The 55,598-nt window shown below is 39.0% G+C and overlaps 3 protein-coding genes across 5 annotated transcripts; 1 reads left to right on the top strand and 2 right to left on the bottom strand.

Moving 5' to 3' along the window:
* Window positions 1-3,339: 3,339 nt before the first annotated feature.
* On the bottom strand, window positions 3,340-13,098 carry acer3 (alkaline ceramidase 3). Its single transcript, XM_062433137.1, has 11 exons — window positions 12,959-13,098; window positions 10,400-10,510; window positions 10,236-10,288; window positions 10,035-10,087; window positions 9,662-9,743; window positions 9,544-9,579; window positions 6,836-6,894; window positions 6,602-6,703; window positions 6,235-6,339; window positions 6,099-6,144; window positions 3,340-5,938 (listed from the first exon to the last, which is right to left on the bottom strand). Exons 1-11 carry the CDS (start codon window positions 13,059-13,061, stop codon window positions 5,885-5,887), a joined length of 804 nt encoding a protein of 267 aa, XP_062289121.1. The 5' UTR covers window positions 13,062-13,098; the 3' UTR covers window positions 3,340-5,884.
* Window positions 13,099-15,469: 2,371 nt separating this feature from the next.
* Window positions 15,470-19,336, bottom strand: serpinh1a (serpin peptidase inhibitor, clade H (heat shock protein 47), member 1a). Its single transcript, XM_062433066.1, has 5 exons — window positions 19,181-19,336; window positions 16,973-17,594; window positions 16,797-16,895; window positions 16,461-16,693; window positions 15,470-16,373 (listed from the first exon to the last, which is right to left on the bottom strand). Exons 2-5 carry the CDS (start codon window positions 17,568-17,570, stop codon window positions 16,071-16,073), a joined length of 1,233 nt encoding a protein of 410 aa, XP_062289050.1. The 5' UTR covers window positions 17,571-17,594; window positions 19,181-19,336; the 3' UTR covers window positions 15,470-16,070.
* Window positions 19,337-25,240: 5,904 nt separating this feature from the next.
* On the top strand, window positions 25,241-53,641 carry gdpd5a (glycerophosphodiester phosphodiesterase domain containing 5a). Of its 3 annotated transcripts, XM_062433150.1 has the most exons (17): window positions 28,635-28,806; window positions 30,359-30,494; window positions 33,760-33,934; window positions 40,827-40,930; window positions 41,095-41,188; window positions 41,274-41,333; window positions 41,425-41,523; window positions 41,818-41,911; window positions 42,950-43,095; window positions 45,930-46,012; window positions 46,233-46,383; window positions 46,904-47,134; window positions 47,505-47,650; window positions 47,864-48,011; window positions 48,466-48,548; window positions 49,882-49,994; window positions 51,978-53,641. In XM_062433150.1, exons 3-17 carry the CDS (start codon window positions 33,818-33,820, stop codon window positions 52,067-52,069), a joined length of 1,761 nt encoding a protein of 586 aa, XP_062289134.1. In that variant the 5' UTR covers window positions 28,635-28,806; window positions 30,359-30,494; window positions 33,760-33,817; the 3' UTR covers window positions 52,070-53,641. The 3 variants fall into 3 exon arrangements, with proteins under 3 accessions (XP_062289135.1, XP_062289133.1, XP_062289134.1); XM_062433151.1 differs by lacking the exons at window positions 28,635-28,806; window positions 30,359-30,494 and adding an exon at window positions 25,241-25,562 and having other exon boundaries at window positions 46,904-47,125; XM_062433149.1 differs by lacking the exons at window positions 28,635-28,806; window positions 30,359-30,494 and adding an exon at window positions 25,241-25,562.
* Window positions 53,642-55,598: the final 1,957 nt, after the last annotated feature.

Here is a 55,598-nt window from a genome sequence, read left to right as displayed (position 1 = left end):
TTGTCTATGCATATCCCATGTAACATATGAAACATAAAATATTCCCTAATTGGGTTTCATAACAATGCTTCATGGTCATTTTTTACATTTTTCTCTCCTTTATCACATCTGTAAACCCAGTTTGTGGCAAAGGGAGGGGGGTTACCATTTCAATACTACAATTTGGGTTTTTAAAAAGGTCAGAAGAAAATTTAAAAGATTTAAATACTGTTATTAAAGACAGAAACCCATTATTATTATTATTATTATTATTATTATTATTATTATTATTATTATTATTATTATTATTAGCAGCAGCATGGTCTGTGACACCACAAACAATATGGAATTATATCAACAAAAAGAGTATATTTTTATCTCACTCTGATCATAAATAAATATGCTTTCATGATTTTTAATTTATGCCTTTTAGATTTCACAAATAACTTTCCAAAGTAATATTAGTTCTCCTAATGGACAGGTATATAAACACTGCTCCATTAGAGGGTTGACCATCATCATTACAGGATGATGAAATCCTCGAAATCCCATTACCCCTAAAAAGTGATCATTAGTAAATGAAAAAAATTAAGACTAAAACTAAAAGAAGCTGTAACTCAGCTGGATGTGACTTAGCACACTGTCTTTATTTCTCTAGTTAATCTAAAAACCTACACCAACAACTTAAGTTGAAATCTGCAGATGGAAAAGTGAAAAATTATTCATGTGTAGATTGTCAGAGTTGTTACTTTAAAATGTAGTACAGTTGTAGTACAGTCAATGTCAAACCAGCATGCCAAGTGTTTAAGCATGACGTATGGTAGCGTCATTCAGCCTTTTAATTAACCTGGGCATTCCCAGCATGAATCAGCTCAGTGTAGACAAGGCGTCAACCAGATTAGATCTATTCTACAGCGGGACAGTTACCTGACCTGCAGGAGCAAAAACTCAATGCCAGAACACAGTGTAATCACTAGGGTTAGTTGCTACAACTAATACTGAGTCAAACTCTGGAAAAAAACCTACTATTAAGATCCATTAGGACTTAATTACACACACATGTGACATTGGCTCATAATGCTGTCTTGCTGTCCCTGCAGGCTACAACTGAATTTAATGTTGGCAATAAAGCCTGTAACACTATTTTAATGAAGCACTGCTGTTTCGCAATACCTGGGTGATGATTTGAAGTTATAGTTCTCTCTTCCAGAGACTGTATGATACTTTTTCAAGCATGCAAATGGTGCAGATTAAATAAAACAGCTCTGACTGATTTTCAAATGAAATGTTTTTTTATAGGTTTTGAGTGTTCGGCACATTATGATGACAATGCATTTCCCCCCTTTTCTAACACGAAGGAAATAATGAATACACTGTTTTGCACAGCTGTGTGGCTCAAATAACAAAAACCTGATTCGTGTTTAAACTAAAGAGAAACAGGAGTTGCTTACATTCCAGTCAGTTGAGAGAGCAGAGGGGATTTTGCATATTGGTCACTACACAAGTGGTGTTTTCCTCCTTTTCTAAATGAACGGCTTCCATTAAATAAACCCACAAATCTGTGCCAGCTGTGGTGACATCCATGTTTCGAGAAACGAGTTGTTTGCGCAAAAAACCTGATTGATGTGATTTTATGTGGAACAGGACGAAAGCTCTAATAATAATTGTGTTTTTATGACTTGCTGACAATTAGTTGGCAGTAAAATCATGTTTGTGTTCACAGCAGTTAGGGAACACACAGCATGCACTGCAATTACATAACTATGTATGTTTTTGTCATTCAGAGAGGAATGTTTGGACCCTATGGACGTAGTTTAGTCTTTGCCTAAACTTGCTCTTCTCACAGTGTGCTGAGAGATGTCAAAGAGACCCTGACCCTAAAGGGGAATTGCACATTTTATATATAGGACATGTACGTATATTATACATTATAAAGTCTGGATGGCATTACTCCCCCCCCCCCCCCCTTCCCCCAACTGGTCGAGGCAGATGGCCGCCCACTTTGAGCATGGTTCTGTCTGAGGTTTCTTCCCGTTAAAAGGGATTTTTTCCTTGCCTCTGTCACCAAGTGCTTGCTCATGTGGGAATGTTGGATCTCTTTAAATTAAGCTTAAAGAGTACTGTTTAGACTTGCTCTATGTGTTAAGTGCCTTCAGATGACTTTTGTTGTGATTTGACGCTATATAAATAAAGATTGATTGATTGATTGATTGATTGATTATGTCCTGTGATGTACATACACATCATTATTGACTCCTACGGTTGGAAAAGTTGAACTGCAAGTTTAGAAGAAGAAGAGGGTGGATATTATCCCTCATGCACTCTTTTTTGGTATTTTTTGGTATCATAATAAATAATAAATAATCATTTTAAAAACCTTCATTGACTTCAAGGTTAAAATATGATAAAGCAGTATGTCAGACATATAATCTGAGTGGATACTGCGCAATTTGCCTCTCAAAACGACTTGTAAACTGTGAGCGGGGTCCTAAGTAAGAGTACACAATATATATTTCAAAGATTTCCAGGTTTTTACTACTATTGACTACACACACTTACACGAACATCTACACAATTTCTTCTCTGGAACTTGTGGCCGTCACTGTGATGAGCAGATTACTGGCATAAGTGCCCTGTGACTAAAGGAGCAAATTAGTGACTGTTCCGTTGAATAAAAAAAGTCCAGATGACACATACTTCCAGCCGTGTCCAACACAAACACATTGATTTATTCAGGAACAAGCCTTTTGTGTACTGCGGTTGTCTGCTTTACATCAATGCAAAAGTTCATGATGCGTTACTTCCTCGAGGTCCAGCCGGTTTATACAACGTCAGCATGGAGTGACGTGCACTGTTTGAAGAGTGAGTTGCACAGATGTGTTGTACGTTAATATGAGGTTTGGTCATTGGCGATTACAAAGAAAGCTCTGTCAACTGTGACACAACCCTTTCAGTGGACGCTACATTTCTTTTTTTTTGTCTTTTATATATTGCAATATTGACTGTCTGAATCAATTGAACAAATAACAGTTCAGTTACAGAAGAGCAAACTTCACTTAAGACAGAACCTGCAGCTAGTACATGACTGCCACACCTTCAGGCTGCATGACTCAATTCAAAGCCCAAACAACATAATAATATTTAACATGCACAAAAATTGTCGATGAAGGGTTCGTGAGTCATGCGTTAGTATCCCAATGATTGACGCTTCCGACTGGGTGTAATAATCTGATGTGACACATTTGCTGCAGGTGCATGATGATATAACTGGCGTGTCCCTTTGCAAAAGTCTGCATGTTATAAACACATAGTAAGTTACAGGATATGGTTTTAAAGAGAGGTTCTTCTTTGGACAACATGTTAGTTTGACAAGTTTTCTTTTTATTTGACAATACAACGATTAAAGACTGGCACGTGACCAAAAAACTGTTGAAAAGGTTTGCTCTTCTGGCCTCAGCACATACTGTATAATCGCTTTTAGATACAGTTAACAATCATAGGAACCTGTACCTAACTTGTTGGAGACATGAAATGAATGGGAGGCCAAAGATTCAGGCACAAACTTGAATTTAGAAGCTGTTGTTTTTCCTCCCGATATCCATGGGAAGGGCTCGCTGCGAAACACGAGAGAACACGTGAATGGTTTGTTGATCATGAACATCAAGGCAACTTGGATTACACTGCAAGGATAACAATAAGGCACCCTTCTTTGAAAACTGCTAAGTTCTACCGATGAGCAGTCACGACAAGATAATAACATACATTATGACATAAACATTTGAATCATGTTAATACTTATCTTTCATACATTGTGCTTATGAATGTTTGCAACACTGGGTTGTTGTACCCAAGCATATGAGTCGGTGCATAATGTGTGCACAATGAACTGCATGTTGTCCGGCACACAGCAGTTTACTGTAGTAGGCCACACAAACACAACATCTCCATACAACAACAATGTTGTGCCATCTTCCAGTTACTTTAAGCTCGAGGTTCTGTTGTTACCTTTACAGATCTGCTATTTCACAGTAGCAAAACAAACCTTTCAAATAAAAATGAAAAAACCCTTCATTTCACAGCACAAATGCAGTACATGAAAACTGAGGCGATTATTCTTTAAGCTCTACAGTAGGTAGGTAGTTCCTCAATGCACTCTGGCATATTTGGCAATGTCTGAAATAAGCTGGACATTTGTGTCACCTAGTGGTTGTTTGATGAAATTATTATTATTTTACAATGATTTACAGCGTTATGTGCCAACTCTTCAATGGGATGGCCTGGCATAGATAAATGAAAGAGAACTATAAATAAGAAAGTAATAAATTAAATGCAGCAGTTTGTAGGGGAGATGTTATAAGTATCTGTAGATAAAAAGAATTCAACTTGTTTTATTCAAATATGTTTCTAATGAGTAACGAGGCCTCAACCACATCACTGACCTACATCATGACAACTGATATTAAGGGAATTTAGTGTATCGAAGCAGGAGATAAAAAGCTACCCACAACTGACTGTGTTTAGCACCACATTCCCTGCAGTTTATGAAGATAGAATAATCCGGGCATGCTCCGTTCATTCAATTGGTCCGTTGACTGAATTGGAACAATGACAATTAAAATGTGCTTATCTTTGTCAGCTGGGTTTAAACTATCAGCATTTGAGGTCTCATTACTCTCCAAGTTATCTGTACAGATAAGCCACAATGATCTTGTGGCTGATAATGTTTTGAGATCAATCATAGACAAGCCAAGCCAATGATTTCCAGTAATATTTCTACCTGTTTACATTATAAGTGCCTCATCAGACCCTTCAGATGCTGCTCAAATCCTGACAAAGTGGTTTCTAAACCTACAAAATGCTGGCTGTAAAATTATACTGCTTCACAAATCTGATTGTGTGAGTATCATGTTGCAGACTATGATATTTGATACATAAAGTGACTGCTCTCTGTATTTAAGAGCATTTTTAACCCTGTTCTACTAAAAATTAAAAGTCAATATTAAGATGATATGTAACAAAGCACTTTTTCTCTTGCTTGTTAATGGCGAGGTAAAACATTTATGTCTCTCACATTACAACACTGTTTTACATCTCAGAGCAACTTTGGCAAAATATATATATATGTATATAAATAAGAAATGAATAATTCCAGTCTTGGCATGTTTTCAAGTAAGAATGTTTTCAAATGAAAATGAATCCTGTGGCCGAGCAAAGTTATGAGGATTTTCTAGTCATGACTGCTGAGCTACAATGACACAGTATTACTTTCTAGCTGGTAGTTTATATCCTATATATAGTGCGCACATCCAAAAACAATGACACTCCTTAAAAAGGGATATAACAACACTGTGTTGTAAGAAGAGCTCCCTCAGCTACTTTTAAAACTACATAGAAGCATTATTCTTCATTAAGGATTTAAAAATCTTTAGGCTTAGTAGATTCAAATATCCACAGAATCGAACATACAACGATTAATATGCTAATTGTGAATTCTAAATTGACACTGGTTCCCCCTTTTCCCAAAACCCCAAAATAAAAAATAGCATCCATAACCCCTTCAACATTAACCACTGCAGTGGACTACACATCATATTTGCTTTTGAACTGAATGACCAAATAAAATGATTACACTTCAATAAAAATGACAGAAAAGCTAATCTAATAAATTATTAGTGTTGAAAAAAAAAGCTTCCATTTCTTAAAACTGGAGTCAGTGCTATACTGTACTTAGTAAATCCCCATACAGCCGAACCGAAGGTTCCCTGGGTTGATGCCTTGAGGTCCATACTGCCCCCTGGCTGTGGCAGAGTCCCCAGCAGTGGCAGAGAGGCATTGGCAGGTCCTTGTGCCGATGGTGTCTGGGTGTGGCAGTCACCATCCTTCAGTTGGTCCTTGTCCCTTCATCTCAGCTCGTCTTCTGTGGGTCAATGTGCAGTGCAGGCCAAACTCCACAGATAAACTAGACAAAGTTAAGCAGATGGTAATAGATCAGGAGCTTTGATTTCCTTCACAAACATTCAAAACTCCAAATGCAACTGGTCAAGTATGAAAATGAATATATTAATTCATTTAATTAAATAAAGGCCTAAATGTTTGCAAAGGCTACTGGATAAACATACCTTTACTTTTGGTCTGTACTTGAGGTAGGTTGATCTGATCTGCAGACTTTGAAAAGATAAACATTTGATTTTAAAATACATTAATATGTCTCGTAATACAAAAAACTGCAGCATCTGTGCTAAAATAGGAGCTTACCTGAGAAGTATGTGCAAGTATGATCCCAGGCCTGTGAAGATGTGCCACCAGGCGTGGAACTGTGTTACTACTCCAACACCAGAGGGCAGCGTTCGTCTAGTGGCTCTGAAAGACCAACAAATGGAGTTTAAGTGAAGGGAGCTGATAAATCTACAGTGAATTAGCTGATACCTTTCCAGGAACTAACTTGTCCTTGATATGAGAAAAACATTACATCAGCTTTATAATAACACAAATTGTGAAAGTTTTCCACAGTGCTGCCATTAAAGGACGATATTTAACTCTGTTTTGATAACTTCAGAGGGACATGTTCTCAGTTAATAACCAGCCTTTTAGTATTGTTCCCTATATTATTCCAAATATTTACCTTATTGAGTCACAGAAGATATTGTCAATGTTCCACAGTAGAAAACCTAACATAAAGATACCTAAGGAGGTGTAACATAGAGGTTTGAGCCATGGGTACACCCTGAAATAGAAACAAAAACAAAAGAAAATCCGTCAGCATGTTGTTACTCTATCTTATCTTCTTATCTCATGATCAGCAGTTATATTGATATGGTAATGTCTTCAAAATGAATGGTCCTCTTTGCAAACTCACCATGTTACAATGAAGATAGATCTCAGCACCAGGCAGGCTACTAAAGCACCATACATGACCTACATACAAGAAGGAAAACATTTATGGGTTAGAAACACTTGTGGAGCAACAATGATAACACATTTAGAGCAGGAACTAACATTACACATTGATTATCATTTTACCATAAAGACTACTTAGTAACTATTGACACATTTTCATTACAACTCATCAGAGCTCAAAGTGACAACTTTAAATAGCTAATAGCTGGTCCCAACCAGGCTAACAGCCATGTTTAGTTAATCCTGGTGTTTTATTTATTCAGTCAGCTGTCACTTCAGTCGGAAATAAATGTGTTTTAAAGTTAATTCATGGTCTTCTGTATGTATCCTGCCTCATTTTTATCAGCCTGCATTAAAATAACAGGTACATTATAATTTTAAAACATGTCAGTCATTATTAGTTGTCATATGGTTATTAAAACTGCGGTTCATACTGAGGTTGGAGGTTTGATGAATGTTATTGCAGGTTTTTAGATGATTAGAAAAGGCTGATAAAGCAAAGGTGGATTCGATGAAGTCAGTGAGTGTAATACATAAAGTCCCATTCCCCTGTTTCTTTCTTCACAACGGTGTGCCCTTGTTTGGATGTTAACGCGTTAGATGAATAAGCTGTAATACTGAGAGGAGCTTTCTGTGCAGACTGCTGGGTCCCAAAGTTCAGCACCGAAAATGTCGTCTTGCTGTGTTTTTGGATGCCAAAACCGCAAAAGCAAAAACACAAACTTAAAAGTTTTATGGCATACCAGCCACTGCCAGTCTACTTTGGTTGAACGCTATTAGACGGAAGGATTGGACTGAAAATATAATCAACAACGCTCGTGTTTGCAGCGCACACTTCATATCAGGTAAGATTAATATGTAATGCATCATCAGTTTCAGCCTGGGTAACGTTATGGGTTAGACTAAATTGTGACTGAAATTACGTTAAGTTAATCATTATTTGGGGCTGCAGTAGTTGTGGTGACAGTAATAATATGTCAAGTAGTAGCAACTGTAGCAGCAGTTGTATAACTTGAGTAGCAGTAAGTTAGTAGTCGTAGTAGTAGAAGTAGTAGCAGCAGCAGGCAGGTGTAATAACAATAGCAGAAAGTCAGTATTAGTAGTAAAAGTAAAAGTCACTGTAGAAGAAGTAGTATGGAGTTAGTATTAGTAACGTGAGTAGTGGCAGGCAGCAGTAAGTTATTAGCAGCAGCAGTCATGGTAACGTTAGCGAGAGTAACTTAGCTCTCGTACTTTTGCAGTGGGAGCAAATCTTGAACATGTCCGTTCACAACATAATTATAAGCATCTAATGGTTTGTATGCCTTAATTTTTTCTTTTGTGTAGACGCTGTCTTTCACCACTAAGGCAAAATGTAAACTGTTCATTGTGAAAATGACAGTAACTCCTTGAATTGTAATTATGACGTTTCTGTGGAGCAGTGGTTATTAAATGTATATATTTGGGCTACTTACACATTCAGTCGGTCCATTATTGTCTGTCAGGCTTTTTCTCTCAGTTTAATTACATCAGAGATATTTCTTTTTGAACATATAAGTTTCACCTCCTCATTAGTTTCCATTGGAAGCTGTTGCTCACTTGGTAAGAGGTGTTTGGCACACGTTTTTTCCATGTCTGCATCAGTAAGTCTGTGATCGATCGAGTGGTCTATGTAAGAAAGCCGTGAACATGCACGTATCTGAATTACTTAGACATGGCTTGACATATTGACATATTCTCATCCTGGATTGGTGAACGGATTAAGCCAGGATGCACTGATGAGACTTTGTTGAGCCTTGCTTTTTCAGTCCTGGATTTCTTAATTCTGCTTTTGTGCAACAGCCCTCTGACTCACTCAAAAGAGCCAGACTTCCCATTACTAATAATAATCCATAAAATGAAACATTAACCATTGGGTTAAACTGTACACCAATTATGTCCACAGTGTAGTCATAAGCTAAAATAATGGGTCTTATGTAAATATGGCTTCCTTTTTAAAAAGTTGGGAACCACTGTGCTAGATCACAGAAAACACACAGGTGTGTATCTGTTGCTTTGTTGCAATAAGTCAAAGCGGCACAAACAGCAATAAGAATAAAGCCTGCTTCTATTTAATATTGTAGAGACAGCTATTCATACAGGCAGTCACTCTTTGAATCAAAACTCTATGTTCATATTGGTTCAGTGTGACAACATATCAGTCTTGTTATGAACCAGCGTGGAGCTGTGTGATTAGTAAACAAAGTCAGCTGGAAAGAGTAAACAAAGGCAGCCCTGTCACTTTGTTCTTACTGTTGTACAGAAACACATAAATATGACTAAGCAGGCACAGACACACTGAGAATAATTGAAGCTGCTGCACTTATCTAGGTTTATGTAGACGCTTCTTCTTCTGCTTCTTGGTAACAAAATGGGCGTCGGTTTAATGCCATAATTAAGGATTTAATGCTGGGTTTAAGGTTCGTATCTGGGGTTTTTAAAACTAAACACTTAACTTATCATCAGCACACAGTAAAACGCAATTAAATGCTTTTTTTATATGTGTAATAATGTGATTTGGTAATGTTTGACGACCAGCATTCACCACAGTAACGCCCAATGTTTACCCAAGGTAAAAATTACTTATGGCACACTGAGCTCTAATTGCAAACAATGTGCAATCTGATTACAACACAGAGTGCTCCATACCTGATGAAACACTGGCTCCTTCCACTGCAGGTACACCTACAAAAACAGTATGATGCTTAATTCACAGCAATGCTTTAAAGTACATTATCAGCTTTATATTAAAAAAGTAGATACTCACCACAGTGACTGTCACACTGAAGATGAATAATAATGCAATAGGAAATAAACTGAGGCTGTTCTCTTGTTTGAAGCACTCGTATCTGAAAAAAAAAGAAGCAAATAACGAACTGAGTTGAAATGGAGAAAGATATTTGAGGCCAGGCTGGAATCAATAGATCTATTACACACAGTATACTCTAACAGCCACAAGATGATGACAGATTGTAATTTCTTGAAGTGGATCAAGTGATCAGGAAAGTATTTACTGGTTTGTTTTACAGCCGCAGTCACACCAAATTTGTTCCACTGAGTCATGTGGCCAATAAAGTAGGTAACATTTTCAGTCTTGAGTGCTTCAGCAGTAATAAATCCAAAAAGGCTGCGCCACTTACAGACAGTAGACAAAAACGCATGTGCTGTAAATCATTGGCAACTCGTCCAGTAACTGCAAATAATAACACAGAGAAAGCTCAAATTAATACATGGCATTACGAAACAAATGTATCCATTATAAATACTTCCTAAAGCAACAATGGGTCTGATTCAGGCTCATTTACACACTTTTTTACAGATATGACTGTAGCTCAGCTCACCTGCATCTCATACAGCAGAGTCATGTGGAAGCACCAGGATCCAACGCCGACAGCTGGAAGACGACCCAACAAAACATTAAAACTGAGAGCCAGGACATTCTCACACATACTGGAAATATAATTATGGTTTGACGGCATTAGCAGCACATACTGTACGGACTAACCTGCCAGTCCGAGGAAAGAGCAGACGTAACGAAACTCCAGGCCATCGCGAAACGTCTGGATGGCTCCATAGATTGGAGGAAGAATCATAATCAGGTTGCTGACAGTGTTCCCTGTTCAAAAAGAAGACAGAGACAAATTAGAGATGGATGACTATACACCTGTGTGATATCTGACCAGCTTTTTTCTGCTTCCTCTGTGATTTGAGACTTCCAGTGAGGCAGTCTGGGTTGTGGGTTGTGATCATTATGACAACCGCATGGACTATATCTTATTACAGAAACCTGATCACTGCAGGTGGGTCATACACACACTTCTGCTGCAGTGTTTGCTGTCAGTGTATGAATTTAATTACTGTGTGTTTACCAATTTAATGACTAACATTAGACTTGATATTACTAAAATAGTGTTGTTGAAATGACAAGCACAGGTAATGAATAAATGGACAGTTTTCTAATGTTCTACAATGTGTTGCTGCACTATTTTGTGTTGCACTGCTGCCATTTCCACTCATTTGTAAGGAATGAGATTCAAGTGAGCATAAAGCTGCATTGTGCCCTGCGTGTAAAGAAATGTGATGACAGAATCACTGGTATGAAACCTGAAAAGACAAAGAAGAAGAAAAAAGTGGAGGTGAACAAGGCTTCAAGCAGAATCTTTAAGCTCCCCTTAAGCAAAGTGTTTAAGCCTTATCTACAAAAAAAGACCTGTAGTTGAACTGGTGTCAATGTTTGTACTTGTTGTACTGTTGGTACATACACATATATATCACATATATATACCTACAGAGAACCCGATAAGGCAAGACCTCAACACTGATCCTAATCTTGCTGTTTCTGGGCGTGGCGACGTACAAACGCAGGTGTGTAAAAACAATCAGACTTGACCAGGATGTAAACTAGTTTGAAAACTAATACTGCTTACTGCTAGTATTTTCACAGGCGACACGACAGTTACCCTTTATCTGCAGGTGTCTGATAAAAATTCAGGGTGTCGCCACAAAGTCCTTGGAGTGACCATATGAAAATGAACTTTGGTTACTGATAAAAAATACATGGACGTGCCAAGAATACATTTGTTTTGTTGTCGGCCTCTCTCTCTCCCTCTGTCTCTTTCCCTCTCTCTCTCTCTCTCTCTCTCTCTCTCTCTGTGTCTGCCTTCTGCCGTAACCACGTGCTGCTATTAAAAAAAAGACAGTTAATGCACAGAAACACACACACATGCATCAAACGAGGATTAAAATCACGGCGGTGTCTCTTTTCCACGTGAACAATGCCACATTCCTGCCATTGTAACCTAAATCGCAGTTTAAACGCCAAACGATTCTTCTGCGACTGCAAACAATTATCCAGCTTGGCCAGCATGTGTCATTTGTGCAAATAAAAAGCCTCTACTGTCACTATCAGAGATACACCGTGTTTGGACCTGTGCCAAAAATTTGGAACACATTTTAATAAAGTGTATGTAGTACTACGACTTCTTTAGGACAACAAAATGAAATGTATATCACTAATAAAGTTGTTAGTGTGGACAAAAACACAGAAAAAGCCTATTTAAACTATGACCCACTTGATCTGAGTTACTTTGGACTAACTGTTGCATCACGACTCTGACAGATAGACAGAATTAGAAAATAGATATAGATTCACAAAAATATAGTGTTCTTTCCATTTTAATCTTCAATTCTACAATGACTCTACAATTCATTTGTAGGATGTTTGAATGTATGCAAATGACAACAACATGTTAAGTTGGTGTGGCAGTAATTAATTGGAATAACCTTTCTTTTGAATTACCACTTAATACACGCACAAAGAAGACTGGAGAACAACTGAATGTATAACTCTGTTCACTGTCAAGATCTTTAACTGGGAACAAAGCAATGAATGATTCTTTTTTTTTATGGCACTATTTACCCAGTGTAGCTTTGTTGAACGCAACAGAAAGAAAAGAAAGTGCCTCTGCTTGAAGATGCATGAAGCTTATCTATAATAGACCCTGAACTCTATGTTAACATCTAAGATAGGCTCCTGTAAAACCAGTTTTTTTATCATGAGACGAAGCGATGAGGCGCCCTGAGAGTCTGATGGTATTTCATCAAGTTTTGAAAAGGTGTCTGCAAATGACTTATGCGCCTTTATAAAGCGAAACCTCAGCGACAAGAAATAAGTGTGACAGTGAGGACTGACGGTAACCTACGGTGTCTCTCAGCTAACACTCACTAATCATCTACCTACGATAAAGCTAACGTTATAACGTTATATGCAAAAGAGCTTGAAACAGAAGAGGCTACCGACAGCTTTTCCATTCTCATTAGTTAGCTACAGCTGTAGTTGGTTTAATGCTGTGTAAGCTAGCATTTAGCTCATAGTATTTGCTTAAAAAATGAAGAATTAAGCAGAGTAATAAGATAGTAAATGTACTTATTACAACCGCTGCTGCTACTTCATGTTTACGTTATTCAGAGGCGACTATACGTGCACGGCTTTACCGCCCCAAAGCCTTCTAATACAAACACCCACGTTTCTATTTTTTAGTATCAATGCTACGCTTATACTTACAAAATTCTGCCATATAAAAAGAGACGACATAATTTTCTTCACACCAGTCCAGCGTTGAGGTCGGCTGCCCCCAGTATCCCTGCCTGTCCAGCGACGGAGCCATGATGGAAAGAGGAGGAGGCTGGCTGCTAACGGATGTAGTGCCATCACAGCGCGAGCACACACCTCGAGCCCTCCTCCTCGCGACGATGGAGAGGCACGGGCACATATCAAAGTCCGACGCTTATGTGCACGGGCGTTTCTAGCTTTTTGGAGGCATGTGTAAACCCCCCCTACCACCACCACTACCACCAATCTGCACTATCTGCTTTTTACACATACAGATTATTATTTTAATTTAAGGAACTCCGCTGCTGTTTACATCAAAATGAAAAACAAACATTATAAATAGGCTATGTTATTATTATTTTTTATTGTATTTTTTTAATAAATAAATTATAAATGTATGACCAAGAATAAACATAAAATTAAGCATTATAAAGTCAACTTCAAGTAAGTTAGTATTTATAATAAACTGGCATAAAGATAAGGGTGCAAATGAACTATGAGGAAATAGTAAATTACACAGTTATCATTGAAACAGATGGCTATCAATTATCATCATTATCATCATCATCACCATGCTCAAAGATGCTGCTTCCGTTGTAGAAGCAAAGCAATCACATAAAAAATCTTATTTTAATTTAAGGAACTCTTATGCATTGCTTACATCAAATTGTAAATACAATGATTTATAAAACAAAAAAACCCAATATTTTGAATAAATTATACATTTATAACCAAGAATAAACATAAAATTAAGCATTATAAAGTCAAAGTCAAGTCAAATCAGACAACTAAAGTACTATTTATATTGAAACTGGCATAAAGATAAAGGGGCAAATGAACTATGAGCAAATAGCAATTTACACTCATTTATCACTATGACTATTAAAACAGAAGGCTTTCATTTATCATTATTATTATTATTATTATTATCATCATCATCATCATCTTCATCACCATCCTCAAAACTGTTGCTTCCTTTTTATAATCAATGTAATCACATAAAAATATTATTTTAATTTAAGGAAATAAACATGTAATTTGTAAATAAAATGACTTGAAAAAACACAATGTTTTGAATAATTATAAATGTATTACCAGGAGTCAGACTGCTAAATGAATAATCAATGGTGACAGCTGCTGGTCCATCTCATGATTTATACTGATCATGGAAACACAACTGAGGTGATCTTGATAAACTGATGACTTCAGGTAAGGGAGGGCGCTGCATTACCAAATTCCACCATTCCAGCAGAAAACAAATATATGTTGGCTCAAGGGTCCCGCTAGTAGGGCCCTCTAGTGGGGTCAAAGTGTATAGCAAGAAAGTGCCTTGCTGATGTGATACAGTAAATCCCAGATACTTTAACTGTGAAAACAACTGCCAAACATATACAACTGTAATTGTAGATCATAACTTACTACTGTAAATAATAGTTATCATGAAACTCTTACTAACAAATGCAGTTACCTTGAAAAATGTTGAATTCTAAGCATCTATTTACTCAGTAATTACCCAAAGAATTAATAACCATTCCCAAATTAACCAAATTATTTTACTAACTAATCATCATTATTATCGGTCAAAATATGTAAAGGTCGGTATTAACTTAATTGTACTGTATGTGGTACATGTGACTTTGTGATTCTAGTATTTATATTACTTACCTTTTTTATATAACTGAATATAGTCATTTATATTTGTAAGATTGTCAGTTGTCAAATAATTGCAATAGCTACTGCCTAAACAAGGCATAGTGTATATAATATGTTTTGTGACCACAGAAAAAAGGATCATACAGCATGATTGGAAGCCTTTGGTGGAGTTTTCCATAAACTCTGCTTTTTATCCAGTATTTAAAAAAAATACTCAGATATCCTCTGGAGGGAGCCAGACACTAAAAATCCTAGAGTTTATTGTTGCAATGACAAGACTTACTAACATATGACTGTATTTTTTTCATAAATGGTGGATTGATCAAACATCCTGCATTTCACTTTTAATGCAATTACTATTATTTTAGCATTTCTCCTCACCAAATTAGTCACTTGCTTGTAATTGATTTCTTCGTGGCAGTTTCCAATCCTTTCCTAATGTAAGCACTCTGTAGGGAATTTGATGATGTGGCTTTTTAGCAAGTGTTTTGCACCCAGGAGCAGCTGCAGCACCCATCTGGATAACCCAAGTATTTGTTGAGGTCTAAATATTTTGAGTGTGGGACTTTACTGATTACAGTAAGAAGCTATGTAAGTCCCGCTGTTTACCATATACTATATACCATTAATGCAATAATGAAAATATTAGATGCTTTGCTCAAGTACAGATGTCCGGGAGGACACAAAATCACACTCACTGGAATTTGTTCATGTTATTCAGCTGGAAAATCCCACTGGGGGCCTGACTTCAACAGACATGCCCAAGGCTAAACTGCCATCGCACACAGACTTTCATCCTGGAAAACTGGCCATAGGGTTTTTTTCACTTTTATTGCAAAAACAGGACATTTGTAACAGTCTCAAAATGCACTGATGTTGTAGGGATAATGTTGTAGGATTTGATTTAGTTGCCAGTGTAGACTTGTGCATACAAGGTAAATCATTTTCAAGAGAAAACAGCAATGTAATCTTTTAGAAATATGAACAACATGGTGGAAAGCAGTGGTTTAATATATGTCATAATATGTCATTGTTTTGTCAGTTAATCAGTAAAAAGTTTGTTGTGGTCAATGATTACAAAATCTCTTTTGGGTTAGCACATACTGATGACAACATTTCAGATATATTCTCTTCTCGTTTGCAGTAGATTCAAGTAAACTGTGCTTTTATATTTATTAAATGCATTAATCAGGGAAATCACACTTAATGTAATTCCTCAATCTGTAATGTGATCTACCATTACATTAAATATTCACAAAACAAAATGCTTAAACACATCTCGTCAGCCATGTGTTGTGGAATGCTGTCGACGTGTGATGTAGAGGAATGTACGTTTCTTTTCCCCTCTTCTCTCAGCATATTGCAGTACAAAATATACAAACACAGACATTTAACTCGGATCAACGTGTGGTTACAATTCATCTCTCATCTTTTCACCCTTTGGCCTGACCATCCTGCCAATGAACAGAATAGAGTTTGTCTTCTGGTCCTTCACTAAGAAGATGAAAGGGTGGTCAGCATAGAAGAGTTTAGGGTTTTTCAGCTTGTCTGTGCCAAAGACAGATGTGTCCATTGGGTTTCCCTCTGTGTCCCATTCCATAGCAGAAGCGTGGAAGACGTTGGACAGGTAGAGGTCCTTCTTCCCAGTGATTTTGGACAAGTCAGCTTTGGACTTGTTTACAGCCTCTGTCAGGCCCAACTTCTCAAGGTGTTTCTGATGAGGAACAAAAAATACAACGCATATTACATTAAAGAAAGCTACTCATACAGATGTTAAAACCAACATATTTTGTTGTTTTACCTGCAGGTTGTGACTGACTTCCATGCTGACTTTGGGTATAGACACCGCTACTGCTGTCTGCTGCAGCTTGCCCATCCATGTGTCCAGCTGCTTCTTAGTCAGCATCTTCTCCAGTGTATCCAGAGATCCCACATGGTAGGGCATGAGGAACAACAAAGTGGACTTTTTATGAGCCAGGGGCATGCTCAGGATGGACAACTTATTTGTTTTGTCATCATAGTAGTCATAGAGACCTGAGGAAACAAATTAAAATGTGTTATGCCATCTCTCGTGCCTCATGCTGTGCACCATTTTCTGTTCTGCATGACTGTAACCTACAGGACTGTCTCCACCTACCTGTGCGGTGCATCATCTGTACTGACACAGTGTAGCTACGGGATGTCAAGAAGCCACGGTTGTCCACCATCTTATGATGGAACTGCTCATCCCAGTGAGCTGTGGGGGGGAAAATGATTATACTTTAAGTTTGAGGAATAATAAACTGAACATATACATGTTTTATACACACTCACGTTTGAAAAACATAGCATTAATGATCATTGCCCCGTCAGTCTTTTCTACATCCTTGGTGACCTCAGGTAGTTTGCCATCAGTGGACTTGGCTGCCCACTCGTTGATGGATTTCACTGCACTCTTCTTATCTTTGAAGTTTATCTTGGAGTGGTCATAGTTGTAGTGCTTTTTGCTGCTCTTCACAAAATCATCCACAAATTTGATGGAGCTGGGTCCATACAGGCGGTTGCTAATCTTCCAGGTGACGTTGCGCGTCTTGGGGTCGCTCACCTCAGTCAGGAGCTCGGCCAAACCAGAGTGCAGCTGCTCATCTTTAACTTTGCTCGCATTCAGAATGGTCTTTACCTGAGAGGCAGTGGAGTCCTTGCCCCCAAGAGCCACCAGACCCAGAGAGGTGGCCACCACGACGGGGGAAAAGAGGATGTTTTCTACGTCTTTCTCCTTTGCCATGTTCTGGTAGAGACTGAATGCCAAGTTTGCACTGTTGTCAGCCAGGATGGTGGCGTGGTTACTCAGGACTTTGTCTGCTTTTGCAGAGGTGGCAGCTGAGGTTGCAGTGGCCAGAAGGACCAGGGCTACCAAGTTTGTGATCCACATGGTGTAATGCTAATCAGGGAAAACCTATAAGAAAACATGAACACAAACAACACATACTGTCATTAATGTATTGAACTGGAGAAGAGACATTTTTTTGGCTTGATGTTCTGTTTCCGTTTGAAATATCTTGTTCTCTTATTTTTCCAACCTCAGGAAGTCCTTATTGGACATATTGAGGGTTTAGTCTGAAGTTTTAGACGATAATAGCAGGGGGAGCTCGGTCAGCCATACAAAGCAAATATCTCCCAGGAGGCAAGAATTACATAACAGCCACATAGGCAGCTGCAGGAGGTATATAGCCATAACATGGATGGGCTAGATCAAATGTCTGGGCAACACAAAAGATTGCAGATTTTACCCTTATAGAGGAATGATGGTTGGTGCTGATTGGCTCCTCATAGTGTGGAAGAAGTGCTTACACACACATATATACGCACACACCCAATGTCAGGGTTTTATTCCTGTCCACATATATTAATGGAGGTCAGCTTTAAAAATAGGAGGTAAATACAGTTTGTACTACAAAAATCTGTTTGTGTACTGAGAATTGACCTAGCTGACAGAGCATCAGCCTCTTAATAAAACACATTAAGAAATCCACGCTCTACTTAAGACCGAAGGTATTTCATACATCAAGAATGTCTTGTCAGCAGCCTTGTTAACATGTCTTTACAAGCTCATTGAGGCACAAAGCCAACAGAGTGAGATGGAGCCATATATGACTGCAACAGGCATGGAAAAAGTCACTTTTAAGGGGGCAAAGTGGAACTTTTATTTTGGTCTACATTAACATTTTGCTTTTATATGTAGTTAATAACTAGTACTTAATTACTAGTTATTAGTTACTTAAATTACTCTATGAGTTCTTGCAAGCAAATTAAGAACATAATTAACAATGGTGAAAGTTATATAAAATGCTGATGATGTGATCTAAATAGTATCTGAAAAGTATACTGCATTTGACATTTTGAAATCGTACTCTGTTTCTTTAAATATCAAACAAGCTAATGACTAACACTGGTAAATTTAGTTTACCCTTATTTTTATTCAAGTCCACCTATCCAAGTCCATCTGAGCCTTTTGTATTGTATATCATCACTTCAGCATACACTTCATATTATGATATCCTTAATAACTGTGATGTACTCATCAGACATATGACTTAGTATGAATGATTGACAGGGAGTTCTATTATACAGTTTTAATGCAGAATAGAATCTGTATATGTATAAATCATCAATAATGTTCATATATTTTGGAAAACACTGTGTAATTTGCAGTTTAATATGTAGACAAAGGAGAGAGAGATGTCGTCTGTCACTGATGAAATCACAGTCAAGAATTGCAGCAGGAAACTCCCTAAAAGTGAACGCTTGATTATGTGCAACTTCTATTTTTTACATTTTCCTCCACTTTTTCCAACTTTTTTAAACGTCTCCGACAACTTTTATAAACTGAACTGCTTAAATCTACAATGGAATCAACAGCTGCATATCACAGATTTAACTTTATGGCCTCTTTTCACATGACTGGGCATTTTCCACTAGTTGCACACACAGCTTAGAGCACTAACTCTCCCTGCCCCCCTACTCCCACTACTTTTATCTTACCTTATTAGGTTTCTTCAGTAATTCAGCCAGTTGTCCCAAAGCTGCTCACAAATAGATCCTCCGGCACCAATCTGTTTTTATATAAAAATTAATGTATCTGATGGCTGGGGACAGAATTGTACAAGACAATTGCAGGAATTGTCATGCCGGTTTTCAGGGCATGAAAATCTCTGAAGTGAGAGGAATCTTATTTCCAGGCCAGTCCCGCCCATAGTATCCACGGGTTAGAGGGGAAAAATCCTCCCCCGCCAGGTCCTAAAGCCTGAAATTGTAGTCCAATTGCAGCACTCAGACACCCACTGACCCACAATCAAGTTATATTACTCACTAACTGCATTGAAACATCAGTATATAAGACAGTTTCATCATTATATCCTCTGTTAAACACTCAATGCAGCTCCCATTGTTATATAAATACTAAACTACGGTTTGATGTAGAGACCGTTATACATGCTTTTAAATTCATGTTTGCACTGCTGCACTGATCTGCACATCACTGGCTCATGAAAAATGCATAGAATTCAGTGTTACTCCTTCCAAATAGGAAAATGGTGGCAGTAACACATAACAGTAATTAATAGTCTATTGTTGTTTCAGTGCTTTGACTCTTTTCATTCCCTCCCCCACCCTGTAACTGCTCTTCAGCCACTCTGCCACATCCAGACCTAAGACAGTGTAAGGAGGCAGCCGGGACTCTGTTCAAGGTTGAAGTTAAACAATGGACAGCATTAACTTTCTGGCAACAGCTTGGATGCTGTTAGACCATTCTGTTGGTGTTTCTCTCCACAGTTTGTTGATAATGAACCATTGATTATTGATGCAATTTGCCTTTTTTTTAAATTTTTTTTTTATCTCTCTCTCACATGTCAGGTACTAGTCTGACTGAATTGGAAACGACCTTAATGCTATTGTGTGTTATTAATTGGCATAAGAGAGGAACAAAACATTTATGATATTAAAATGTTATGGTTTATGACTTCAGTTAATCCTATTACAACAACAAGTGTGCCTCACTTAAATCATTAGACATTGAAATGTAGCAGCAGCATGTCTGAATATCAGATCACATTATGTTTGCTGTCAGTAATATAATGCACAGCAGACTACAGGAGACAACAGGATGTTCTTTCTTTGAAACCATATCAGTCCATCTAGCATCAACACGGGCGAGCCGTCACCTCGAGCTACATCTCTGATACCTCGGTGTTACATAGTAAACAGCACTGATTGTCTAATGGCAGTTTGGCGAGATTTATCCCCTCAGTGGCACAAATGTAGTGTTTGTGAAACCTGACCTTTGTGACCTTTCCCTTGAGCAATATAGAAGAGACGGTATAGAGAGGCAGCCAGTGTCAGATCATGTTTCCATTTTCTTCCTGGTAACTGTATCATGTCTTCATTTCCTTATTTCCTATGTGGGTGTGACTTAGCTCTCATCAACAGTAGGCAGAACCAATGAAAAACTTGCTAGTTTAATAACTTTTGCAGATATATTCAGTATTAATGAATCCTTTCCATTTGAATGTAAGTCTTACACACTGATTCCTCTCAAAGCAAAGACCAAAAAGGCAATAATTCAGCAGTATCTCTCTTTATTTGATCAGGAACATTGTTATTCGCCCATCTGAGGTGTGAGGAGAGTATGGGAACTGATCTGCAACTGCATTTTTTCCCATGAATGCCTGTGTCTCTTCTTCCTGATGTCATAAGATCCTCCCCCCTTGCCTGGGAGTCTGGATCAGGCAGTAGGAAGTTACAGAAGGGAGCGGATGTATGTCCGGTGCATTGCTGCCCCTGTTCTCTAAAGCTTGTTCTACATTCTATGCAGCTGTTGTTAAGCGTCTGGGACCTCATGGGAAAAAAATGTACTGTGAAAAATTTGATCATATGACCATAGAATAGAATTATCAATCTGTGTTCAGAGTGTGGTATTTTTGTTGTCTTTTGGCTGTACATTATTGATTAAAAAGAGAAAGAGGTGAAGTAAATTTCAAGAGGTGAGAGATAAACACATAGACTTCATATTTCTTCAGTTTTAAATGTGTAAATCTGATCAATTTGAGAGATTTTGCACATGTTTCTGCATGGTTTGCAAACCAACTGTGGACCAGTACAATCATTTGAAAGTCTATGACCAATGATTTCAATTCAAACCCATTCCTGCTTCAGCAACAGCAAATGTGTTTCAATAAAGTTGGAAGAAAAAGAAAAAAGAAAACTTGACTTTCCCTTGTATAGGTCAAACTCTAAAACTACCTTCTTTTTCCATAATCCAACCAATAGCTGCTTTCATCAGACTTCCAAAGTGGCTACATCTTTCAAACTCAGAGCACTATTTTGTAACTGTTTTCCCACAACATCCCTGGTGACATCATCAGGATTATTTTCTCAAACAGTGCACCCCCACCATGGACTGCTCTCCCTGCTGACCTCTTGTTTTGCAGCATTTGCAGCAGAACAGCCAGATTCTGCAACAGTTTCTTACCCCTAGCCATCAGATTGTTCAATTCCTAGTAATCCCCCCACCTACACACACACACACACACACACACACACACACACACACACACACACACACACACACACACACACACACACACACACACACACACACACACACACACACACAATGGATGGTTCCATGGACTACTGCTGTGCTATCATACATATGCAAATGTACTATATACATATAAACATTATTTTTGTTTTGTTCTGTTTTTGTTTGTATTTCCCCAGTTTTATTATTTTTAAAATCAGCACTTTTAAAAAAACATATTTTGCACTATTTTCTGAGCAATTGCTACGAAATTTGATGTGGATGGATGTGCACTGTATAGTGTATAATCTGAATGACAAATAAAATCTATCTTTTATGTTATCTATCTTATTTACTGTTTCTTTTCACTGTTTGATGATACAGAAATGACAGAAAAATCATCTTCAAATGGGCCAACCAGCTGCATCCCCAAACAAATCCATAAAACCCCATAGTTTCAGTAAACCATGCCTATAATGTTGACACATTCATTTTATTTTTTAGTCCCCTGGTATATCATTAATCAAGATTCCATTCACCTGCTTCTCTCTGACTGAGGGGTTACTGTAGTTCATTTGGTAAATGTTAATATGTTTGTTTTCTACTGCATATTTACTTTGTGCGATGTTTGTTGCAATGATGTAATGCTTCTGTTTAAGGCACCCAAGGGCCAAACTGTCACAAGCAGTTCTGAAGTTAGTGGAGTAAGTTTGTAATGGTGTAAAATTGTTTCTTTTTAACCCTCACATACTGTTCAAACTGTTCTGACCCCTGAACAGTATGTAAGGTTTAAACTAGTAATTAATTGACTAATATATTCAGTATAGTACTATATTGTATCATGTTTCTGTGCAATTTAAAAGTGGAAGTCTTCCTCATTTAAATAATTGTAAATAAAGTTTTGATTTTTTTTTTTTTGTAGCAGTCTCTGGCTCCATCTTTTTTAATCTTGGCATTACTAGGTCACGCAGAACTACAACACCCAGATTAACAGAATCCTTCAGAAGAGAGCAAGACAGTGGTCTACAGTACAGTGGGTGCAGGCGCCATCTAGTGGTAGAATAGTAACTTTCATTTCCCCCCCCCCCCCTCCCCCCTTATTTCTTCCGATGACCACTTGAGGTAGACAAAGAGCTAGCTTTAAAATACAGGAGGCTAAATAAAGTTCTCCTTTTATAACTGTTATTAAAGGTAATGCTGCTGTCTATCACCACCTTTAAATTATCAGCGGCAGCAGCACCATCATAATTAACTGAGAAAGGAATACAGTGAGTCTAGTCACACAAATATGAACATGTAAAGCTGATTTGGAGTTACTGAATATTAGATTTTACTCACATTTCACATGTTTTTTGATATGTTTTTCTTAACTTTGTGTCAAATACAGCATCACAGCAGCAGCAACAAAAGCATTTCATCCGTAAGAGAATTTCTGTCTGAGAGACTGTCGATGCCACTGGTACATTGTTTGGGATTAAAGGGATCTGACGTAATTATCCCAAACCAAGGGTTAATCTCTGACTGCTAGGCCTGGAATAGATCTCTTACAAGACTCATCTGCTCTACCTCTTTGCCAGGTGTTGGTATACACAGCCTCCTTGGGACATACTTATTACAACAATCAATTGAATTGTCTAAATAGTCTGTGGCACTAAATTTCAATCAAATCAAAATCAGATCAAATTATTTTATTTGTAGGGTGCTAAATCACAACAGACATTATCTAAGGGCACTTTTCACACAGAGTAGGTCTGGACCATATGCTACTAATCTACAGAAACCCCACATTCCACCAGCACCTGACAACAGTGGCAAGAAAACTACATCTAAATGAATCTACAATGAAATGTCAACAAGCTAAAAGCAGGACCTTTTCTTTTCTTTTGCTCAGTTTTTGGAGATTGAGAGACAAATTGAAATGAGTCAAGCAAATGAAATGCTGCTTTTCGTAAAGTATGAGCTCAATTTGCAAAGCACTCATAAAATGAATTGATTTAATTTGTGATATCACCTCCCAAGTCTCTACACTGTAAAAACATCATCTGCCCTTTGAGTCTTCGAGCTTATGTCCGCTCCATGGAAACTCTCAGTACTCCATCAACCCCAACCTAACCTCTTCTCCACCTCCCCTGTAGCTCTGCTTGGTGAATTCCAGGAAACACACACATTTCCTAGTGATGGGGTCAATGCCAACTCACCCCCCTCTGCGACTTCAACCCCCACAGAGAGGTTTAATTAAATTATTTCTTTCTTATCCCCCTTTCATCTCTCCTTCCCCTGACATCTGAGCCCACACTTTAAACGTGTGACATACTTGATTTAACCCTATCAAAAGGCCTCACAACTGTAGCCTCTAAAATGTGTCTAATTTGCTCTATATGACCCCATCTATCCATCAATTGTCTCCTCTTCTCCTCTTCATTTATCTCCTCTGTTTCTGCTGTCTTTCCTTTTGCAGTATTCATATCTGCAATGCCAAATTTATGGCACAAGATTCATATCTATAGAAATTAATAAAAATGGATTTATGACGTTCAGGTGTTTGCAGCGGTGTTTCATTTCATTGGAAACATGAGTCACGCATTTTATCTTGTAGGCTACTGAGTCATAGAAATTTTCTTCTGTAGACAGTAAGTCCTATCTGCTTTCCAGAGAGTTCCTTAAGCAAGTGAAGCTGCATTTTCTGGAAGACCTTATTTAATTATTCCAGATTAAAGTGAGAATTATCAACCTATGAAACTCTTTGACAATGAAATCAAGCTGGAATTCAACAGCAAAATAAAATGATAAAAGTTAAAATTTATTGGATCCACTTTTTAATAAGGCACCAAAGGGTTTATGAGTTGTATATAAAGGTGTTATTCATGATTTAAAATAATTTGCTAATGCTTTACAGATTAGTTATAATTCAACAATAAGATCCATAAAATGTGTGGATCTTGAGGTTGTAGAAATGAATTTGGCTATTGTATATCTTTTCTATAATGCAGTAATTAATGCTGGAAACCGTTAATAAATGCTTAATAAGTCATTAACACATTGACTATCTAAATCCTCTTGAGCCATTTCTTAAAGAGGATTTTTAAGCAGTCATATATGATCAGTTAAAGGCGTTTTTTTCACAACCTGGCAACCTAACAGTTACTCTAATTACTGTATTGAATATTTATTATTATAATAAAGCCATCAGTTACAACTAATACACCTGTTACCAAGGTTGACTAATCAGAAAGTGTTACTAAAAGTGTTTTGTGTGTAATAAAGACACATACAAACACATCCTGGAATATACTCAACAGCCACAAAACTTCCATCATGTTGTACCTGATGCTTAAACTGCTGCTCAGGTCCTTTTTTACCTGTGACAAACATGAGGCACACTATAAAAAATACCCATTTCAACACAGCAGTCAATATTATGTCAAGTGTAAAAAATGCTCGGACTGGATATTCTTTGCAGTGTGCGTCACAGCTCCACCCACACCGTGTCGGACGGATTACAGTTTTTAACTCTTCTATGAACCCTGGAAGTGCGTCTTTACGCAGAGGAGAAACTATCCTGGAAAGTATTGAGTGTATTGAGTATATTCAGGTTTTCAGTATTATTCCCGCTGCGTTACAACAGGTGTGCGCTCTTCTGCTCCTTCACTGTAGTCTCATGCGTGCCATCGGTTTGTCTCACACTGCAGCTGGAAGTAACTTTGAAGACTGATCATATGAATCTGTAAAGTCCAACTGTCAAGTCACGACATTATGTCAACATCCATGGAAATAACTGATTAACCGAGAGAGCTTCGGACGTTTTTCAACACTGACCAGGAGAAAAAAGGCTGTCGTGGAGGTAAGGTAAGTGTCCTGTGCGCACTTCATCGGATTATCTTCATATAATCTCAGTTACTGTCACTTGGTCCACACTGTTGTGTTTTGCGTTCAGTTTGATTGAATTAGAATCAGAGAGTTGATTCATCTGCTTTACTCGATGTTTTTACAATTGAATCATTTGGATGAGATCTTCCAAAACCTGCTTTCATAGATTTATAAAGTGGCATAACCAGCAGCAGCACCACATATAACTCTACTCTATTTTCTTCCACAAGCACAAACAGATACAATGTAATAAATGTGAACTACAACGTTAGAGAGGTTAATGGAGATAACTAAAATGAGAATTCAGAGCATAATTTTCTATGATGATGCTGCGTTATCTTGATTTTGGAGCTTCAATGATTAGTCGAATAATCTATTAATTCTATTAGTTGGCGCCTATTTTATTAATGACATCTATTTTGATAATCAATGCTGATTTGATTGATGTGAATGTTTCCTTGTGTCTGTAGTCTTTTATGACAGTAAATTGTTATTGTTGGTTGTGGACTGTTGGTTGGGACATATGAGGACGTCATATTTGGCTTTGGGTAACAGTGATTGGAATTTTTCACCATTTTCTGACAGTTTATAGACCAAACAACTAATTGATTAATCGAGAAAATGTCAAATAGATTGATCAATAATGAAAGTAATTGTTAGTTGGAGCCTTATTTTGGTGCAAACACAAAGAAAAGCAATGACAGTATTTGAATAAGACATTGTTACATGAACACACACACTGACCTGCTTTATTCTGACCTGACATCATTTCCCATCAGGCATGTAACCACTGGAGCCTTATTCTGACATGGTAATATACTGAACAGGTTGTTAATTAAAGGTTGCTGTTAAAGTTAAAGATAAAGTATGGATGGCAAGGGTCTTTGGCAACCAAAATGGTGACATCATCTAACCTGATGCACCAGATGGTTTGTTACACATAATCATCTGAGAAGTCCATGTAAACTGTTTGGAAAAAGGACTTTCAAGAAATACTTGAAGTTGATTGGATGAACCATCTGTCTATCACCATCTTCTTGCGAGGCAGCTGGATTCCCGACGCTGATTGGTCCGAACAACCACTGGCTCCAACTTGAAGCCTGACAAGATTGATTCTTGCGTGATCTCGTGATGTCACGATCTCGCGAATCCAGCTGCCTCGTAAGGTTAGACGTCATCATCTTCACAGAGCGAATTAATCAAGCTTTAATTACATTGGTCTGTCCTTTTGTCCTTCCAAATCTGATTAGTACAAGACATATCTGACTACCAATTCTCATCTCTATCAGTATCCCAGCCTTCCTGCAGCATCACTTACATTAAAATGTCAGACTTAAATCATTTTTAATGAATCAGTGACTGCCTCACAACTGGCAGGTGCTGCTTGGCTGATGATGTGCAGTGCTGGAGAATGGGGTATCACTTTAGTGGGGTTCTTTGGTCTTCTGAGCCCCCAATGGATGCTGGGAAATATCAGAATATGCAGAAACAAACCTGTTGGCTTCAGCTGCAGCTTTGTTTCCAGTCTGTGCCCCTATACTCCTCCCTGTGTGTGGATAATGAGCGCGTGGCACTAATGGAAACTCTATTTTTGGCTTAATCCACTAAAAGATTAAGGATATTATTAATGCATGCATATATAATTTTCATGAAGGAGTGAACGATGGAAGCCTGGAAAGAGGCGACAGTGACCGAGATAAAGGGCTAATAATAGATAGATATGGCAGAGGCTCTGTGACAATTGGTCGGCTGAGACTTAGTGGATTATTGTATTATTATTCAATGAGCACATGGAGTCCAACTCTTCTGACAACTTTGACACTGCAAACTTCCCGCAGCCTCAGAGTGGTGCTAACAGTAACCAGGTTACTTCTAGAAGCTGGCAAGGAAGTGAATAGAGTAGTAAAGTGCTCTTAGGTAAATGTCAGGTTCATTACAGAAAACTGGCATGAGGCCAGCTGAATGACAGGCCAACAAAAAACACAGCAGAGAGAGATTGGAAGATATGAATGTGGTTAAATTAGAGTAATAATTGGAGCTATCATGCAAAATGTAAACGCAACAATTACAATTAAAACATGCATTTATCAGACCTGTCCTCATGTTCTTAAGCAGGAGAGAGACTGTACTGTCTTCAGTTTGTAACAGAAGCTAAAGGAAACAATAGAAAATACATTAAAAATTAATAGCACATTAGACCTGAGAGTCTAATCAACAATGCAGCTCCTGCTACTGTAAGAACACCTTCAAAACCAGCCAACACTGCTGACTCATTACACTCTGTTTACTGTAGCAAATTCCATAAACCACGAAAACAAGGACATTAACTGGTAAAAACACGGCTGAGCTTTATTTTCATCAGGTAAATGTCGGTTAATCAAACTTGTGAGGTCAAAGGCTTTTTATGCCCAGTGTGTCTGTGTGTGCGCTTGCCCTCGGTGGTTACACTGTAAACAGAGCATGTGTTGGACACATTGCTTCAGAGGCAACCGCAGGCACACATTTTGATTTGCACATTCATCTTTTCCACTGAGTGTTGATGGAAGTTCAGGATCCAGGAATACTTTGGCTGCCATTTTCCAAAAACAGTTGCATGTTTCCCTGGATTGTTGCAAAAAGCATGGCCTTTGTTCCCCCCACAGCTTCGCTCCATCAAAAACATCTGATCTGAATATCGTGAAATTAACCCCGATGTCAGACAGAAACACTTGCACCTCTTGAGAAAACCTTGACCTTTACTCGAGATAAGGGAGCAACCTCTGAGTAGATCAACCTTATTTCCTTTAGTCCAGCTTAAGCCTAAAGGAAAAGAAAGACATACAGGTGAATACTTGAAGATGAAAGGATCATAACTGCATCCTTTTACTCGAAACAGACAAGACATCATTTATGTGTGATTATTTTCAGTTAACTGCCTGAACAATTAACAGAGGATTGAAGTTTGTTACCCTTGAGTGACTGACCATAATTTACTTCATGATGCAAACACACTGATGATGTGTGATGATCACACCCTGCTAGGAAGCAACAGAGACACAATAGGCTAACCTGGCTGGAATCAAGCCCCTGTGATTTCAGCTCCAGTTGGCCCTTGTTCGAGGACGGGATCTGGATTTGAATGTTGGGAATCTGCCAAGTCCCCTGAATGCACCAAAAGGCTCCCTCAGGCTTGGGAGTTCCCATATAATAAGCAGTCAACAGTGAAAGCATGCAGATCTGCAAGGTGGATGCACAACAATTTCTCCCTTTTGAAGACTGTTATATAGATCTAGGTTAACAAGTGAATGCTAGACAAATGTTCACACTCACCCCCAGAAAAAAAATCCTTGAATAGGATATGCAGCTCAAGCATGTGACACACAATACCCGACAAATTTGTATTGTAGCCCTTTTAAAGCGACCATGGTGTACATAACTGAGCCAGATGGCATGCAGTTAGATGGGATTTTGTCATTCTTTTAAAGGTTTTAATGTGAGTTTAGCTATTTTTATCAGACAGTAAGTATCCTTAAGAGGGAGGCACAAGTGGGGGTTGTCATGGAGCTCCAGCACACTATTGCTGAAGTCATAGAATTTTCTTTAAAAGATGATGATACTTAGGCACTTGTTTTTCTTAAGATTTGTAGGCAAAATGTCCAACTCAAGCCCAGTTTGATCACACACATTTGACTCTAGGAATACCAATGGTGGTCTGGCGGTCTACCACTTTGTTCTAGACTGAATCATCTCAACAACTATCAGATGGGTTGCTATGAAATGGCATTCATTGTCCTCAGAGGATGAAGCCTCACTCGCTTTGCTGAAAATTGACGTGTGTTTGAGAGTTAATATAACTATAGGATGGATTTCGACATTTGCTACAGTTATTCAAGGTCCCGAGAAGATTGCTGCTAAATCACAAATTAGCTTTTATTCAAAGCCCATTCATTATAGCATTTTTAGCCACATTAGGCATGTGGCTCTAGGAATACCAATGGCAGTCTGTCGGTCTAAAACTTTGGTCCAGACTGAATTATCTCAACAACTGTCAGATGGATTGCTATGACATTCTTGGTCCTCAGGGGATAAAGCCTCACTTGCTTTGATGAAAACTGACATTTATGTTTGAAAGTTAATATAATTGTAGGATGGCTTGCTGTGACATTTGCTACAGATGTTAAAGGTCCCAGGACGATAGCTGCTAATGACTGACATTTCCTCTAGCACCACCAGCAGATCAGTGGTTAGCTTTTTATGTGCTTTGAATATTTGACAATCTTTAGGTGACGTAGAGTGTTAGCTGTACACAAACACAGCTAGGCACAGACTTAACCTGGTCATTCTGTCATGTTGTACTTTCTCTGCTCAGAGATAAGGACAGAGGAGCGGTTTGTTTTGTTAGGACTGTTGACCAGGAAACAGGCCTTTATCTGTTGTTGAAATGGGCATTTATTGCCCTCTTATTTAAAAAAGATAATCCTTTTTTTAAATCTCAGCTTATTTATGTTCAGTTTAGATGGTGAGAGTGTTTTTCTTTAGCGAAAACCCTATACACATGGCCTGGACCAAGGAATTCACTGTGGTATTGGTGGTATCGACAGTACCAAATGGCTTTGTTTTCATTCTTGATATGAGTATCAGAGATTACCTTGTTAATTTGCTCCGATCACCTGCTGTACCAACGCAGCAGTCTCATTGAAATGAATAAGGAGGCCTGGTTTATCTGACACAGTGCCATTGTCATCTGACTCCAGCCTTAAGGGTGTATGCTTCATCGCTCTTTTCTTGTCATTTAGGTGAAACGCTTCCTGCTGGTTGTCAGACGATTGTTACCAGTGACACTGACAGATGTCCCTCAGTGGGAATTAACCAGTACTCCTTGAGGCACTCTCCAGGGGGGCTATTTAACCCGCTGACCAAATCTCTCCAAAGGTGAAGTCTTTTAAAAGACCAGTGTATAGGAATTAGTGGCATCTAGTGGCGAGGTTGCAGATGGCAACAAACTAAATTCCCCTCTCCCTCTCAATATTTTTCCCCTACTTTGTCTCTGATTGGTTTACCCTGATATTCATACTCTTACCCTAACCAATCTCATTCCGCATGCCAAAACCTAAGCAACCCAACCAACAAAGGCATCGAGTCTTCTCCCTCTCCCTTTCCAAGCATGTAAGAGAACCTACAGTGGATGCGAAAAACACGAAAGGCCATCTATAGAGTATAGTGGTGTTTGGTTTGTCCCTTTTGGGCTACTGTAGAAACATGGCAGTGCAACATGGCAACTCCATGGAAGAGGACTTGCTCCCTTTGTAGATACAGAGAGCTCATTCTAAAGTAACAAAAACATTATTCTTATTTTCAGGTGATTATACGTAATACCGAAAACTGCACCTTCAACTCAGTTAATTGTATTTCTTGCTCTGTAATTTTTTAAAGAAAAAATTGCAGTCTTAAAGTGTAGATTCACAATGTCTTTATCTGTCTTTAAAAAAACAGTCAGGTGTCCTTATAAACACTGAAAGAGGTGTAGTTATTCCTCCTGAATACTGGCTATTAAAAGATCCCTTTCAAATGTGCCGTCAATGGGGACGAAATCCACAGTGTGTCCACAATTTTAATGTGTCATTTAATGCAAACATACATTTAAAAGTAGATGAGAAGCTTATATGAGGCTTCAGCAGTCTTAATTAGTCATATCAAGTGCCACATTTACAGTCTTTAGCATTAATTTCCCTCCTAGTGTTTCCCTGTTGAGCTGTCGTGGAAGTATAGTAACAAAAAGAGGAACTTTGGCACTAAAAAAATTGTAACGTTGAAACATAGAAGATTTGACTCTTTGGACGGCGGAAGCTTCATATTACCTTCAGATAAACTTTTAAATACATATTTGCACAGAAGGAGGACTGTGGATTTTGTCCTTTATCACTGTGCAGTATGAAGTACATCATGAAGGGATTTTCTAATGGTCTGTATGAACAGGAGGAATGATTACAGCTAGAAAAACATGCATCATGTTCATTTGGGCTACTGGATGTTGTTTCAAGACAGATTTTAAAAACAGTGAACCCTTCCTTTAATGAGAAATAAAATTGATTTTTATATTCACACTAAAGTAAACGCTTCCTGCCTGAACCATATGGAGGATAATAACAGTGATAGCCTCAGATGCAGCTCTGTGCTAACAGTATTGTTTCCCTATGTAGATAAAAGGATTCTGTAGCTGACCAGTGTGAAAGCCAAATTGCAATTGAACACCACATTGTGCAGTTGGGTGTAAAGGAATGTAGTTCTGTTCTATTTCTTCCACTTCTCGGTCACTTGCACACTGCACACTCTGGACACTCTGTACTGGTCATCAGTGGCTCAATCGGTCCGTCAGTTGGGAGCACTCACAAATCAATAAATGGAATAACAAATTGGCTTTTCATATACATATATAAGTGCACACAACCTGGTACCACAAGCAGACTGAGAGCAGCTCAGTCAAAAGTAAACCTGGAAAAGAGAGCACAATGTCACTCATCCTCTTGGCGGATGTTAAGGCGAGCAATAGCACTGTCTTAAAGGTGCAGTGTGTAGAATCTAATGGCATCTAGCAGAACAGACTTGGCAGAAGTGGAATATAATATTAATAAGTGTGTTTTAATTAGTGTATAATCATCTTAAAATAAGAATTGTGTTTTCGTTAGCTTACAATCAGCTCTTTATATATATAAAAAGGGAGTGGGTCCTCTTCCACAGAGGCTGCCATGTTGCACAGGCATGTTTCTACAGTAGCCCAGAATGGTCAAATCAAACACTGGATATAAACAGGGCCTTTGGCCTTTTTTTTCATGACTTTCACAGTGACTGTAGGTTCTCCTACACACACAGGGAAGGGGGGTGGGTATTCACTTTGTTGCATCTGCAAAGTCACCGCAAGATGCCACTAAATCAGACACACTGGTCCTTTAAAACTATTGACCAAGAATTTAAAGTCACACTAGCAGCTCTTATGCACAGTGTTGCTTTTAGCTAAATGCTATCATCAGAATGCCAACAGGCTCACATTTACAATGATGACATGCTGATGTTTAGCACGTTATATTTACCAGGTTCAACATCTTAGTTTAGCCATCTTAGCTTAAATTACCACTAAACACCGTCCATTTGGTGATGTGGTAATTTCTTTGGTTTTAGTTTTGGGGGTATGTGGTCATAAACCAAAGTACATTTTAGTTGAGGTTTAAGTTAATTAAAACACAATATATCAAACTTTGTCAGGGATAATATTATAAAGTCTTACTCTAAATGGTATCATTAGTAGTTTAAAGTATTAAGCAGTAGTAAGTTTTGGGCAATTTTGACATTAGATGGTAAGTCAGAGGATCACCAGAGTCATTATGGACTTAATGAACACGTTGGTGCTCTAAACAAACTTCTCAAGGTCAGGTGCTTACATTGGGAACTTTCCCAGTGTGCAGCTTTATTTTTAGATGTTAGACTGTATATAAATAGCACATACTGCAGGTTACATGAGCTAAAACTGTGTATTATCCTGTCTAAAAAAACCTAAAGTACTAAAATAGAAGTAAAGAGAAAAACAAAAACAAGAATTTTAGTAATAAAGGACCCAGAGAGACAAAAGAGACAAGGCACAGCACCATCTCTTCCAGGGAGCCATGAAAAACAACGCTCTCTGTGCCAAGACATTTTTACCTGCCACCGAGGCAACCAGCTTTTCTCTGAGGTAGGACTGTGAGGGCTACACAGTCTAACTCTTTCCCTTTTTTCTTTTTTTTTTAAACTGATGTTCTTCTTGTTAAAGGATCTGGTCAAATAAATAGGTAAAGTAGGTAACGTGTGACTGTTTGTCTGCTTTACTGTCACATTCCTAACTGTTGCTGCTGTTCTCCTCTTTACCACAGTCACACTTAAATGGTTAAAGGTTGACTCAGTGACTGTCAAGCATATACTATATTATTATGTCTGTCCCAGACATGACTCACTATGGAATAGTGTTGTTGACTTCCTTTTACAGGTGTTGTTACTCCAAACAAAACTCAGTGCTGTCAACATATTCACTTTGTTTTGTGAAAATATGCCTCAGGCAGCATGACGTGACATGACAATGTTGATGAAAATTGTAATTGTATGTACAAAGACTGACAAAAATATTTGAAAGCTTTCACTGTTTAGTAACACCTTGGTTCTTCTTCAGGGTTCCCAGTCCTGTGTGGGATGTTAACAGACTGGTGGCGCGTTGAGGCTGAAGGAGCATGGTGAAACACCAACCCTTACAGGTCTATGAGAAGCAGGTCTTTGTGTCCTTTGTCACTGGGATCTATGGTTGCCGCTGGAAACGCTACCAGCGTTCCCAAGACGACAGCTCCAGGGTAAGATAACATCACTGATCATCAAGTATGGATAGTGATAATCAATACATTTCAAGTATTATTTGCTCAATATCCTATATAGAATAGCAAAAACTGACAATAACTGGCATTACAACCACATTGCATTAATGCAGTAGACCTACTGTGTTTTAATTCATGATACAGTTGTTCTTATATCGATATTTTTCAGTGTTTAAAGTATGAAAATGTGATTGTATAATCATAAATACAAGCTATGTTAATCAGCTTTCATTACCATAATGCTGAGCTGCAGATAAAATGTGTTTGATAATGACATCATGAGATAAAATAAACAAAAATACAGGTTAATGACAGCAATCTGGCTGAGTTTAGCTACATATTCAAGTGTGTGTATGTCTGTGTGTCTGCGTCAATATATTTTTTCTACCACAAGATGACCCCAGATGGCCTCTGTGCTTCAATGTTTCTTCTACAATACCCTTTTCTATCATTTAAAAAAAAAAAAGAGGCCAAAGGTCACACTGTCAAATCTGGCCTAAATGTAAGCAGTGTAGTGATAAAAAAGCTTTCAAAAATCTGATTTAATGTATCTGATCTTCAATGCTTAAATCTCAATTACATTACAATCTGTACCAAAAAAGGACTGAGATTTGATACCCAGTCTTATCTCCCATTTATATACAGTATCTATATTGGTCAGTGTTACGTCAGTCATGCTTAAATACTCTTCATCCAATAGGCCGGAACAAACCTTAACTGTAGCCCTGCAGTGATAAGATTTATTACTCAAAAGAAAGCTGAACCTGAGAGTCATATTCAACTGATTATCACACTTAAGATAGTTGTATTGAGGAATAATAACAGTTATTAAGTGGATCATAGATGCTTCAGCCACAGTACTTACAGTGCATCCTTACAGTCATCAGTCCTCAAAAGTCTCAACAGACATCGTTTCACAGTATAAGCTGCAGTGTCATCAAAATCGTAATTGTAATGATAACAGGATTTATATGCTGAGAGGGATGTCCATTTGCTGTGTGTGTGTGTACGCCCTGTTTACCTTTGGCTGAAGAACAAGGGTAGTCAAAACAGCGATTCATCTCTGTATTTTCATGTTTGCTGTGGTTATTTACAGGGATCCAGTATAAGTGTTTATGTAAAGAAAGTAGATCCAGTGGAGAGTTTGTGGCCACTGGTTCACTGTACACAATGTACGGCAGAGCATAACAGAGAGCACGTAATGAAACTACACAATCCTGCTGAGGCTGCACTGAAACATGATCGCACCTCAGGAATAAATGAACCGTTTTCCATTTTGTGGTTCTGAAAGCACAGAAAATAGGTCAGGCTTTGTGAACGGCAACACAAAATTACACAACAGTAACCCAATTCACTGAAGCTATTTGATGCTAAAATTGAATGAAAAATTCACTCAACATTAGCATTTGGGGGGGTGGGGGGGGTCTGATGGGTCTGCGGAATCTCAGCTACCATCTGAAAAATAATCCTGTTGATTTAGATAACAACACGAGTTCAAAACTAGTTATTATACTTGAAATGAAAATGAAATCCTATCATTTACCCCATAAATTCCCTCTTTATGTTACTAATTTAGAAACACTATCAGTCAAAGCACAAAGAGGGAATTTGGTACTAATCTATGTGCTGCCAGTATGACCAGGAGGAACAATTACCATGACTAAACACTGTTTCAGTGTAGATACATTGTAGGCATGTGAGTATTGTTCTAAGACTGTCAAGATTGTTAAAAATATATGAACCTTTCCTTTAAATTAAAAACGTTGTTTCCTATAGATATTTACGTCATCCCATGTTTTACCTTATGAATTCCTAAGGAACCAAATTACTGGTGAAAATAATCCAGACAGAATCAGTGTTGTGTCTGGATGTGTAAAGCTGAGCCAGACACCCAGCTGTGTTACTTACCCACTGGGCAGCCACAGCTAACTCCTGCTGGATGTCGTCTTTATCACAAAGAGCCAATGGCTCAGCCTTAAATCAGTCCATTTACTGAATGTTTGAAGCAGGCACTGATTATGTGTTGACCAAGAGTAAAAAAGACTCACAGCACACAGCTGCCCCTCTCGCCTCTCTTTCTCCATTTACAAAGCACCATGTAGACACACAAACGACACACGCACATAAGCATTGAAGTTAACATTCATGCTCTGAAATGCTGTCTGTTTACTCTGTTGACTGATTTCATTATTAAGCAATTTCAGTGTTTCAATCCACAATGGATATCAGTCTCAGTGCTTCTTCTTGTTTCAGGCTTAATGTTCCTCAGACATCATCAGTGTCATCTGAACCTCTGCATCTCTCACTTAGTTATGTTGGATTGTCCCAACTCTGCACTTAAGTAGTGTGGCCAACAGCAACATTAGTTACTCCCAGAAGATAGAGGACATTTACAATTTGTGTGCATAACCTTTTAAAGCTGCACTAATCAATACTTATATATTAAATTCCCCCTCCACTGAAAAATGTGTTTTTCTTCTTGTTCCTACACTTCACTTTTTGAGCTCCATTGTGCAGAATGATGTATGTGCAGAGTTACGTTAATCTCATGACAGTAGAAAGTTTCTCTGAGCTCATTGAAAATCTAATTTTAAGGGGTGAGCCTACAAGTATGACATCACAAATAGTTTGGAGCCAATCCTGGTCCAATATTCAACTTACACAAGTGTGATGTGGAAACTTAAAGCCTCCGGTCCTCAAACACTAAGAATGGACTTTACAGTGAAGTAGGAGACATCTTGTGTTGAGCTGGACAACTGTTAAAATGAAATAGATAGTAGCATATTCATAGTTTCCAGTAAATGTCTTTTTAAGGATTTTAACAAGAATTGAAGGTGAAGTTTTATTTGTGGAAAAACCATATCACACAAATTATTATTCAAAGTATTTTGAAGTACGATGAAGTCACTCATAGTGAGAAATCGCCCAACTTAACAGTTCCCTTCAGCTCTGCAGAGCATTTTCAGGCTCTATTTAGCTTGCAACTTCAATGTTTTGCTTCAAAAAGCGACAGCTATACTTGCCCGGCAGCAGTCGGTGGACAGACAACATAAGTGACTGGCTGGGGATAACAGTGGAACATGTCGCAGCTAGGTGGACAGAAACCTGACTCCAAATGAATGTGAATGTTGCTATGACTGCTGAATGTGTAAATAGGCAATTGCAGTATGTCAGTGTTACAACTTGACTGACTGTGAAGTGGTCAAAAAATCTGGTTTTATAGTCTTCAATGATATCAGGCTGAATATTTTTTTGGGTGGGTTGAGTTGGAAATAAAAGGAAATTATTTGATCAACTTTGGCCTTGGAAAAGAGATCAATCCATAATTGAAAGGAAATACTGCATTACTGTTCAATTGCTTTCCTTTTTTATCTTGAATTACACCCATATCCGCCCGCTCTGTCAGTGTCCATGTTCAGCTGACACTGACCTTGTCTGATAGGCTATTCTGTCCAGCAGAAGAAAGAAGGTTCATCATGGTGAAGTCAGCACATAGATCAGGATTTATGAGCGCTGTCAGAACTTGGGTACCAGCAGTTCTATTTGGAGAGATGGAGGGACCTGTGAAGGCTATGTAGGCCTCAGGAGACAGTGTCAGATATTGCAAATGAATGATAAAAGGCTCACAAAAAATGCGAAAGACCCTCTCCAGAGCCAGAACATGGTGGTGCAACATAGTGGCATCGATGGAAGGGGACCCTATGTAGAAATAAGGGCTTCATTCTAAGATTCAAAAAACAGGATTCTTATTTTCAGGTGATTTTACATGAATAGTCCCGCTGAATCCTAAACACTGGGCCTTTAAGGGATGATATGACTTTTCAAGATTTTGTTTCTCAACCATAGAATCTTGTACTGTAACTGAAGTTCAGGTGTGGTTGAGCGATATGACAAAGTAACATAATATAGTAGTAATAGTAAGTGACAAAGTAGCTATAGTATACTGTGATACAATCAGGATGTTGTCAACTAGACTACATTTATGGTTTAGAGCAGTGGTCTCCAACCCTGCTCCTGGAGAGCTACTGCCCTGCATGTTTTAGGTATCTCCTCACTCTAACTCGTTATCAAGCAGCTGAGGCTCGTCAAAGGGCTTGATAACGAGTTGATTATTAGAATCAGGTGTGTTAGAGTGAGGAGATACCTAAAACATGAAGGGCAGTAGCTCTCCAGGAGCAGGGTTGGAGACCACTGGTTTAGAGGATTCTTTTTTATCAATTTAAGTCAATGGATTGATTTGTCAGGTATTTAATTTGCTGGACTAGCTAAATAAAAAAACATTTACATATGGTTATATTATGTCTCAGTCTCCAGAAAATGTCACAATATTGCACAATACATTGCTGTTGTTACCGAGAATGGCATGTGCTCAGATACAAGATTTTGTCCATAGTGCCCACATCTAATCAGAGCGAGTCACTGCTGGTGGAGGCAGATTAGCCCCACAGAACAAGACATTCGTATGATGACATTCAATACTCAACCCATAGAAGCAGATGAGAATTGAATGTCTTGCTTAAAGAAAACCTGGACTGAGTCACAGGCTTCTTCTAAACACCATTTTCTTTACCGAGGAGATTTTCTCCACTAGGGATTACTTTACCTGTAGTTTACAACCTTTCTCTGACACCAAGGGCGACTCTCTGCCTCAAACAGGAATGCTAATCTACCAAACAACTGGACTCTGGAGCAGGCCTCTGTCTTTAAGGCACATGTTTGGGAAATGGTCTGACATAATAAGAAAAAACACGAGGGGAAACAACATTTCTATGAATACCTGTTGCTTTTCATAGAAGTAACTGTTTTGTATCTAGGACACTGGTTCCACCCTTGTGTGGTGCATGAGGTAAATTGACAACGTGACTTTGGCTCAGTGCCTTATAGCCATGCACAGTCACCTGATCTACAAGGAAGCTGTTAAACCAATTAAAAACAGCTCCTGATACCTTGTCATATCATCACCTTTACTAATATGTTTTTACTGGTTAAAAGACTTTCCCTGGAATGTTTGCATTGCTAAAAGTGACATCTTTCACAGCCTTTCTGTGTAAATCCAACTGCTTCAACAGTTCAGTCAATTGCTCTTTACCTTCACACACATCTAATTATCTCCTTGCCTGTTATATAAGCAACTGAAAGTGGTGAGTCCAGGCACGGTGTGGTGCAAAGCTGATCAATACGCAACAGGATCTGTTGACTGGCCTATCATACTTAAAACCTCCCCTCACATGGCATTAGCTCCTAATCCTGTTAACTACTGAAGGAAAGAGTCCTTGAGTGATGGACAAGCTCTCCTTTACACCTTTGCCCCACATGTCAGTCCGGAAGACGTACCGTACAAGAAATGGTTCAAACATGAGATAATGAGAAGCCATGTTAACATTACAGTACTGTTTTCAATTGCTATAAAATAATAAAATGTTGCATATAAAATACAGTGGAGAAATATAAATATACCACAAGTTTGTAGCGGAAAAGCATGTGGAGGACCCAATTGGAGAGACCAATGCAGAGGTTGAATGAAAATATGCTTAAATGAACCGTAATCCAAAAAACAGGCTACGGCTAAGCAACATGAAGACAGTCAACAAGCAAACAAGTTTGAAGGGGGCAAGTCAGGCAGGCAGTAGCCAGGTCATAAACAGGCATTAGGTCAAAAACACAGGTTGCAGATAATCAGGCTGGGAAATCAAGAACACGGAAACAGGTGCAGGGTCATGGGAGCAGGAACAAGTAATTGGATGGCTGGAAGACAAAGACCCACTGCAACACTGATGACGTGGCAGTGAATGATGAGCTGAGGACCAGTATATAAGCTGCTGGTGAGACAATGAGCGGCAGGTGAAGATAATTGGGGAGTGGGTGTGGGAACCTGGCAAGAAAGTCCAGGGGCATCTGGTGGACAGGTGGAGAATGGCAAAACCAAGGGAAGAGAGAGTGTGGGTCTAAAGGGAAGGATAGAGGCAGAGTGGACAAATGAAACAACATCAACAGGTCCAAGACAGGAATCATGATAACATATGCTATTCTAAACTGTGGGGGAATTACAGGAAGTGATCAACATCTTGAATAGAAGCAGAACTTAATAGCATGAGGAGCGAGAGCCATCATGACTGAACAAAAAACAGAAGCAACACCTACAGAAACTCAGAAAAGAAGACTGATTGATCTCTAAGAAGTAGAGTTCATAGACACCATAGTAATGACCACATAGAACTGACGATTGAACGGACGTTTCTAAAAAATAAGCAAACACTTTTTGAAACACAGGCTAAAGCTTGAAATACTTGACTCGTGATAACAAACTGATATGCTCTTGTACAAATCCAGCAGACAAAGCAACATTATCATTTTTTTGTTGTTGACCACCTGCTACATGCTATTAGCTGCTAATTACCCCACTGCATTCACCAGCTAGTCGCTAAATGTGTCTGTCAACTGTTTGGTGCTGAGCAGATATTGTACAGTGGAATTTTAGAGTAATGAAAACAGCTACCTGCTGCATATGGAAAGAATGCTATTAGACGAGTGAGAGTGTTTCTAAACAGTAAACTTGCGGGCCACAGAACCAAAACTGTAGTGTGAGTGAGAAAATTTGCTAAAACATGCTATAAGGTTCCATCGACCTGAGGGAAAAGGCAGAGCCGGTAATAATTATCTGCAGTTTGTCACTACAAACGGTACCTTTCACATGACACTTACTGTATGATCATTTGATCGATTGTTGGCGTTATATTAATCTTCTTTTCAGACCTTCCTCTTTTCTGCCTTCCTTGTGTGGAATTGAGAAACAGCCTTTTCACCTTTGTATGAAATGGTCTCAGTGTGAAATCTCAAAGAAGAAAATGTTTGTCTTTATTTGTCTTCACAGTGGGAGTGTACATGGTTCATCATCTTGTGCAGTTCTTTCTTTCTGCTGCTCTTTTGGGCCTACTTCTGGTTGGTGGCTCAAAATGATTTCAACGACTTCAACTGGTGAGTCATCCCAACATGTAACTGTAGTGACTGCAAGGGAAAAGCTTTTTATGAAAACGTGTTTGATAAAGCTGGAACTAAATCAGATGAGGTTGTGAACAGATAAGAATTCAGTAGTTTTACCATCATCAAAGATCAACCCTTACTTGTTCATACTCCTCCAGGTCGGTATACAACCGCTCTGGAGAATGGAGGGATGAGACGATCCCTATCCTGGCATCCACCACCGTGGGATTCAGCTACATTACATTCTTAATGGTAACACTATTGTCAGACCTCAAAATACTTGCCAACTTTTGCTCAATTAAAATATGTCAACAACTGATTATTGTTTCTTTTTCAGATTTTAGCACTTTTCCACATATCGTTTGGCCAGCAGCTTAATCTCTACTGGGTTCACAAGGTGTGGTGAACTACATCTTTAATTGTGACATATCATTTGATCCACACACGACTTTAAAATAAGTTCATCATTGTGCGTCTTGTCTAAACAGATCGGAGTGTTGGCTACGCTGCTCACCACGATTTCTGGTGTCATCTCTGTTGATGATGTATGGGGGGATGAGTGGGACATCCTGCTTGTATCACTGCAGGTTGGTCTAAAATCAAAATAACATGACTGTTATAAGCTTACTGCATATTCTCATGTTCCTGTTGTGCTTTTATTTAGCTTTCTAATGAATCAACTGTATCAACAACACAGTATACTATCTTACTGACTTTATTTCCCCTTGTAACACACTGAGAAAGAGTGTTGATCATAGCACTGCATGCATTATTTGTTCATCTTCATCACTTCTAGGTTACAAAAATGTATTTTGGATAGTGTTCTTTGATAAATAACCACCAATCAACACCCATGTTCTATATTTGTGTTCTGTTACCAGTCCACAGCACCTTTCCTGCACATTGGAGCCCTGGCAACAGTCACAGCTATCAGCTGGTTGGTAGCTGGATATGTGGTCCGCAGAGAGAGATCCAGTAAGTGGTGACTTGGATTTAAGGAGCGAAAGACCCCCTGTTGTCACCTGGGCTGAATTTCTGCTCACAGTTTCTTTCAGTATCAGTATCTCTTTATCTTTGACTAATAAAGATTGATCAGGACTTTTTTAGCCATGACTGTGTTGGTCAGTAGGTCAGAACACCACGTTGGTGGAAAGTGAAATATCAATCAACTGTTGGATGGATTGCAGTGAAATTTTGGACAGACATTCATGGTCCCCAGAGGATGAATACTACTTACACTGGTTGTCTTCTTACTTTTTCTCTAGTGGCTGCTGCTCGCTAAATGTAATACTTATTCAGTAATATATCTCAATATCCACTTCATAGATTGGCACACATTTTCTATATTTTTGGCATTATTGGTTTGCAGAATATGTCTTTATTAAAATATCTGGACAAGTATTGGATGGATTACACTGAATTTAGTACAAGCATTCCGAAAAGATGATTATTAATACCTCCCCCTGACTATTCATGTCATGCAGAGGTGTCCAAACTATTCCATAAAGGGCCATGTAGCTGCAGGTTTTCATTCCAGCCAAGCAGGAGCACAACAGGCTTGACTCAGTTAATCAACTGATCTTCAGACAGTTGATTTGTCAAATCGTGTGCTCTTGATTGGCTGGAAAAAAAACCCTACAGGCACACTGCCCTTTATGGAATAGCAGGACATGCCTGCTGTAGAATCTTAGTCTGTTTATGATTGTATCTTAAATAAAGTCATAGTTTAACTCCTGTTTCAAGTTCAAGTTCCTATCATTGTCATATTTAAGTACCTACATGAAGATATTTCAGGTGATTGTTTACTTTTGCTAAATAGATTTTCCAGTGCTTTCCTGTTATTGTTCGAACTTCCCAGCATTAGCCATTTGTTTTCACCTTTGAGGAAGCTCCACCCTCTGATACTCCAAACAGATTACCAATTGTTCTGACCAACACTGACAAAACTCCAAGTGAGATAATGAGATGGATGAGTAAATCCACTCTTAAAAACCTCTTACTCCTTCCTCTTAGATTTCCAAGTGATGGTGATGGTGACATACATTATCATCCTCCTGGCTCTCTATTTGGCACCGCTCACTTTCACCTGTCCCTGCATCATGGACCGCCACGGCCTCAAACATCGACCAGACATCATTGGTCGACGGGGAGCTCCTATGGTGAGTTGGTGCTCCGCCAGACTTCACTGTCTGATCCGGTTAATTGTTTAGATGGAGGATTTTCAGCTCTGTGGGGAGAACACAACACAGCCTAGACCTTTCAGGTGTTTATTTCCTTCTGGTACGATGGATGAAAGTGTAAATTAAAAAATACATTTAAATTTAATATGTTTTGTGGTGAATTCTTCCACTTAAGAATTCCTCTGTTAACATACAATGCTGATAAATTGATGTATCTATTTTTGAGTAGTGTGTGCATGACTTAGCACTGTATTTTTCACAGCAGAGTGGTGTACAGCACACAGTACACGAGTCTGCTGTTAACAGGCTCTGTGAGCATGAGAGTCAACAACACACTGAACTGTCATTTCACAGCTGGCCAAGCAAATACTGTTCGAGATGACTAGCAATAAACAAATGTACAGTGATGTTCAGAGCTGTGTTTTCCTGCCCTCTAAAAGCACACACACACACACACAATCACACACACAAACACACACTTTGTCCTTTTCATCCATCATAGTTGATGATGACCATGGCATGTCTCATTATGCTGGGTTTTGTTGAGTGCACAGGTGGCTGAACAGACCAATTTCAGCCCCAATTCTCTATGGCACAATAGACAGGTCAGGGAGGATGCAGAGCTCTGAGGTGCAGCCACAAATCCTTTCTTGGCAGATTTGCACTGCTGCATCTTAAACATAGTTCATGAACTTCTGCTCTCACAGAGGACTGCACCTTCCTGGATTTTTCTCCTCCAGGCGGGTCTGTCCTGAGCTAGGGGTTCCCAGCTTTTCAGGTCAAATCCAAAGCACTTCAGAGAGGCTTTCAGGGTGTCCTTGTAGTGTTTTTAGGCCATCTTGCACTTGCTTACCATTTTTTCATATTTTTCTTTCATACATGTCATGTAAAAATACTCCATTACAAGTACAAGTCCCCATTTTTAAAATCTTATTGAGGTTAAAGCTCAAAAGAATTATCAGAAAAGTGTATTAAAATAACAAAAGTTTTAAAAAAAAAGCTCATTATGCATGCAGACTGGCCACTGTTCTACTGTTATATTATTAGATTATTATCACTGATGAGCTAATGTGTGAGCAGCATTGTATGTTGTGGCTGATCTGCAAGCATATTGGTTACACTAATTATAACGGTAACTATAATAAATAAATGTAATGTTGTTAAAAGTAGAACATTCCCCTCTGAGATATAGTGGCATAGAGGTGTAAAGTAGCATGAAATGGAAAAACTCAAAATGATACATTTCCATATTATAAGTAGTCTGTGAAGATTCTTAGTCAACCTGGTCCTGGTTATTTAAGGAGGGTTGAATCCAGTCCAGTTGCCTTCATTTCAACCCTCCTTACAAACATTATAAGGACATTGTAGTAGTCCTGGACCCAGTCATTGACTCTTATTGTAGATACAATAAAAATGAACTAGAGTCTATCTGTCAGCAAGAAACACATTTTAAACACATTTATATTTTAAATCATTTGTCATCATTTCCATGACAACAAAGGATGCTTCCCGCTTCAGGTTTGGTATGAATTACATCATGTAAACCAATTTCCTGTGTTCAAAAGACACCCTGACCATATCCTGGGTTATTAAATAATGCATTCACAATCAGAATATCAATAAGTACAGATGCAAATAATGAATAAATAATGCAAATGCATTCTGCCAGTAGTAATGGTTCATATGCCTCTGAGCAGGACACAGTACACAAGTTTTTATCCAGGTGCAGGTGTTTGTCTAACAGGTAATATAATATATATTATGAACAGGCTGCAGAGACAAAACACTGCTGCTCCGCCTTATTAGTATTAACACAGTGTGTATGTGTGTAAAAACAAACTTCATCAAAAGTCTATTCAGCTGTTGAAGCTGACTGACAGCTGATCCAGCTGTGATCAGCTGCAGCTGTCATCAGAAACAGACGTTGCTTCACGTGACACTTCAGAGGAAAGTCTTGTGTCTCTAAAGACAGATTGCCTCGTTTCCTCTCTCCTCATTTGGTTTCCATGCATCTCTCTATGCATCTCCGGTGGGAGGAAAGTAAGAAACATAGATGCAGTTTAAGAGACTTGGGCAGAACCCTGACTTGTGCTAAGCTCCTGAGCAGAGCAGCAGGGCTAAAGGAAGAACAGCTGGACTTGACCAAATGAGGGGTCAGCAGGGGAGAGGAGACAAGGGTCAGGATGCAGGTAACAGGCTGAATCACAATTGCAATTTGCAAAAAAACAAAGAGGTTCGAAGCGTAGCAACACTAACTGGTAGCAGACTCTACAATCTGGCAGGGTGGAAGTGGCAAAGCTGAGTATGTGTTGATGCTTGATTACAGACATGAGGTGCAGCTGTAGACAATCACTCACATGCAGGGAGAGAGAGGGAGAGAGCCACTCAGGGCTACAGGATAGAGAGGCATGAATTGGAGGTAGAGGGTGTGGCAGATAATGTCCCAGAGACAGCTGTAACACAATGGAATTCATCAATGTAGCAATTTTATACAAAGCAATTTACCTCTCATGCTGTGCTGTTTCTCCCTTTGAATTTATTCTGGGTGTTCTGAATAAATACATAATGAAAACAATTTTAAAAAACATATCTTATAAGAATTCATAAATGAAAGCCATGGGTATATAAGGATGCTGTGTGAAGATAAGCATGGTAAAGACCTGAGTGTCCTTTCAGTCTCACGTTTTATCATTTCACACAAACGTATGCGCAACAAATCAAACTTCTTTATTTAAACACTTTTTAAAAATTCTGTCGCTCCCTCCTGATGTGACTGACTGTATTCCTCCTTCTCTGTCTCCTCTGTGCTGTAGCTGGCTCCAGAAAACACCATGGTGTCCTTTAACCGAGCCCTGCAGCATGGAGCCACCTCCCTGGAAGCCGACGTCACTCTCAGGTTATTAAACACACACATAACAACATTTCATCCAGAGGTTTATTTATAATTAATGAATTCAGAGTGCTGACATTATACAGTAGATCCACACATCCACAGCTGAGATATAGATTGCTTGCATGCAAGTGAGAAATAGTAGAAAAGATAAGATTAACGTAACTTGTCAAGCACTAAATCATTATTGAAGTAGAACATTTTCTGACCATTCTTTGTCCTCCAGTGTGGACGGGGTTCCCTTCCTCATGCGAGACCGCACCTTGAAGAGGACCACAGACGTTAATAAGGTGTTTCCATCCAGAGAGCGTGAAGATGCCTCTTTCTTCAACTGGACGGAGATACGCTCTCTAAATGCGGGGCATTGGTTTTTGGAGGTATTGAAATCCACTTCACCTCAACTCACATAGATTTGTTCATGCAGAATCCATCAGCTATATAAAATGCATTTTCACCCTTGAATGAAACACATCGGTCACCATTTTCACCGTTATATATAGCTGTGAAATTATTTTCAGGGTAGGATTTTTGAATATAAATAAGAAATGGTGGGTATAAATCTTTATGGATACCTTTTGGTTATCCAATAATGAACATATGACAATGACTGTATTGTCAGGTTAAGAAGTATAATTACAGTAGAAAAATAATCATCCCTAAGTCTTTGTGACCAAAACATTAGAACAAAGTTAGTGGTTGTAATGGAGATGGTGATACAAAGACAAAAATACTATCAAAAAGACAAAGCAATGCACAAATGATCATATACTAGCAGGTTTGTGCTTAAATTCAAAATGTGATAAATATTATTAATGTGTGCATCAACTGTTCAACAGTGTACATTCACAGCCAATACCTCTCAGTATCTGCCTCTCTGATCCTCTCCTCCGCCTCTAGACTGACCCCTACTGGACAGTAGAGAACCTGTCAACGAGAGATCGGAGCCGAATAGGCAACCAGACAGTTTGCAGTCTGGTGGAAATGCTGCGTTTGGCGGCCCGGGCCAACGGCTCTGCAATGCTCAACATCCGCAAGCCTCCACCAGAGCACCCACGCTACCGGAGCTGGTTCATGGACACGCTGTGGGCCGTGCAGAAAGCAGGGATCTCCCAGAAGAGGGTGAGGACTGTAGGTCCCTCCGTAATAATACTTTGATAATTTATTTGGTGCTGCTTGTAGTTGTGTAACTGCAGTGATTAATGAGTACATAAATGAAGATTGGCAGCTCTATAGTGATTTTTATACAGTGTTTCAAAGTGCTCCAACACCAAAAAGAAATGTCAAACATGAATAAAAGGCCTAAACAACAAGTGGAATGTGTTATTAGAAACGTGGACTTACTTTACACTGCAATTACACTGCTTTATTCATATTTTAACTCCTACAAGTGGCACCTTTTTTGTTTTTACTGTCAAACTGTAACATTCTCTGGCTACGAAGCCCACGCCACATTCTGTCTGATCTGTGGTCTTTCCATGTCTCAATGTGTTTGGGCCAGGTGACGTGGACCCCCGACACGGACAGGGGGAGGGTGCGAGGCTTTCAGCAGACCGCAAACGAGAAGCTGTCAATAGCAGAGATGAAACAGAGGGGGATCACGAGCCTGACCCTCCACTACAGCAAGGCCAGCTACAGAGAAATACAGTAAGAGCAAGCATCCACTACTAGATGAAAGACTTTATAGAGCCCAAAAAGGAGGAACAGAAGAAGTAAAGGGCTGGTTTGACTTCACCATCATGAAAATTCTGTGGATATTTACTCTTATCTTCAACACTCCTCTGTGAGAAATGACTGCAGAATGATCAAGGGAAAATACCTTTTTTTCAGTCTTGACATGTATTTTTTCTTGTCCCTCAGGGAGTATCTGGCCAATAATGTGAGTGTGACTGTCTACCCAGTGAATGAGCCCTGGCTCTACTCCATTCTGTGGTGTAGTGGGGTGCCTTCTGTGTCCTCTGATGCCCCCCAAGTCCTCCAAAAGGTGCCTTACCCCATCTGGCTCATGGTAAACAGCTTTCCTCCTCCTCCTCCTTTCTCTAGTTCTATCTCTCTCTCATCTGGCACAACACACACACACACACACACACACACACACACAAACACACAGTCCCTCAACAAACACACACAGGCAAGGTCAGAGACGAGACGAGAGGACAGCAGGAGAGAGGACAGAGACTGACGAGGGCCCAGCAAGACTCGAGGGCAAGGATGTAGAGAAATGTGAGGGAGCTCAGCGGCAGACTTTAGCTCAGCGTGGCGTTAGAGAACAACAGGACCCTGGGAAAGAGTCCGGCAGGTTGAGACAAGGGCACAGATCTGAGTGAAGAAGCAGCTGTCCAGCAGGCTTTCCGTCTCAGTCAGGGCCTCGCGTTACTTTAGCTTTAGGTGACACGCATGTCGATGGTGACCTCCAGTGGTGTCTGCTGGAAACTACTTGTCTTTTTTCTCTTGTCTTGCAGAGCCAGAGCGCTTACAGCTTCATCTGGATCGCCTCAGATCTAGTCTCCTTGGCCATAGTCATAGGGATTTTCTGTTTCCAGAAGTAAGTATTGTTTTTGGACTGTGATGATGCTGAAAGTCACAGATATACAACGGCACACAGCGTTAAAGGCAGTGACCATTGCATACATCTGTCATAAAAACTGCTTATTACATTTGGTTTACATTACATTACATTTACTTCATGTTACATCATTTGTGAAACATACAGTGTTTAATTCATGGATTTTTAAAGACTCTGGTTACCCATATTACAAAAAAACAAACATATTTTCTCAGTCCTGGTTTTATTTTTTCTGATTTTGAGATAAACATTTCTGCTATGGTTGAACATATTAAATTTGGTAGCAACATGTCTTTTCACCTTTTATTCTAGTAAACAAACAGAACATGTTTTATTGGAGCCAATATTAGAAATAAGTTCCAATGCAAACTGTCAGAAACGTAGACTTCAAAAACTGAACTTGAGCAGTTAAGTGAGAAAACATGTTTCTAATTTGGGTAAACTGACCTTTAGATTAGATTTTTTTTTCACTATGAAGTAAGACTTTTCTTCTTGTGGCTGTATATTGTATATTGTTATTAAAATAATGTGTTTTTTCTGCTCAGTGAACAAAATTGAGCTCAGTGTCCTACACAAATAAACTAAATTCTGTGTTCTTTGGCTCATTAACATTTCATAGCTCTCAGTTCATTTGTTCAATCTTATATTATGTAAATGTTGCCTGACACCTGATAAAATTGACAAAATTTCCAACATAAAAAATATATTTTTTAAACACAAAAACACAAGCGTTTGATTGGACGTGAGCTGAGCTTTGTATTTTGTCCATTCTGCTGCTTCTACACTGACTTTTCGTTCTGCTCTTTTCTTTCTTTTCCTTTTTTTCCCCCTCCATGTCTTTTGTCTTCCGGATTGTTCCATGTTTCACCTCCACGCTCTAACCTCTCACTGTCTTCCTGTCCTCTCTCTTTCTCTTTTTTCCTCTCTTTCTCCTTTGACATCCTTACTTTTGTCCTGTGCTCTGCCTGATCTGCATGCAACCTTCCTCCGCTGCCCCCTGGCATCTGTCAGCTATCATATGATCAGGTAACTGCAGCGACTGCCTTGGCCTTTGTTTCTGCCTCCTTGTTTGTCCTCCTTGTGCTTTTTCTGCCCGACAACCCTGAGGCCGATTCTTTCCTTTCTTCCACTTGTTTACCTGTTGTTTATGAATGTACATTCTATTACATATGTGTTTGTCTGTACCTTAAAAGCCCTTAAAGGACTAGAGAACACCATAAGTACTAAAGTGAATTGTTCACACACAGCTGTAATCAGTGCATCCATGTGCTTGTACTGTATGTGATTTGCATGTGTGTGTGTGCTGTAACAGGTGGAAGATGAGCGGGATGCAGAACTATAACCCAGAGCAGATCATGCTGAGCGCCGTGACACGTCGGACCAGTCGGGACGTCAACATCATGAAGGAGAAGCTCATATTCTCAGGTGCCACTTTGACTTCTTCTTTGAATTCATGTCTGGAAATAAATGGAAAAAGCAAACGTATAAAATCCAGGTGTAAATAATGAGGTTTTAAACTGGCAAATGAGTTCACATCTGGTTCCCACAAGGACATACAGATGTGAGGAAGCCTGACAATAACAAGTTTTAATTCACAATACGACCACTGGGGGCTGCCAAAGCTGGACGTTATATTTTACCATCATGAATAGTTACAGTATAGTGGAAGCGATGCATATCTATTGTAAACAGATCCAATACTACATTATACAAATGCCAGCTGTGTGTGCCAGCTACACAGTTTTATCTATTGTTGAGATGCATAGCTAGAAACAGGGAAGAAAAAGCACGTTTTTAGAATACAGCAGTTGACACACACCTGGTTCCCAACATTATCAGGGTTTTTGTGTATTAGATCACTAATTTAAGTCCAGTGTTTCTATTCATTTATCAGACATCTTAATCAACTTCCTGTGTGACCAGAGGAAGTTGATTGATTGATTTTGATTGTCAGCAGTAATAGAGAGATTCATCGTTGTTCCATATCTTTTGAAAGCTTTGTGTCAGTCTAGCTCACCCTGTGGTAATCTGAGTAGATGGTACCTTTACATTTAGGTGAGGCTGAAAAAGTAAAAGAAGACGATGCTCAATTAAAATAGAGTAGGGAAGGGAGCAGGTGGCAGCTTGCTGTGAGGCTGCAGATTGTATTTGTGTATTTGCTTTGGCTTAAGCTATATTTTGATTTTTATAGGTTCATTTTTTCCTGTTTTATGAATGTTTCTGTGAATAGATATCACTTTTTTGTGCTTATAGGCTGGCAGGCCGTTTTTTGTAACACCCCTTTAAAGGTTTATAGTGCCAAATACCAACTTCTGCTATTTATATGCAATGGTGGCACATACAATGACAGCAAATGCTCCAAAAGGTGTTTTGTGTTCAAACTCTGTCATCGCAAGCCAAGTCCTTGACATCCATTGACATGATGAAAAGAAAGGCTGAATCCAAATGTCCACCCTCTGGATATGTGGAATGAGTCATCACAGACTTCAGTCGTACGTACTGTGACGTTTCACCGTCATCATGTCAAGTCTGTGGGGGTAGATGGCTCTAAGATGGGACTTAAGACTTCAAATACTTCCATTGAGATAAATTGAACTTCCTCACCCTGTAACCCATGTCAAAAGGTTGTTTTTTTGTTTTTATGAACAGTTCTTAATAGTTTTAATATGTGCTGCTGCTTTATACTTAGCACATCTGGTCAGAATGCTCAGGGAGATTTTCTCTTAACATGAATTGCTGAATACTGCTAATATTATATTCACATTAAATCCTCAACGAATGGCCTTCACATTGTAGACAGACAAAAACAAACCTTTGCCCCTCGACTCTAGCAGATTATCATAAACAAATGATAATCACATTTTGAGCCTATAGGCCTGTTATACTGTGTAAAGCCTACATTATTACTCACTACATCACAACAAGAGTGAAATAATATTTTACACAGCCTATTATTATTGTTATTATTATGTTTTTTTTAAATATAAATAATAATGATTAGGGTTTTGTTTGTCTTTTACATTGTCATTTTTAAGCCTGTTGTTGGAGGATTATGGGTCATTTTCCGAGCAAGGTCTGGTGAAGTCTGCAGAAATCCACCCAAGGCCACTTGTGGGCTTGATAAACTGTGGATTTGGATAGTCCTCAGCCCTCATAGACTTCATCCATGAGTCTCTATGCTATAGTGCTATGAAATCTGAATATTGTGATTCAGTCCTTCATAAAGAAAGACAGATTGTTGATATTCTTAGTTTGGTTTCCTGAACTTGTGTCTGAAGTTCAACATTTTTGCCACCACTTTTGCTACTTAACAGAGCAGTGCTTCAAATCAAGAAAAGAATAAAGGTGAGATTTATGAAACATGGTTTTACAGCATCATTAATCATTTTCTCTCTCTGTCTTTTTCAGAGCTGGACAATGGGCTCAGCAGTACAGAGGAGCTCTCTCTGTATCCTGAGAACGGTTATGCCAGATACTCTCACGGAGGCCCCAGCCACTGAATCCATCACTACTCCACCTGAAACCACGGGGACGTTGAACATTGAACGACGCTGGGTGTTATTTTGCTTTCAGAGCAAAAAAAGGAGGAGGCCTACTGATTGAACTATCATGAAGTTATGTGCAAGATCATTTTTGGATCAGTTTCAGGATCATCATTTCCCATCATCTAGCACCTAGTTACAATTAGCTACAGTAAATAGAAACATCTGCATTCATTCTAACAATATAATGCATACAACTGCCTGTCTAGATCACGTTCCATCGAAATTATTCACCATTCACCTTCAAACTATATGTAAGAAGTTGTTGTTTTTTTTCAATTTTGAGGTAAAATATTTGTGTGCTAAACAGCTGTTTAATCAGTAGACGAATGTCTTCAGGTTTAATTTCAGCCCGAACCAATTAAACCAGGCTAAAATGCAATGTGTGGTCTGTGTTAAAACCAATTTAAAACCAATTATAGCACATGGACATTGTTATCTAGTATTAAAAGAATGAATGGGACCTGGTTCTAATACAAATCTCGGGCTAGAAATCAATCTGACAAACATGAGACAACAAAAAGACTTTGAGTTTAGTCTGTTTGCTCGAGTGACCTTCTCAAAAGTCTTATTGGAGCTAATAAAGGCTGTAATGTTGTATTTTTCCATGTCATTGACTTCACTGTTGTTTTATAACAGAGGGAATGGGCTGTGTAGCATTCTGTATTATACACTGATGTAAATATGAGTTGTTTTACATGTTTTTATTTCTTTATCCCTCTGAGAGGATTTTCAGTGGTTTGGACATATGACTTGTGTATTCTATGTTTGCATTTATTATGACTGATGTCCTCTTTTATGTGTGACAGACAGATTAGGACATGCATGAGACTTCATTTCTTGCAGTTTTATAGAGTAAGGGGGTTTCGAAGGGTGGGGTGGGGTGGGGGGGGTATCATTATATCCTGGTCAAAGTTCTTATCTTTTTCTCTGCCTCTCATCTGTCATGCCATGATTGATTTTACTTTATAGTCATATTAGTTGTTACAACTTTCACATGGCTGCCTTTTTGTTAAATTGATGGATTGGTAGAATATTGTAGAATGTTTTGTGTCTATAGATTAATAATAAGGGTACAAATTTCAAGATTCAACGACACTTTTAGCTGCAGACTGATCAATAAAAGTGATCTTTTTCTCTTTGGAATTTGTGCAGGTGGTCTTTTTGTGGAAGATTTATAAGACGGGAATGGGAATTAAAATAGAAAAATTTGGATTCACAGTAGAAAAGTTTAAATATCGCATTTCCAACTAACTTAATAGTTAAGACAGAAAAAATTAATGTGAATTTTTAACATATTTCCAGGCAGCATATGCTTTTATTTCAAAACGTTTGCTGCTTCAGGTGTAATTGTGGTTAAATGCTTGATTTTTTTACATTATTTTTGGCACATCCTGTGTTGGTTACTACCCGCTACAACTCTACATTAGGATGCATAGCACTTTGTTGCTATGTTAGTGACCATGTGTACTCCCAAAAGTCATATTTTGTTGTGTTGTGTGCATCAGATTAAATGGAAATTATCTTTCATGCTTCAGGGTCTCCATGGTAACCATCAGGATCAATAAGTATCTTATAATTTCACTGTTAGCAGGACTGTGGTGATGAATTCTGCCACTTTAAATTGTTGTTTTTTACATTGATGGTCTGTTTCTGTGAAGTCAAGCTACTTAACTGTAATGTTAACCTGTATTTGCATTTGTTATATGCCACAGTAAAAAAAAAAAAAAATCCATAAAATATTTTATTCCAGGAAACAAATGAACATATGTTTTACAATTTACAGACAACAGTGGAGTAGTTTGACATTATGTTGTTGTAGGAAGTACAAAAAAAATCATAAATGAGCACAACAGCAAACATAAGGAATGAAACAGGCATCTGGGAGAAGAGATTGTTCTCATGAAGCTGTCATCTCGGCTGGTGGAGGGTGTTCAGAGGGAAAGTGAAGGTCTGTGTCCTCTCCGCTGTTGTCAGGGCTGTCAGATGGCATGTGGCAGCCGGAGTCTCTTGGGCAGTTGTTCGTATCTGCCTTCATGTTCTCGCTGAGGGTCTCGGCCTCTTGATTGGCCTCATTCTGCAACTGACAATCAGCTGTAAAGTGGAGAAGAAAGGGTTTTTTTTTGGGTACTGTCAAAGAGTTGAATAGACGAGCAGTGAGAAATCCTTTGGAGCTATTATTTCTGTGCATTAAAGCTGAACGGCCTGTCTGTCTCTAGCTGCTGCCCTTTATGTGTCACGCTCTAGTCTCAGAAACACTCTCCCTCTCTCTTTGGGGTTATCGTTATATCCTTAACGAGCTGTGGCCTGAATAACACAACCCCCCCCCCCCCCCCCCAAAGTCTTCTCTACTTTTTTCAGCTAATAGCCCTGCAGGACATCAGCAGCTACAGGAAACCATCCCCAACACTGCAGAATATTTAACTAGCCGAGGACCTGAATGTGTTTTACTGCAGGTTTTATTAGCCAACTTGCACACCACTCTACCTCTCCAACTCCCCACCAGCACTGACGGTCTGTGACGAGGATGTGCGTCAGAAGATCAGGAAGGCAGCGTGTCACCCTCCTTTGTGAAAGTCTGATCTGCTGGCACCCATCTTCACACAGATCTTTAACAGATCACTGGAGCGGTGTGAAGTCCTCTCCTGTTTGAAACACTACACTATCATCCCAGTCTCCATGAACCCTCCAACACTGGACCGAGCCTACCGGGCAAACAGGTCAGTGGATGATGCAGTCAACATGGGACTGCTTTGCATCTTTCAACACCTTGACTCCCCAGGGACGTACGCAAAGATCCTGTTCCTGGACTTCAGTTCGGTGTTCAACGCCATCACCCCAGAGGTCCTCCTCACCAAACTCACCCAACTCACTGTGCCCATCTCCACCTGTCACTGGATAACAAACTTCCTGATAGACAATGGGGATAGGATGGGAAAAATCACATCCAGCAAACGAGCAGTCAGCACTGGTGCCCCTCAGGGATGTTCGCTCTCCTCACCGTTCTTCTCCCTTGACATCAACCACTGCACCTCAGTGTACAATGTTCAGGCACCACAACAGTCATTGACCTCATCTGAGACAGGGATGACTCAGTGAATACAGACAGGAGGTCAAACTGCTGGCCCTGTGGTGAGATCACAACAACCTGGAGGTGAACATGCTCAAAACTGCTGAGATGACAACAGGAGCCCCTCATCACTGTGGAATCCTTCAGGTTTCTGGGGTCTCAAATACACATCAACACAGTCATAAAAAAAAGGCCCAGCAGAGTAAGAACTTCCCACATCTGCTCAGGAAATAAAACCTGCATCAAGAGCTGCTGATCCTGTTTTACACTCCAGTCAAAGAGAATGTTCTCTGCACTTACATCACTGTCTGGTTTGGATCTAGCACCAAACAGGACAGGAACAGACCACAACAGCCAGTCAGGTCTGCAGAAAAGCTTATCAGTGTCAATGAGCCTTCCATCCAGGACCTGTACACT

The sequence above is a fragment of the Scomber scombrus genome, chromosome 14 (assembly GCF_963691925.1).
Source record: "Scomber scombrus chromosome 14, fScoSco1.1, whole genome shotgun sequence".
Lineage (NCBI taxonomy): Eukaryota > Metazoa > Chordata > Actinopteri > Scombriformes > Scombridae > Scomber > Scomber scombrus.
This window is presented reverse-complemented; position numbering and strand designations above follow the sequence as displayed.

Bases quoted from the DNA above. Each gene is read 5' to 3' on its own strand.
- gdpd5a (XM_062433149.1), top strand. From the start codon at position 33,818: ATGGTGAAACACCAACCCTTACAGGTCTATGAGAAGCAGGTCTTTGTG. The intron at 40,931-41,094 runs GTGAGTCATCCC...ATACTCCTCCAG, and splicing joins GATTTCAACGACTTCAACTG to GTCGGTATACAACCGCTCTG. The intron at 46,013-46,232 runs GTTATTAAACAC...TTTGTCCTCCAG, and splicing joins GAAGCCGACGTCACTCTCAG to TGTGGACGGGGTTCCCTTCC.
- acer3 (XM_062433137.1), bottom strand. From the start codon at position 13,061: ATGGCTCCGTCGCTGGACAGGCAGGGATACTGGGGGCAGCCGACCTCA. The intron at 9,580-9,661 runs GTGAGTATCTAC...CTGTTTTTGTAG, and splicing joins TCAGTGTGACAGTCACTGTG to GTGTACCTGCAGTGGAAGGA. The intron at 6,340-6,601 runs GTAAATATTTGG...TTGGTCTTTCAG, and splicing joins ATCTTCTGTGACTCAATAAG to AGCCACTAGACGAACGCTGC.
- serpinh1a (XM_062433066.1), bottom strand. From the start codon at position 17,570: ATGTGGATCACAAACTTGGTAGCCCTGGTCCTTCTGGCCACTGCAACC. The intron at 16,896-16,972 runs GTGAGTGTGTAT...TCCCCCCCACAG, and splicing joins TAATGCTATGTTTTTCAAAC to CTCACTGGGATGAGCAGTTC. The intron at 16,694-16,796 runs GTAGGTGGAGAC...TTGTTTCCTCAG, and splicing joins ACAGATGATGCACCGCACAG to GTCTCTATGACTACTATGAT.